This window comes from Temnothorax nylanderi, unplaced genomic scaffold (genome assembly GCF_030848795.1).
Source record: "Temnothorax nylanderi isolate EJ_2023f unplaced genomic scaffold, tnyl_v1.0 TNYL_tig0120_pilon, whole genome shotgun sequence".
NCBI lineage: Eukaryota > Metazoa > Arthropoda > Insecta > Hymenoptera > Formicidae > Temnothorax > Temnothorax nylanderi.
Genome location: NW_027249182.1, coordinates 33752 through 97325, shown reverse-complemented (window position 1 = coordinate 97325; position 63574 = coordinate 33752). Strand labels below are relative to the sequence as shown.

Genomic DNA, 63574 nt, shown 5'->3' with positions numbered 1-63574 from the left:
TAAATAAATTATTTAAAAATTGAAAAAAAATATAACAAACAAAATTTAAAAAAAAACCGTAATTGCAATTCTCGATGTCATAGAAGTGTACCATAAAAATTCCATTCATTTTTACTGTACAGGAGCAGAGATATATAATATGATATTTACATGGGGAATATATCTATATATGTATGTACAATTTCTGTAACTTTTAAAGCGAATATCTCAGAAACGGGTCAGACAATCGATCGCAAATTTAACACAGATTTTTGGGATATATAAATGCACAATCTCTGTAAATTTCAGCTTCATCCCTCTATTTTAACATAAGCGATATACATCCTTAATTGTAACTCTTTAGAGAAGGCTTAAACGTAATTTTGTCATTCTTTATTTTCGACTTATTTTGACTTCGTTAATTTATTCTCCAGAGATAAGGCGTGACTTATGATACACCCTGTATAAGTAAATTACGTAAGGTAATTGTTCATATTTTTGCGCGAGCCGATTGAGGCAGCATTTTCCTGTTGGTATCGCCGTCGAACATTTGTAAAAACGTTTCTTTTGTCTTCGCTCCAAACTTATTCTTGGGCGACTTGTAAGTTCTCGTTCTTATATAAAGCTTCTATTTTTCTTACTTATTTATTTAATGTTTAAGGACGTTCACCGGTCCTTATACTAGAGAAAATCGATTTTCTATAGATTTTCTTGAAACTGTGAATATACGTTAATTTAGGTGTGCTTTATGCGTTGTATAAATTTCAGTACCTCTTGCGGTATAAAAAATCAAGATACTGAGCCTCAAAGTTTCAACTTTTACTAAATTTTGGTAAAAATTGAAACTTTGAGGCTCAGTATCTTGATTTTTTATACCGCAAGAGGTACTGAAATTTATACAACGCATAAAGCACACCTAAATTAACGTATATTCACAGTTTCAAGAAAATCTATAGAATTTCGATTTTCTCTAGTACAAGGACCTCGAACGTCCTTAAGTAAATCTGCCGTCGATTAATAATTCAACGATTATACTTTCTTCGATCGACATCGAACCGAAGTATTGTAACATAAATATATATAGCTATTATCTAACTTATATACAACATATGTAACTTATATCTAACTTATATATAACTATATATCTGCACTTTAGAGGTATAAAGAATCGTATCTCCATTATTATAAATTTAGAGAAAACAGGGTTTAAAATTTATTATTTCTATGAAAATTTTCAATGCGACTTTCTCTGAATTGTACTAATACAATGTTTAGAAAAAGCCGTATGAAAATTCCGTAAGAATATTGTATAGGAATATTGTATCTTAGTAATAATGGATAAGACTCTTTATCATTATACAATTTAAGCGCCTGGTATATTAGAAAAAGTAAATTAACTTTGTTTCGATATAAACTGGAGATACGATGCTTTACCTATCTAAGGTATAGATATATAACTAAATTTTATTTATAATCGCATATCTTGATTTCTCAAAATGCAGAAAGTGCAATTATTGTTTATATACAACGTTGTAGGTACATACAACGGTTCGTGTAGAGCGTATGGTGGTGAGTTTCGTAAAAAAGATAAAATTTAAACGAGATAACCATTTACGTTCTGCGAGTTTTGGCTTTTTCTGGTCCGACCCATTTTAAGGGTGCAAATTCCGTCGTTTAGCGTTACAGAGCAGAATTTATTTGCTAAATGGAGGATCAAAAATCAGATAAGCTTGTTGCTTTGTTTTCATTTCACGTGCCAATGCCTCGTTTCTGATCCTCTTACGTTTCATAAGAATTGCATCTATCTATCTTCAAGTAAAAGAAATTCTATTAAAGAAGAAATGTTGCTATATAATCAAATAATTACTTAAATAATAGAGATGTGAGAACTATTCGAATTCGAATTTCTATGATTCGAATCCAAATAATTATTCGAATATAACTATTCGAAAAATTTGAATCTAGATGATTCGAATACAAATACATATATATTGTCAATTTTATAAAATGATACGTATTGTCAATTTTATAATATTTAAATATGCTTTTTGTTTTAAAAAGAATTTACATTGCATAATCAATATTATTTTTCCACATTAAAATATTCTCTTATTATCTACGCGTGTTAAAATTCAATCTAATAATAATTATATTCTTAATTAAAAATTATATTTCAACGATTCGATTCGAAATCATTCGATCCGTTTCAATTCGAGTGAAATCTTGTCGATTCGACTTGATTCGAATTCGACAGAGGAAATAAAATTCGAGTCGAAATAAAAAATCCTTGATTCGCACATCTCTATTAAATAATAATAAACAATAATAATTATAATGCCAGATTAAATAAAAACTTAATGAGTAATAATATTTTATTCAAACAATGTACTATTTGTGACGAATCAGAGAAAAACTGCTGAAGAAGATATTAGGCTTGTTCGTTTTCGCTGCACTTCTGAACTGGTGCAATAAGTTAGAATAAGAGAAAATATATTTATTTTATTCAAACTTATTGCACTATGTTGCACTAGTTCAGAAGTGCAGCGAAAACGAACAGACCTTTTATTATCATAGTAAAACACAATGTAGAAAATTGAGAATTTAATATAAACTTCACGAATAGAATTTTTGTCAGACAATAAAAACTAGATTATAATTACTTGTAGAAGTGCACACACATTACGTCTCAGGGAAATTAGAATAAAACGTAGTGAAAAGTGTCGCTTAACATTACGGTTGTTGTTATCGCGTACAATACCGCGTATACGAAGGGACGCGTATTTTTATAGGGTGTACGATCGATCACGAAATTACGCCGTAAGAAACATTATAGTTTACGGACAGTTTAAGTCTCTCTTCGGCTCTGTTGAGCTTCCCTCTCCCGATATTATGTAAAGTCGCGGAGACAGAAATAAGTATTATCCGTAAAAAAAAAAAGAACATTGGCAATGCAAACGGCCACGCGATAAAATAAGAACTGCCTCGGCGACCAATATCCGTTAGTATTTACCGTGGAAAAAACCTGGGCGAATAAACATTAATAATTAATATCGAATTTGATTGATCGATATGACGACCGGGAAAACTTTCAAGCGACTAATTAAAATGCGTGTACATTAATTGCAATTAGAGACAGTAAAGTTATAAAAAGTATGGAGAGTATCTCCGCCGGTCGTAAGGGGAGATATTTCTGCGGTGAAAATGAATTAATTAAAATCAACGCGAGTAATTACCGCGATGTCATTTTCAATGTGTCTCGATGTCTAACCCGAGTGTAAAAACATTGATATCAGCGTTCGTTACCGAACGGCGCGACGTTTTATTTTGATTAACCATTGATTCAAATTTATTAATGCAACAATGAGAATACGCTGGCATTCGATAATGAGTTTGTCAACATTTCAACATCGGGGGGCGGAGCAATTGTTTCTAGATCCGGAACGTAGAATTTGCGAATTATTCCCCCGATAACCGTTTCCTAGCGGCTACCGGCGCGGCGGTCCGCGGCAGCTGTGGGGTCTATACTTTCGGGGTCTTCCCTAAATATACGATCGGTCGACGGATAATGTCCCTGACTGCTAAACGCTACGCCGAGAGAGAAAGAGAGAGAGAGAACTCGCCGCGAGACCGACCCTTTTTGCGCGCGTCGCGTCGTCTATCTACATCTACAACGTCGGTACAACTCGCGCTGCATAATGGAATCATGTAGGTCACACCCGGCGAGATGTGTGCGTGTCAACACAACGGCATCCGTGCGACGTCGCCCGTATAACCGAGCGTCACGCAATAATAGGCGTACACGGCGGCGATTTAATATTATCCGACGAAGAGAAGCGAACGTCGCCGCCGCCGCCGCCGCCTCTCTCGCGCGTTGTCTCCTCTCTTCCGCGACGGCGAACAGGCGCGATTCTCATTTCGATCCCTCGAGCGCTGACGCCAAAGGAAGCGGTTGAAAAGCGTTTTTAATCGCGGTCCCGCCGCGGGATTGACACCGAATGGATCCTTTGCAGATCAATCGACTCTCGGGGCTACGTAAACGGGGAAAGGGAAATTAAATTTACCGCGTCGACCGCGAGAGCGAAATTGAAGCCGATCTTACTCGCGGGAAAGTCGAAGCCGTTTCTTCTTCTTCTTCTTCGTAAATAGAAGTTCGCATCTCGATATCGGTTCTCGGCCATTTCCTTCAAACCGCGCGCCGGGAAAACTCGAAGCAGATCAACCCGAGGCGATGGGAGATAAGCTCCCACTTGGAAAAACTTAAATGCGACACGAGAGCGTGCCGCCTTTCCTCTCGCGAGATTACTTATGCGCAACGAAATTAGATAATTATACGGAGTTGCAACAAACAGTCAGGCGTTTTACGCGTCAGCCGACACGCATTCCCGACGTTGCACACGCGATCGCGCATTTACAAGCGCGATATGCGCGTGTAACGCGTTCCCGTTTTGATCGGGGCCGGCGAGGGAAGTCCGGAAGTCGCGTTAAAATTCCGCTCCGCAGGCATCATCCGCGCCCGCAGAATATACGCGCGCGGAATGCATACACGGGTTTATTCCCTATCTGATGAGCAGTCAATTCCCGTGAACGAGCCCTGTCGTGGCTCTTCGCTGTTCGCGCGCGCTTCGCAATAATAGAGAGAAAAGTTAGTCGAACTGTATCGACTTTCCGGAAAGCCGCGCGAGAGCCGTGTATTTTAGTAGATGACGGTACATTGTTAGTATCCCCCGGGTAAACGTTATTTATCACTTCTGGCCCACTATAATAAAACGCGATAAAATGAGACGGACAGCGCGTGTAAGTGGCTTGAATCAAACTCATCGATGACTCGATTGATCGAGTCTAATTTTAAGCAAGATTGTCGAAACATCCCTAGAGAATATTAGAATATCTTGAAGTCGCATAAACGTTTAAAGACATTTGTACTTTTAAGACACATCTTAGAAACCGATTTATGACATCTTTAAAACTATTTTAAGATGTCTTTAAAACATCTCGTTTGGAATCGCTTGTAGACATGTATGATTTTAATCAATGATACAGTTTCACCTGGGAACGAATGCCTGATTTTTCTTTTTTTTTCCATAAATAGTCACCTGGGATGATTTTTACACCCCAATTAAAAATCATTGTTATTAATTACATATTGTATATTTTGGATTGTTCTTAAAATTTATTAATATTTGAGGACAATTTATATAAATATAAATTTACTCAACATTTTCTGAAAAAGTAAGGAGAAACAAAAAAAATATTTAATTAGAAAGAAGCACATCAAGAGACACGGTAGTGTCTCGCGCCAAGCGAGACCGCACCGTGACTCTTTTACGCGAACGCACGAGTTGCGAGTACCCGAGATTTTGAGATAAAAATTACTATGATGTGTGTGTGTGTGTGTGTGTGTGTGTGTGTGTGTGTGTGTGTGTGGAGCTTTATTTTTTCGATACTGGGGTGACTTATACCCCAGTATCGAAAAAATAAAGTTTACATCACAGTAATTTTTATGTGCTTCTTTCTAATTAAATGTTTTTTTTTGTTTCTCCTTACTTTTTCAGAAAATGTTGAATAAATCTATATACATAGAGGAAAGTGCCCTATTATGAGACAGGATCCTAATATGAGATATGTTAAGCTAAAAGGCCCTATATAGGCCCTATCTGTTGATCCCACCATGAAAAAACCCCGCCATCTTATATTAGGATCCTATCTCATAATAGGGCACTTTCCTCTATATATTTCCTGCTCCCAGGTTAAATAATAATATATGTATATATGTATATGTGTGTGTATGTATCTTCTTCTTCTTCTTACAAGGAAACTCACGGAAGTGTCTCTCTCCGATTTTTTTGATGAGTTTTTAGTATGTTCTCTAGATGAAAATAAGGGACACGTATTTTTTTTATGCGTGCCCATACGCGTGTTTAGCGGGTAAAACACTTCTTTGAAAAAAAATCGGTTTTTCTCTTTCGGGCCGAATATCTCCGAAACAATAAAAGATAAAAAAAATTTTTTAAACAAAAGTTGAATGGTTTGAAGAGCACTTTAGAATAATAACAAAATAAAATTATTTTATTTTATTTTATTTTTCATTTTTATTGAAAAATAAAAATTTATAATTTTTTGTCATTGTTTTAAGGTACTCTTCAAACCATTCAACTTGTTTAAAAAATGTTTTTTTATCTTTTATAGTTTCAGAGATATTCGGTCCGAAAGAGAAAAGCCGATTTCTTTTCAAAATGGTGCTTCATCCCTTAAACACGTGTATGATGGGCACGTATAAAAAAATACGTGTCCCTTATCCAGAGAACAACATACTAAAAACTCATCAAAATCGGAGGGCAACACTTCCGTAGGTTAGTCTATTCTTTTTTTATCCGAAGATGTAGAGTATTCTGTGCTTTTTATTTTTAATCACTTTAAGTTCAGATATGCAGGGGATTAGCCCATCTTAATTCAAATGGAGGGAGGGGTACAGATAGCAGTTGCCAGTTGCTAGGTGTTCCGACCGAGTCGATGGAGGTTGACAAAGAAGATAATTGGCCGGTCGGATTATTAGAACTACGAGATACGTGTAACACTATGCAAGAAATTCAAGAATTAAAAAAATACATGGCGCTAAATTAGCTCAGTTGAAGGATGAACACGATTGCATAAACACGAATGATTGGGCAACATCAACTAATACAAATTACAAGCAAGAAGTTAGTCGCCCAGTTTCTCCGCACGAGAGTCCCGTTGTTAATTTCTCGTGCGAGGGATGCAGTTTGGAATATTAAAATTCCTGTGATCAAATGGGACTTGAGAACCTGGTTCGTCATAGTTGTGAGTCTGACGCTTTACCAATATTGTATTAAAAAATATGTGTATCTTTTTAATTTCAAAAATCGGAACTTTGTTATTTCTTTCTTTTATTTATGTACATTTATGAGCAAAATTATGATCATATAACTCAATAAGATATTATTAAAGATCAATAGTCTTTTAGAAGTTCATATGATTGCTGACAACTATGATTACGAAAATAATTATTCTTAATTAATTGAGGCATAGACAAAAATTTGAGATAAATAGAAACAGAGAAGCAATAATGTACAATATCGAAATAAATAGTGTTTTATCTTTATGAAATAGTTTAAAATTTGTTTTCATTATATGGATTTCATTGTAAAGAGTATATGTTTCTGTAAAACTTTGCAATAAATAATAATCGGATCCAAATTCGATTAAAAATTTTCGCTTTTTAGGTAAAATACACTGAGAAAAAAATGTTTTGGATTTTAGTAAATATTAGTTTGCATACAACTGTGACTTTATTTATTAAAATAAAGAAAATTTTCCTTTTTATTAGTACATTTTTTTCCTAGTGAATACACATATACTAATAAAAAGGAAAATTTTCTTCATTTTAGTAAATAAAGTCACAGTTGTATGCAAACTAATATTTACTAAAATCCAGAACATTTTTTTCTCAGTGTACTATTAATTTCACTAACCATTGATAAAGTTACTACTTACTTTATCTGTAAGGCGCAAAATTTGAATAGACTTGAAGAAAGTCTAAAATCTGATTTGTACTAGGTTCAATCTTTCATTTAAATCTCTCATTTAATCTTGGAAAAAGAAGATCAATTACAGTGGAAAAGGCCGGCGCTTTTCAAATATTTTCTTTGAAAAAGAACAAAAAACCAAGATAGAGATTGAAAGAATTGAGAAAACCATAATTACGTTTATGCGATTCATTTATTATGGTTCCTTAATCCGTAGAAAATAATAATGACAATGTACATTTCTATATATCTGTCGCTCAACAAATAAGATAATATGTATAATTACAATGTACGCGCCGCGCGCGGTCGCGAGTCTTCTACGAGAAAAAAAAGAAATTCGTTTCTTCCCTTCCTTTTTTTTCTTCTTTCTACTTCGCCGGGCGGCTCTCGGAAGAGAGACTCGCAAAATATCGTCCTCCTCGATTCGCAATGATTCACACACGAAATTCATCTAATAACAATGATCGTTTGCAGCGCGGGGGATGCGACTTATGATTTTTCTTACACTCCTTACACTCTCGCGATTAATTCGAAACGTACGAATTAGCATCATTCTTCTAATGGCAGTGAGACAAAAATTCTGCCGATAACGAATGAGGGAGAAAGCGTCGACGCGTGCGACGGTCTAAAGGGGAAAAACGAAGAAAATGACATCGCTGATTTGGGAAATAATGTTGCGACGCAAAACTGTTGTTGCAAATAGAAGAAGCGCTTCGAGAAATTTCCCTCTCGTAAATTCGGGGAATAATGTCCCGTTCCCTTTCTCCTTCATTTTCTTCCCTTAAAAAAACGCTTCGAGTCGATCGCGTAACGACTGGCTGTACAATTGCTATGCAAATCGCGAGTAAAGGGACAAAGTCAAATGAAAATCTCTCGTTTTTGTATCTTGTAGGAAATATCTCGAAATGGGCCGCTACGATCACGCAGCGTTGACAAAGGATCATTATGATTACACGGCGAAGCTGCGCCGGCGAATACTCCTCGAATTATATCGCGCTTATTATGTAATAATAACATATATTCATTTATGAATTCGTATTACATATCTTCGACCTTTTTAGTTTCAAATGATCTTTAAACGATGAAAACCAGGTGTCTAATTCTCTTTAATTTTAATGCGATAGGAATCAATTACATATAATACAAATAATTATTTTAATCGAGAATCAAAAAGTTTAAGGTAAACACATTTCTTTTTATTCGCCGTTAAATTTTGTTGACCGATTTGGTTACGAATTATAGTCAATCAGCATACTAATTATTAATTAATCAAATCCATCAATATCTCCTATTAATATTCTTATCAATTGCTGTCGGTTAATGTTCCACGAGTTCATATTTTCCAGTCAAATTTTCTTTCTATGTGCCAGAGTTAGAATTCGGAATGAGCTAAGCAATCGCTAATTAATTAATGCTACAGTGCAATCGATCCTGTATGCTGTCCATTAAAAAAATTACGACTTGGAGTGAATTTAATTTTTTTTTTTTAGAATTTATTCTCTCGATATATCTATATAACGTGTAAGTGAAAAAGGAGTAAGATTAATATCTTTTTTGTAGGATTTATGAATATCACAACTGTACAGTTCCCCCTTTTCTTTGCATAAGAAAAAAGGGCTCGATTCGGGGAGGATTGCATTCAGAAATTTGGTGAAATAGTAAACATTAATTGAGAAAGCAACAATTAAAATGGCTAATATTAATTAAATTTAATTTAATTACCATGCATTTTTATCATTCTCGTATAACTAACCTGTTATCATTAAATGTGCAATAAATAATTAATATATAAATAATTTTTCTACAATTCTGCGTGGCAGCTTAGAGCACTCAAACAATTTTCTTTAGAAAAAAAAAATCAATAAACCTATTGTATTCTATGCAGTATGAGTTTTTCATTGCTATATACGACACAATGCAAAGTCGTTTCTCTATAGCTCGCTCGGAACGTAACGAGAATTTTTTTTTATTATTTGTTAATCGCGTATAATTTGCATATTAAAAACACCAAATGATCGGCGTTGGACATTAACGGCATTGGACAGTAACGGCCCATTTATCAAGTAAAATCGAAGGATTTTAACTAAATCTCGGCGTACAATGAACAAATATTGCGTGTGCGTCGCATAACTTTTACTTCATACAGAACTCCATTCAAATTTACGCGATATCACATTTCAAAAATTTTGAAAATTTCAATGATTTCTACCATAAGTGTTCTAACAATGTGAGAAACTGGATGCCAGGATTGGAGATAAAGTAATATTGCTTTGTAACAATTTTCTTAAATCTCGATTGAATTATCATCTGAAAACCCTGATCTCTTTACTAAAACTTTTGAAATAACAATATTACTCTCCTTCCAACTCGACAGAAGCGAAACTTGTATTCTGCATTTTTTTCGTTATTGGATTAGAAAAAAATATCTGGTTTATATCTGTTGCAGAATAAAATTGCGCTCTAATTTAATATCGAAAAAATTTCGAGTAACGCAAGTTTCGCTTCTCCAACCCTCACGTATATCACACTTTCGTCCGCGAACATAGAAGCGATGTGGAACAGATGATCTCTTATGCGCAAAGGCGCGTTTCGTCCCCTCATTTGCATTGTGGACATTCTGATTCTAAACGGCGCGTAATATAACGAAAACGTTGCCGCGAATGAAACCCTCTTTCTTATTAATATTTCGTTACTACAGTATCGCGTGATCGGTGCGTTCCGTATACAATGGTATATGCAATGCGGTGCCTGCCTGCACCTCGCATCGAAAGACATTGTAATACACCGAAATACAGAATATATATATATATATATGGTAATATATATATAAACCTCTTACAATATATGTATAAGCAATATTTACAAGGTTCTCCACATGATATTTTTGACCTTTCGTTTGAGAATAGTGATTATAAGTGCTAACTAATATTTAGCTAAATTTCCTTTTAGTCAGTTAGATAATTATTATTATACATAGTATAAGTATAGGGATCCTCCTCCTACGTCCTTCTCCGTTCCGGAGTACCATGGAAAGCAGCAATGATTTTTTTTTTACAAAACGATTCCACGAGAAGAGATACAATTTGTAAGATTCAACTTGACTATGCTTATCTCACGAAGTACGAGGTCGATACAATGTATTGCGTATACAATTTGTCGAGAAATGGATTAGCCGGAAGAAAAGAAATACAAGAAAAAGGAAAGAGACCTTTTGGAAATCATGCAATCTGATATCCTTTAAGGATAGCAAAAATTTCGAAAAACAATATGCTCGATTTGACTCCAATTGAATCGTTAAGTGGAATTATTTCTTTAGTACGCTAGAGCACTTTATTAATCTATGGAACTGTATGACGCTTGGATAAGTATTCACGTACTATGGCTCTGATTTTGTACGCGCTATTTAATTTAACTCTACATGGGAGAAATATGTACGTGCGCGTACCTAAAGCTTCTTCCTACACGTTTTCTCGCTTACGATATCTCGATAGGCCCTCAGAGATTCGTTGCTGTTATAAGAATAAGACATATACTGCTAAAAGATTTAAATAACGTGGACTACAAGAGAGAAAGAGACAGAGAGACAGAGAGAGATGAGAGAGAATGAGAAAGAGAATGAGAAAGATAGGGAGAAAATGTGGCGATGCTAGTTCTATCACTATAAATCAAGTTTGATCGTGAAAAGTATCTTCAAGTTCGATATGAACTTACTGTCACATGTCGTAGGACGAGGAGGCTTAACTTCCTGAATGATCTTTTGTTTTTTAATTATGTTTAAAAAGATAGTCTATATATATCGTAATGAAATCGATATTACACGCGCGTCATGAACGATGGAGAGAAAAGGGGAGGAGGGCAAGTCGAGGGAGCGGGGGCGGGGGACAGGTGGAATTATAGCTGTTAAGAATGCGTTAGATCGATGGTACGTGTCTCGTTACCGAGGATCAAGCGTAATCTTTTCATGGGCGGCGGCGGCGGATCGAGATTCAATTCACGCGACTTCTTATGCCGTCTCTCACGGTCCCTGCTCTTGTGCTTCTTCCGGCGTTTGCGCCTCTCCAATCCCTCGACGCGCAGCACCTCGTACTCCGGCTCGTAGCTGTCCTCGCTCATGCCGCTAGTGCCGGACTCGGCTATGTCGTCCAGCACGGGTGACCGCTTCATGCGCAGCGTCAGCTTCAGCCGACCGCCGGTCCTCTCCGGCGTGACAGGACAAACTCGACATTCGCTGGAATTGCTCGTTCGCCATCGGCACTCGGACGGGGTTGTGCTTGATTTTCGCGCGCTACCATTGCTCTCGTAGGCTGTCAACCTGAAAGAAGATCCCTCCGGTTTAGAAAAGAAAATTTTATAAAGTAACTTTATAAAACCTCTCGCGAAAAATATTTAGAGATTTGGTTCACGCTTGTGTTCTAAATGATAAAAATAACTTCATATATTTATTGCATATTTACCGTTCCAAGCTCACTGCAACATCACAGTTTCCTCTTGACTGAACACTATTGGATTCTGCGCCATGTTCGCTCTGTGCTACGGTCGGAGGCCACGGTTCCTCCCGGACCAGCACTGGCGGCTCGGCTTTATTGTACTCGTCATTGCACTGCATCTCCTGCACAGGCGACACCGCTATCGAAGCGGAGGACGCGTGACGAGATTCGTGCTTGCCGCGTCTTATTATGGACAGTATACCGATATCTTCCAGGTTGCTCTCCTTTTCGCTGAACTCGTAGATATCGCCCTGGATGCCCGAATCATCATCGGCCTCCCCTATCTCGGCCGTCGCCGATCTCTGCCGATCCCTCCTGTGACTCTTGGTAGATTTATTCTTGCTCTTGCCCTTACCGTGACTCTTCAAATCGTCCTGCATACTCTCCATCAAAATCCCGAACTTGGACTTGGCGTTCGAAAGTCTCTTCTGCAACTTGCGAGATGACTTCGAGGACGCGTCGAAGGCGTAATCTTTCCGCCTGGATGTCGATCTCTTTAACGCAGAATCGCGATTGTCCTCTAAATTCATATGGCCGGTTAAATCGCTATTATAGTTCGTGATCTGTACGTTACCGAAGACCGTCGTGTTATTTCCTTCCGTAATATTTATTCTGGAGTCCATCTCCGTCGCGCATAACGTCGCCATTCCGGATCTAATGCCAGGCTCGACATACGCATTACTTTTTGTTACGACGCCCTCTTCTTCTTCTTCTTCTTCTTCTTCTTCTTCTTCTTCTTCTTCTTCTTCCTGATTCGAAACTGTACTACTATAACATTTTAAATCGTTCTCAACTTCTGCCTCTACAACTCCCTCCGAGTTCAATCCACAAAATTCGACACTGTCCGAGTGATTCGCCGCCGACGCGTCGACGATGATCGGACTCTCGCAACCTTCACTTTCCACTTCTTTCTCCACATCGTATTTCTGCACCACGATTACTTTCGCGGAGTTTATATCGCAACATTCGTCATCCGATCGAGAGCTCGTCTCGTGTAAGATGTCATTCTCTCGAAAATCAGCCCGCAACATTTTCTTTTCTTCGATTGACGACGGCGACGAATCATCGTCCTCAAACTCGTAAGACGACTCCTCGTTCGGCGTATTGCGATCGTCTTGCTCGTCCGTCGAAGAAAGCCGATTGCTACGAGACTTGGAACGTTTGTTAACGCAATTAACCTGATCAGCCGCGCCACAAGGATCGTTCTCGGCTTCCTTGTGCCGCATAGGCGACGAGTGATGGTAGTCCCTCGAGCGACAGTTCGTATCCTCGGGAATCAATTCCGCGGTATGTAAACGTTGTACATAAGTTTGAGACGTGGAACTTAATCGGATTGAATCACAGGCATTTGTACTATAATGTCCCTTTTTGTAACTGGAAGAATTAACGTTATCTACTGTCTCGGGATCGACTTCCGCGATGAGATCCGGTATTCCCCGTTCATCCTCCGCAGAGTCGCCATCACCGTTCGATTCACCAGTGTCCTCTACCTCCATCAGTCGCAGCGGACAGGCATTTTCGTTCGATTCCTCCGCCACGGTGCGCTGTCGCGGCTGCTCCACGCAAAAACCGTGGTCCATTTCCGATGCGTTTGGCAGATGATGCTTTTGTAATTGCGAATACAAATTCTCTTTGTTCACCGGTCTGTCGGAATCCTCCTTTCGATGACCGATATCCGCCACTTCCGTGTCTTTCACAGCGGGATTACTGAGACAGGACGACGCGGACCTCACCCCGACTTTCCCTTTTTTCGACTCCGTTCTCTTGTGAAGTCTACAAAATAAAAAATAAAAATTAATTTGAAATTAGAATTTATTACTTCAGTGTTTACAGGCAAGAAGGAACAATTAATTTAAAATTAAATTAATAGAAGAAAAATATTTCATCGCGCGCAAGAGCCTAATAAGCTACCTGGACGCTCTGAGCGATTGAGTGTTCTTGATGATACTTCCGTCACCGGTATTGCCGTCAAACTTGCACATCTGTTTGTTACGGAGACTCCTCGTGACGGAAGTCGCGATTGCAGAGGGACGAGTTTGCAGCATATTCTCGCCGTTGTTGATCGCCGGCTGCTGCTGATTAATGTCGGAGAAACGGCAGCCTTGCGCGATCAGCTCGGCGTCGTACTTTGTAATCCCTTTGCGTCGCAGCTCCTTCATGCTGAGAGACTGCGGCGCAACCGCCGCATTTACGACCAGAACGGTGTTTCGCTCGGTGAGAGCGGTATCGGCTTGCTGTTTGTTCCTGTTCAATGGCTGCTGCCGATGTTTAGTTCGATTGATTCGATTATCTGTTTCCCTCAAACGATAACCTACGAAAATAGAAAAAAAAAGAGAAGATAAGTGAACGAAGCTGACAAACGGCCTTTGTGCCTTAAATGTCGCGTGTAGCATACCAGACGACAGCTCCTCGCCCGGCTTCTGGCTCGCGAAAGCGCCGGTCCCTCGCCTCTCGCAGGTCTCGCACTCGCAGTAACAGTTGCCATCGCCGAAGAAATCCTCCCCGTAGAAGCAGGTGATTTCCTCGCCCACCTCAATATCGCGCAACACCTTGACGCACGCCGTGTCTCTTCCCGTCGGCACAAACTGTGGAAATAATAACTCTCGCGTTTACATAATAATTCTTACGCAATCACGTTCGAATTTCGTCGAGTGTCCATTATTTACCTTGCAGTTCGCTCTACAGTCATGGTTTATGTATGCAGCTGGTCCCAACCACAATTGGGCGCAATTCTTTCGACAACTAAACATCACAGAGAAGTCATTTTTCCCAGGATGCAGCAACGCAGCTTCCTCCTAAAACCATACAACAATAAATAAAGATAATATGTATTAAATGGAAAAAAAAATAAGAAAATAGAAAATGTTTAGAAATGAGAAAAATTCCATCAAATTTTTCTTTTTTATACATTTTGCAAAGCTCAAACCTTCTCACTAAGCTCCGCTATGCAACCGACAAGGCAGGAAATTTTGTCATGCTTCATCCATTTACGGGTGGCGCATATCTTAGCACCCTTTTGTCCCTCTAGGCTGTATCTGTAGCACGGCGCTATGGCAAAGCCGGAATCCTTATCGAAAACTCGCAGGTATCGTTTGATCTGTAAAAATAAATAACTATTACACACACACACACACACACACGATTTATTGCTTGTATCAAAAAGTGATGCAAGTTTCTCGCTAAAAAAAAACAATGCTTTTTGAAAGCGGCATCAGTGTACATCTGTAACTTACGTGATTCTCCAGATTGATTTGCTGCTGTTTAGACTTTGTGTGGGGTAGCCGCGCGCCCCAATCACCACCCATCAACTTCTTGTACGCCTTCTCGTAATTTTGAGTTTCCTTAAATTCACGGATGATCTTTCGCAGCTCTTCCTTGTTCGCCTTTAACGGCCTGTACCTGTCAGACGGAATGGAATTTTAGCAAATAATTTGGATAACTTGTACGTTTGTACATTCGAATTGGTTGAACGACAGTACCTGATGTTCATCTTATGGGTGGTAAATCCTAGGTAGGGATCCAGCACGAGGGACGTAGCCAGGTCGTCATTGTCGGAGAGCTCTTTGGGTGTCATTCCACATCCTCCACCGCTGTTGGGCTGCATCTTTGCAGCACCCAACGTGCCACCTAACCTTCGCTCCTGCTTTCTTACTGCAGTTGCTGAGGCCTGAATCGACTCGCAGTAGTCCACCACCATTCTGCGACGCTGACTTTCACTGGAAAAGAAAGACAATACAATGAAACATGATGACGAAAAAAAAGAGGGCGCTTCTGCGCGAGAAGAGACTTTTTCCCTTCCCCTAATTAACCGCATTAATAGGTTAAGCAGGTTTTCCCCAAGCGGATTTAAGGTTAATGCACATTCGATGCATCCTTAATGCATTTTTAACGTATTGAAGGTTAATGTACCCCAGATCAAGCTCTACTGGGACGTCAGGCTCGGTGGTGCACCTTGCATCGCTATTGTTCCGCGCGACTTTCCGGAGCGAGCGAACCGACTCAATTGGCAAAACGCCATTAGAATCTCGAGCCTATGAATGACTCCCTATAGGTCCACACGAGCGAGAAACGGAACGTATAGGATCCAAGACGCTACGCCATACGGACGCGCGGCATTGTCCGGTTCCCGACCGACGACTCGGTCCCCCCCTCCGTCCCCCCTTCCCGGAGAGATCTAGCAACGTTTCTCGAAGGGAACGAACATCTCGCCTCGCCTAGCCGTAACCTACTCAGCTGTTACTCAGGTGTCAAAAACACCGCACGGCTCACCGAGAGCGACCCTGTATCCCTTTCCCCTCCCCGCCGCCCCCTCCGCCCTTTAAACGCACACGCCCGAGTCCCCTCGCGACGCTGCGCCGCGTCCACGTTGCTCCCCTCGGCGAACGGGAGGGCGAGGGGGCACCCTCGCGTCACCCGGACCCGAACCTGACCTGACCCTGAACCTGAACCTGAACCTCCGCGGGGGCGAACCAAACCCACCGAAACTCCACCGCGCCACCACGTCGAGGAAGATAGGGGGAGGGGAGGGGAATGTTCACCGATGCTGAAGTGTCCCCGTCGCGGGTGGGTTCTTTAAACACGCCGTCCTGCCGAACGATTCCCCGCGGCGGCGACGGCGGCGTCGCCTCGCGCTCGGAGCATTGGGGTTGGAAGATCCCCCCCTCAGAAGTCAGCGCCACGGACGAGACGAGGCCTTCGTCGGGTCCCTTCGTATCGACCAGGACGGGACACGGCAACGGCGGCGGCGGCGGCGGCGGCGGCGGCGGCGGCGGTGGCGGCCTATGGGCGGACTGCCTTGCGGGCGCGCGTCGACATAACGGTCCTCTTCCTCTCGGAGGAGGACGCCGCCGTCGTCCGAGAAGCCCGAGAACGTCGACGGCGACGGAACGCCGTACGCGAGAACACTGGACTAATGGCGGGGGCGGAAGAGGAGGCCAGGCGTACTAGCCGTGCGATGGTCTTTCTTTCTTTTTTTTTCCTCAGGACGACGCGGGGTGGCCCGTCGTCGTCGACGACGACGACGACGACGACGACGACGACGAGGACGACGCGTTACTTACCACGAGGATGCTCTCCCGAGAACGGACCTCTCGCATCTTGCGGTCGATCGGGTCCCTAAAGCTAGAGCGGCGCGGCGACGTGCCTCTCGCGTCGCGGCGGAGACGCGCTCGCGGTAGCTATCATGGCTGGGCAGTATCCGAACGAGGAGGCTCGGGAGGATCGCCACGGCACACGGCACGGCGGCACACAGTGCGACGCGACGCGAGACGCCGAGACCGCGACCGACGGACAGCGTGCACTTTCCCTCCGCCCGTGCCCGGTCCGTGGCGTGTGCGTACACTGCGTACGCAACGTGAACGTGCGATGCGTTCTCCGCGTTCGCACGGTGCCCACTCTCGGTATGTGCGCTCTCGCGACTCGACGACGAGCGACGGAGCCGTCGGCCGCGCGGCTCCGGCTCCGGCGACGGCGACGGCGACGACGCGCTCTCGACTCCGCTTTCGTTTCCTCGTGCGAGAGACGAGGGGGAAAGAGAGAGAGAGATTAGACAGAAATAGAGAAAAGTAGGAGAAAGAGAGAGGTCGGATGTCAATCGCGGCCGCGGAGCGAATTCATGTTTTGGGATGCCGTCGCGACGTCGAGTCCGTCAGGGGGGGGGGGGGGCGCGTCTCTCCGCTACCCGGAACTGCCCGCGAACCAGGCCGCGACGCCCTGGTGATTTCTTTTCTGTTTTTCTTTTTCTCCTCTCCTCGCGTCGCGACGCTCCGCTCGTCGTTGTACGAATACGATCTCGCGGAAATCCGATCTACCGCGATCGGCGCGATCTACCGTCCCGCATGAAACGATCGCGGATCGTCGGGGGATTCCGGATTCCGCTGACGGCCGCGAAATCATCGGCGTCGCTCCACAGTCTAGGGATTCGAGCCGTTATGTTTCTCTAGGGACTTTTTATGATTGTGGGACGCGACCTGCGTCTCCATGGCGACCCGCCGCGTATCCTGGGCCAGATTTTTAGCGCATGAGCGGCGATAGGAGTAGCAAAACAGTAACGTATAAATGATGGGATTAATGAGCGCGAAAATCTTGACGTTGTCACGATCGTCGAAGGAAAATAGATTAAATATTAGGTAAGTGTAACATTTATTTAAATTTGTGCGTGATGGATTCTGTTGGTAAAGGAGCTATTAAGAAAAGTAGAATTAGAAAATTTTAGAATGTTTGGCTGGATGAAAATATTTTTAGAGGATGGTTAGCTCCTCATCCTGTAGGAAAGAGATATGCTGGTATTCTTGAATATTTTTGCTAAATAAAATCTTATTTTGAGTCATCATGTGTTTTATTTGACATTATTTCAGTATTCTTTCCTCTTTCAGTGTATCTTTAATTTTATTATTGACATAGATTATTAAACTTTTTATAATTATGTATGTATGTCTGTGAATAAACATATCTTTTACTATTTTCTTAGATTCACAAATTTTTATATGTACAGGCTATTAATTATGTACGATATGTAGGGGAGACCGTGGCTAAACCGTCATTTTTTTTTCGGTGCCGATTTTTAACAACAAAATAAATAATTTTAGTTAAATATGGTATACCACTGTAAAGTGTGAACCTTTAGCTACAAAATTTATATAGGAAATTTTTGTCTACGTCGCTTTATTTAACCGGTATAGAGCAAAAACGACAACGGTGGAAAAATTGAAATCTCAAAAATGCCGGGGTTAAACCGTCACCCCCCGGGGCAAATCCGTCACACTGCATTTTCAATACATATACGTACATCTAATCTTGAAAAATGATAGGATACATTTTAATAATTGTTTTTTAAGAGAAAAATATAAAAATTTATTTAAAATTTTTATGCGAAACATTATTAAAAAATAATTGTTTTACCTATTCCATAAAACAATTTAGACACGTGAATACAGATCCTGACAAGCGCACGCATGTGTTGTGTGCCCTACGCTCGCACGCAATGCAGTTTCCCATATGCTCTGTTTATTGTCAACTTCTCTGAGCACACGCAGCACGTATTATCCAAGTCTTCGTCAGAATCCGACCGCTGCTGCTTCCTTGATTTCGATTTACGCCCACTGCTCGTCGAAGGCTGCGGTTCTGTTTGTGTGGCATTTTTTTTGGGCCGGCCTTTCTTTCTCGGCGCAGTGGCAGGTGTAGATTTTGACGTCTTTCTCGTAGCAGGTTTTTCTTTTTTTTTCCGCATGGACTCCGCCTGCTCAGCCGCCAATTCCATTTCAGGCGAGTCAGTAAGAACGGCGCTCTTTCTTCGTTTTCGTCCTTTACGAGTCTGTTGCCTCGGAGCGGCTTTAGGAAATGCTCGAATACTTTGAAGCGTCGCGCTCAAGTTCTGTGTATCACCAGGACGAGACATGGAAGAAGCCGAGGGGATCGAATTCGTTCTGGTCGGCTGCGTCGGGTTCGGTTGTCTCTGAATTGGCTGTGTCCGGGTCGGCTGCATTGAGGTTGACTTCTTCGAAATGAGCGGAAGTAGAAGGCATCTCCCTATCCGTAACACTGCTCGGCAAAAATTCGTATTCCTGGAAAATGTCCGGGTTGAATGGAGAAATTCCAGTGCATTCAAACCCGGACACAATATTTTGATGCGTTACGGCAAGTGGCAGTGATTTAGCCACGATTCCGGGGATATCGTATATCGTCATTGTTCTACCAGGATGCGACGTCATCCAGTTATCACACTGTGCGTGTACACTTTTCTTTAACGGGCCAAAGATGGTGCGATCCAGCGGTTGCATTTTGTGCGAGCAATGCGGCGGTAATGATAGGAGAATGATTCCATTCGCTTTACAAAATTCGAGACCAGCGATGGACAAATGTGATTCGTGATTGTCGAGTATCAGTAAAACTGGGGCGTCGACGGAAGCACGCACATGGGACTGGAAGAACTGTAAAAACTGGACATAATGCTCCGCATTCATCCAGCCACTTGAATTCGCTACACCTGTGCAGCCTGGTGGTCCGCCGTTAAGGAAATGTTGCTTGAAATTTTTACGAGGAAAAATAAAAAATGGAGGTAGAAAATGCCCGGTCGCTGACACCGCCATCGCCAAAGTTACGAGGGTACCTCTTTCCGCAGAAGTCACTAGCCCGACTTGTTTCACTCCTCGACGTCCGATGACTCTATTCGGTGTCTGAACAGTTGTAATTCCCGTCTCATCCATATTCCATATGCAGTGAGCCTGGAAATGATGAGAAACGTTATTTTCGACCAAAACTGGCAACATTTATTCATCAGTTAACACACCTGGAAATGATGTTTATCCATCAGAGATCTTAGCAGCGCAAAGAACCTTTCTACATTTGTTCGATCGAAACTGGTGGCACGTGCTAAACTTGTCGCTTCTGGTTTGCGTATGGATAATATTGGATGTCGTTTGAGAAAGCTGCTCAGCCAATCTTCACCGGCCATGCGAGCGGCTTCCCACGATGCTGGTACCTTCAGATTCAATTTTTTGGCGAAATCAAAGGCTAAACCACGGATTTCCTTCGCAGATAGCCCAAAGTACATATCGTTGCAATGTACTAAGTATTCCATCAAAGTCTTTTCAGTTTCAGAGTCCATAACCTACATTTGAAATTAAGACGTTGCATGAATATAAACTTTGCTGAGCAGAATGCATGCTTTTAAAAATTAATAATCGTTAAGTACTCACCGAGAAGTGTCCTTTATGTAGTACGACCACGTCATCCAAGTTTTCTATCTCATCGTTGTTCTTCTTCAACCAGCCGTTCAACGTGGTTCTCCGGACACCGAATTGTTTTGCGGCTGCGTAAGCGCTCATTTTATCTTTTCTCACCGCAAGAACTGCCTTCTTGAGTTGCTCCTTGTCGACGGGAGTCGTTTTGCGACGATACGTGCGTACCATTTCCCTTTTATACAAACTGACGCACGTGCAAGGGAAGACAGAATCACGCTCGAGGGAAACCTAACCTGAAATCGCTGTGAGCTGAAGTCGTGCGCCCGGCGCGCCACAGTGACGAGACTGCCGGACTAGCCCCGGGTGCTTACTGACGGATTAGCCCCAAACACAAGTTTCAGGTTTGATCGCCCACGAAATATTAGACATCAACGATAATGAAAAAACTACACTGGATTCGTGTTCATGTACCTCGAGATTTGGAGAGCAATGATTGCGTTCCGGCAAGACACCGCTACTGTAGCGCTACACGGATGCGTACCAGCCATTGGCTGTTCATGGTAGCGCTACCGATAATTCGTGTAGCGCTACAGTAACGGTGTCTTACCTAAACGCACTCAATAGTTGCTTTCCATTTACATCAAAACTCAGATAAATCTCACTTCTGTCTTTCTTCAACATGAATGTTGAAGAAAGACAGAAGTGAGATTTATCTGAGTTTTGATGTAAATGGAAAGCAACTATTATTGCAGATATTACAAAATTTCCACGCGCAGAAAATGTAACTTTCACCTTCCGAAAACACGTTTGCCCTCGTAAAAATCATAACACGGCAGGTAACCTCCGTTGGTCACATGGGTACCATAAGCAGCGTTTACAATGTTAATAGCGAGTTCGCACAATATACAGGTTCCGAGATATTTGATTTGACGGTTTTACCCCGTAGACGTTTTAGCCCCGGTCTCCCTACATCTTTTTTCTTGTATTAGCTACTTTACTTTACTGTATTCACCGCGAGAAACTGGGCCCAACTTTACACGCTGATCTTAGCAGTTTTCGATCTCTCTCGCGCCTTCTCGTATTAACAACTGGAGGCAAGACGCCAGCCAGAATATTTCCCATTCGTTCTTCGAGGACACAAATTCATTCTTCTTCTCTCTCTCTCTCTCTCACTCTCTCTCTTTTCAAGAATTTTAAATTTTATTTCAATCTGTATTATGTATTTATTTGTTATTAAAAATATTTTATTTTAAACTGTATAATAGCGGTAGTTTTATTGCAACTCTGTATTTTTTTCTATACTAAAATGTAAAGGCGCAAATTCTCTCTTTCTCCTCTTTCTCTCGTCGAAACAAGAATAAAATGTGAGATTTGACGGAATCACGGAAATTCTTTCAGGGATTTCTGAGGGTCCAACGATTTCTCGAGCCGAGCCTGCTCGTTGAGGACAAAACGTGAACGACAGGGCGACGATATCAATAGCTTCTTTTCCATAGAGATACATACATATATATCGCTTTGCGAGACGCTCGATTCGTCAGTATCGCTCGTTGCGCGCGGCTGGCTGGCAATCGCGCCTGTTTTATCGTGCTCAAGACGAGAGCACGTGGCCGCGCCGAAGAAATTTCCCTCCCGGACGATGACGACAAGCAGCGTCGCCGGGCCGATCGGCGCGGAAGTGGTCCACGTGTCGACGGAACGCGGCCGCGGAAGCATCAAGGACGGCGCGATCGATTTCCTGGCCGGTTCGCTCGGTAAACGTTTCCGGCTGTCTGCCACGCGCGGTTCCCGATATCTCTCCGTTTACAATCCCCGATCCTACTGCCGAGATAACATTCGAGACTTCGACCAAAACCCGACTAACTTAAACGGCAATTAATTCGACCGGCAGAACTGTCTGCTGCAAAATTTCTAAATGCATTTCTAATGTTTATTTATATTAATTGTTTTTTATGCTAGATAATATTTAATGTTTTATTTTGTGCGATTGTTTTCTTTTTTAAAGTTTTATATTAATTTTTTTAAATTAAAAGTATTTGGAAGAGGGAGGCGGCAAAATGTCGAGCTCGCACCGGGCGCAACGCAGGCTAGTTACGGCATTACTGTATATGACCAATAATTAAGGGTCCGTAACATATCTTATTTTTCAATTGTTGTTCAATTACTTACCAATGTAAATTAATTTTAATTTCGGTTCAACTCACTTTTTATATAGTTCCTAAATTCTAAGAATTAGAAAAGGATAAGTAAATTAAACCGAAATTGAAGTTAATAATATGCATTGATAGAGAAATATACATATAATTCGTTAATTTCCTAATTCGGAGCGACTCCGACCAAGCTCTGATTAGCTTAATCAGAGCGATTAACTTGAGCAAAGCCCCAGCAAATACCAAGTAACATGCAATACATGCAAGTTATAATTTCCTACTAAAAAAAATTATAAATTCTTTGTTTATTTAATTCTTTTGCATTGATAAAGACGCAAAGAAAAAGATTTAGGATGACGAATTAAATAGTTAGAAATTTTGCTGCAACTAATATTCTGGTCGAATTAATTGGGTCGATCGGAAGTTTGGTCTAAGTCACCCCTAATCTTCCTCTCTATGTGTTAAACAACAAAAGATCGATTGTTCCAGTGATGCTAACAAAATAGTACAGACTGACAAGTCGATCATCGATTAAATTAATCGGAATTTACTCGAGCGTACGCGGAAATTGCGTCATGCTCTCGCGGCAAAGCATTTCTAAAGTCGAGAGGAACAAAGTCGTGGAAGTTTTAAAAAAAAGATGCTTATAGAATTGATTGACGTAAAGATGGAAGATTATAAAGTATAAGAATAAAAAAGTTTCGAAACTTAATAATGAGAACTTTTGGAAACTTTGTTTCTCAGAGGAGGAAGTTATCTAAAATTTATATTAACATTTTCAACGTTAATAAATATATGTATAAAACCTGGATTATCTCTCTCTCTCTCTCTCTCATTGACGCATCTGAAATTAATCATTTGGCTGCAACTTGCATTTATCATAGTAATTGATTACCAAATGTTGTTTATCTGCTTATCGTGAAATTCTATAATCTACTTAATATTTAGATAAACAATACATATATACATTTGTCTGTAGTAGATTCGATGGGAAAAGATAACGGTAGTATCAGTCCTGCAATGTTATCTTTCACGTAAATACCGACTGATAAACCCAGTTAAATCGTATAATTTCTAATCACTAACGACGCGTTCTTACATTTCCTAACACTGAAAAACGAAAAACTTTGCATTATTATAGAAATTATATATCTGATATTTTTGCATGATTCGCAAACTGTCGCAATCTTTCCAAGAAAATTGTAATGTTTTATACTCGTATTCAATTCGCCAACGTTATCAAGAAATGTTCGCTTATTGATAGACCGATAAAATCTTACAAAAAATTAATATCACTATGTTAATTATCAATTATGTAAACAAGTCTAGAATTCACATTAAGATAACGGTTTACTGATCTTTACAGTAAATATATTTTAATGCACTTCAACCGTATCAAATGTGAAAAAATATTTCAGATAAAGATTACTTGTTAATTGTCAGTAGAGTAATAATTTTTGCGAGACCGTTTTTTGAGACACTATATAAAAAGATCTCTATATGTGTTCGTACACAAGCAAATTATTCTACTGCTATGTAATAGGCGGTGTAGCACTTGTCTACGTGGGCCAGCCGTTGGACACGGTGAAGGTAAAGATGCAAACCTTCCCGTCCATGTACAAAGGCATGGTAAATTGTTTTCTGCGTACGTTAAGGACAGATGGTATCGCAAGGGGCTTGTACGCCGGAACGATCCCGGCGGTAGTCGCCAATGTAGCCGAGAACTCGGTGTTGTTCGCGGCATACGGCGGATGTCAAAAAGCAATCGCTAATTTATCAGGTAAATCGTGAACTATGATGGTATAACTCACTATAATTAATCCAATTATATCAAACATTTATTTAAAAAAAAACTTACCGATCCCTAATAAAATTTGTTATATGTGAATATGAATTTTTAAGCCAATTTAATCTTCTTTCTTTTTATAGGTGTACAGAGCGTAAAGGAGCTCAGCTCCTTCAGCAACGCCTGGGCCGGCTTCTTCGCCGCGTTCTTTTCCTCGCTGACGCTGTGCCCAACGGAATTGATAAAGTGCAAGCTGCAGGCTATGAGGGAAGTTGAACAGATGCAAGCGACAACTGGCAAGGAAAAGTCCACGGTAAATAATCCGGTGAACGTTGTTTTAAATATTTCGATGGTAATTTTTTAGTAACACCGTCGTTATTTCTTAGCAACCTCGCATAGGACCGTGGAGTTTGACGAGGCAGATTCTGAGAGAGCAAGGTGTAAAAGGCCTGTTTACAGGTCTCTCGTCGACGATAGCTCGCGAAATGCCAGGCTATTTCTTCTTCTTCGGCGGCTACGAGGCCACGAGGGAGCTGCTAGCTGCGAAGGGTCAGAATAGAGATGATATTGGCTGGCAAAAGACAATGGTAGCTGGTGCGGTCGGTGGCGCGATGCTCTGGCTAGCGATATTTCCAGCCGACGTCGTTAAGAGTAGAATACAGGTACGTCTTCGACGCTGAAAAGCCGAGGTGTCGTAATAAAGCTGTAGATCTAGAGAGACGTTTCTCAATATTTCTCGTTTCTTACAACGAAATGTGTTTTGTTTGAAATAGGTGCAGAACTTGAGAACGCCCGCCTTGATAATTTTCAAGGATATCGCGCGGCAAGAAGGCATCGGCGCGCTGTATAACGGATTGACACCGACTTTAATCAGAACGGTACCAGCGACCGCGACACTGTTCGTCACTGTCGAATACACGAAGAAAGTTATGTACAATTATTTCTAAAAATCTGTTTCAACATTTCCGTGTTCTTACGTGACCTGATATCCCACGAATATCCTACGTGCGAAAGCATTTGTTCTGACCGATATGTAGAATCGTGCATCGCGCGATTTCAATGTCGCCTATATTTGTAAATATAAGGAAAATTGATGTATATACGCGCCGACAATAATGTAATATGAGAAATATTTTATATTACAAGAAATATTTTTCCTAATAAAAGATGTACAAGATATTCATTTGCGACGTGTTTTGCGCGCTATTATATAATATTGGACAGTTTTAACGCATTATCTCGAAACACAAGCTTTTTGATGTAATTACGTTTCTCCTGCGGTGATTTGTGTGCGTCCCAAGAAACATGTGATATCTGCAAAAAGAATTAAAACTTTCTTGCGTTACTATTATAATTACACTATTTAAATTATTCTAATTAAAAACATTATCAGACCAATTTTACAAATATCAGCGCCAATTGTGGTTAGCTAAATTACACAATACCACTACATTTGTATTATATAATTAACATTGTAATTAAAAAAAGGCTAGATTGCTTATAATATGTAGAATTTAATCAATGTAGAATCAATTTTTAACTTGAGACTTGTATTTTTGTTCAGAAAATTACAAAGATAGCGCTTTGTATTTTTGCGTTATCGTTCTTAGCACAGATTGATTTATTTCTCACTAAAACTTACCATGATCGGCGTGTAGCCAATTTTGGATAATTGCCTCATTTTTGCGGCTAAGGATCCAGTAGGTGTAAGACAATTCCTTATCAATAATCCATGATGACCCATGACGAGGGCGATCCACCTGATATTCGAATTCTGCTTGTTCACATATTTAATATCACTCGATTCAAACTGCGACCAATACGTCTCTGATGGTACAAGCTGGTTTTGCTCGTCTATACAGAAGACAATGTCTTGCGTCACAAAATGCGGTAACGCACGAACAACCGATATGTCCGACGTGGTGTTGAACAACTCCTGTTAGAAGGTAGAAAACTTTATGAGAAAATATACACGTAAAGAAAAAGATGATCTTTTATGCGACAATACATGTACATACCTGGCATGTTGTCAGCACGTCCGTGAAAAGTAAATTTGCCCGAGTCGAGTCCGCCGAGCCAGTCTTCAGATACAATTCGTAATATTTCTGGGATTATAAAATTTATTAATACGTATTATTTTTCATCGAACTTATACGATACGTGACAAACCATTCGATGGTAAGCGATCGATTTCTTTGTGTATGTACCTTCTCTAGAAAACTGCTTGTACTGGGTTTGAGCAATGGACCATCGTACTCGGGTACCTCCACCCGAAGGCCATAATCCAGCATGCAGTATTCACGCGAGAGATGATGGTAATTGCCAGAGCATGTCTTGTTCACGTGTTCGGGCGCCATGACAAGTTTGATCAGGTCTATAGGATATACATTTTGTGTCGTCAAAAATCCTAGAATGCGTGAAGCTACATGTGGAAACCTATCGTGGGAAAATCTCGTAAATATCTTTGAAATAGAACTCTCACTTTTTAAGAAGCAGAAAACGAAAAATATGGATTTGTAGTTTAAATAAAGCAACTTTAAAAAAATCGTGTTTGGATAATAATTACTTTGCTATCTCGGCCGCTCGAGTGGTGTCCCAAGTGGCCCTTAATTCTTCGATCACGTTCTCGTAGACGTCATTGGTTTTCGAATCGATATTAAAAATAGAGAAAGTATAAAAGAATCTTTCAAATTCCTTCAACCTCGCGGTTTTTAATTCCCTATTTAATCTGAAATTGTACCAATCGTCAGCATCATTTACCACGAATATCGATGGCAGTAGCGAATGCAGGAATAAAATTTACCTCCCGATTATTCGGTCCATGAGCTCTTTGTCGTACACGGCGACCCTTCCGCATGCTTGCGCAATGTGCGCCAGAGACATCAACGTGTAACGCGGCTCGTATGGCGTCAGAGCTTTCAGTAACTCTACAAATGTTCTGACCTCTTTAAGCATCATGCTGTATCTGGAAGTGAAATATTAAAAATAGATGTTTGCAAGTTAGCGAGTACTCGGCACGACGCATTTATCTTACCGTACTAATTTGATAATGCCCGCGATGCTCACGGTCTCCACCATATCAATTTCGTCTATGGTCCTCTGGATGATACGCTTCAAGAGGTCTTTGCTTCTGATTTTCGTGCTGGTCTTGAAGAAACCCAACGCCGCTACAGCCAGCTCGTTGATCGACAAGTCTTCCATGCAGCGTTCCAATTGGAATTCGAGCTCGTACATGTTTATAGGCGGCTTCCGGTATATATTTAGAAAGAACAGAATTTGGACCAGTTGTTGGGGACTAAGCTTATGAGGTTTATTGCCTAGATGCCTAATGGAATTCCATATATATTGGGAATAGAATTGCTGAAAGACCTTGGGCACCATCTGATATATCACGTCACAGAGATACAACATCTTTTCTCTGGGCAGCCGCGAGAAACGCACTATGCACTCTCTGTCTATCCGTCCGCAGAGATTGTTGTAGAAATCACACTTCTCCATGTGACTTCTCAACGGTACCAGGTGCTTCATTATTGCCATCAGATCGTCGTCCGTCAAGTTTTGCGTGTTCAACGTGCTGAAGGGCTTCGCGTACTTGAGCGGATCGATCTTCTCTTCGTCGTTGCGGCAAACGTTGTAGGACAGCTTCTTGACGGCGGACGCCGTCTCGGCGCTCGTCATCGAGCTCCAATCCTGCTCCAGGATCTCCATGGCCTCTTTGTTCGTCACGTAAGCGTACGTGGTGCTCGGCCGCATCACGATACCCGCGTACTTCGCCGAGCTCAGGAAGAGATTGTGGGCGTACGTGTTCTCCGGGATCCTGTCCGGACTGTTCTCGACGCCGTCCTCGTTGACAGCTCTATTGGCGACGGTGGCGGGGACCACGAACCCCTGGGCCCTAACGACCCGAGGGTCGATCCACGCCGCGCTCGAGGTGCTGCTGCGCTTACGCTTCAGCAGGGCGTTGAACACCCGATCCAGGCGGTTGCAATTGTCGCAGCCTAACCTCAACCTCAACAGCGCCGGGTACGCACCCCGCAGGCGACCTAGTCTCTGCACGAGCACGCTCATCGCGAGAGACGAGAACGGGAGGACGTTATTCGCCGCGGATGCTTTGACTGACGCGTTTGTTGAAAGGGACTCACCCTTCCATTCGATCACGAATTTTTAGGAGCAGATTCTCCCTTCCTTTCTTTTTTACTCGTTTCCCACCGGTTGGTGGAGGTTAAGTTAAGGTGCTTTCAATCCGTTTGGTTTTATAGCAAACCTCTTGCATCGTTAAAAATTTGAGGTTAGGGTACGTCACTCGTGAAAACTCTCGACCTGACATCTTGTACGTGAAATATGAATTAAACTCGTGATGATCGCACATCCATCTTGGATTTCAAACGCAATTTCTGATTTTTTAATTTTAAAATAGCTTTCCTTAATTTATTATATAAAGAAGATAATAAAAATAATGTAATAATGTAATAATCTGTGAAAATAATAGCTAATAGCAATCGCTAATATCGCTGACTTTATTTCTTTACAATTTCCATAGCACATAAAAATGGCTTCCTCTTTCGCAGAAAATAATTTCAATTGTCATAAAAACGATACCATCTTATAAAAATATTTTCTTTTTCTTATAAGAATATATTTCAATTTTAGGAAAAAGAATAATTATGTTTTGTGAAAAGTAAATAATGGATGAGAATCGCATCACAAACTCAAATCTTCAAGCTCGAAGAGCTCAAATTCAAAAAACTTTACAAAATAACTTTAATATATCCGATTAACCCTTAATTTACTTAATCTACTTAATTCAATATTTCATTATTTTATTTACTTATATTAAATAATATAAGATAATAAAAATAATAATGCAACATTGTAGAAATCATAAAATATTGCAAAACGACTTTCTGTCTGATATTAATCCTCAATTTAATGAGGATCGTCATATTAATAAAATAATAAAAGTAATACGTGCAGAAATGTAGACAGCAATTAACGCAATAATATCGCAGGCTCCGTTTCTCCAAAAAGACTCACAATTTCCACAGCAATAAATATATCGATGCCGTGATCGAAGTTTATTGGGTGTTGTGCGATGCAATGAATACACGTTCAGCTGCCGAAAGTATACGCATAATGTAACAAGCCTCCTTTTTTTTTTATCAAGTATGTACATATACTTTATTTGAAATATAATCGAAACACAATTTGGAACAACATATATAATTTATATCGATCCTTTTACATATAATCTCTTTATGTACAATAACTCGATTGTATGGCCGATCTCACCTGCGGTATATTTTAATATTATGCACGCGCCTTACGCACACAAGTACACGGATGAGCACATACAAGTCAATTAGCCTTACGATCTTCGATCCTTCCCAGCGCGTGAATTAAATATCCGCTGAAATAACAGTCGGGAGGACAGTTTGAAATTTAATAACGCTCGGTAATTTAATCTCGCTCAGTCTCCAAAATTATTGATAGAATGCACGGCGAGCTGAAATATATGTCATTAAAAGGGCAAGGGATTAAGTGACAAGTTGTGTGTACACCCCGCCTAATTAATTCCCGTGAAATCGATCGAATCGAAATCGTTCGACACTATTTTAAAGCGTTCACCTTTCTACGCCACATTTAAGAATATTAACGGGATGCTTAAAGGGTTAAGACGCGAAAGACATCGTAAATTGTTTCACATGCGGACGTTATAATTATTTTTCTACAAGATCGAGACAGTAAATTGGCCGTTTCCGTTGTGCGAGTTCAAGTGTTTATTATCGAAACAGTCAGAATGTCAAGAATGTGCTAACAACATGCGTGTACGCATGTAACTTTATCGCTGCCAGATTTGCGAGGAAACAAGGAAAAAGGAGAAGAGATGATATATCAGGGAAAACACGGTGTGTGTGTGTGTGTGTGTGTGTGTGTGTGTGTATGTGTGGAGAGAGAATCAAGCTGGATAATACAATAAAAAGTAATCGAACGGACGAGTAATATGTCTGAAAAGTTGCGATCGGTCAGTCATCTCTGTGCGAATCACGCCGACATAATATTCAGTGATCGTCGAATCAATAGTCGTCCAGATACGCATCCTTCGAGTCCTCCACCCGCAACCTGTTCTTGCGCGAATGGATAGAGTTGGCTTCGGAGTTGGAAGGATGAACTTCATTGTTCCTATAGGGAGTCTAGAATAAACGAGAAAGCCCCATAAATTAATTCTATCTGAGTTAATAAGCATTAGTCTTATTAAAATTTATTGAAATTTATGAAATAAATGGAAAATCCAAATCCTAATTAAACGATCTTCAATAGAGGAACGAAGACGGAAGAGAGAAAGAGAGACAGATTTTATAACATCCTTTTTGGATTTGATTTTAATCATCTATTTAATTATTAATGGGTAAAACTTTTTAAATATTCAACAAATTTTAATTTTCTCGCCGAGTTTTTTAAAGTTTTAAAATATTGGCTTAGTTATATTTTTATATTTTAGCAGAAATATTGCAAAATGAGAAGAAACAGATTGATTGAATTGGAAAGAAATGGTTAAAATAAGATTCTTCTTTTCTCTCTCTCTCTCTCTCTCTCTCTCTCTCTCTCATTTACGAATGTTCCAACTTTGCCAGCTCCGAATGACGAAAGCTTTTACTTACGTCGTCGAGAATCGCGATCAAAAATTTCATCCTGGGGAACCTGCAGTCTCCTTCCTCGCAGTTTATAGCGCGCATAACAGGTAAGGGTACCAAGCGCTTCCTCGCCTGTGAACCTCGGCATGACGGGTGATAGGGTTCGTCCCTACAACAGTGACCCCGCGATTTATATCCTACGGTTCCGTTTATCTTCCAGCGACACGGGGAGAAGAGAAAGAAGCTTATGAATACGACACTTACTCGCAGTTCACCGCGCCGACCCAGGACTGGTAATAGCAGAGGAGAACGGCGAAGATAATTAAGGATCGCTGCACAAACGTCTGAAAAAGAATTAAGATATTATCTAGCGTGAATTAGGAATTTGTCACAGGAACACTTTTGCGATTCCTTGCGTTTTTGCGCTGTTTTCGAATCGCATACAGCCCTTCCATTTATTAATAACTCCCAAGTTATTAATTATCCGTCTAAAAGGTCAGGTTGTACGTAAGGATAATCGGGAGTGCCAAGGGAAGAATGATTCGCGTTAAGTTATCGACAAAATTTTAATGAACTCATAATGAGCTTGCAGCGCAAAGTGCGCGGCAATCAACGCTAAGCCTTTTAACTGGTTTGACGTGGCCAAATTGACATCGACGACACGAATAAGGAGTTAGGAGAGGGCTTTCTCTCCTTTCGCGCAAGCAGCGGATCGTTCGCCGATGAAATACAGCTGATTTTTACGCGACACTATATGGAAAAGCATCTTTACGAGGAAACAAAAAAAAACAGGACTCGTCCTAATGAGTGACAGAACCACGACGAAAGGTCATTTCGTTTGGTCACCATGGTCAAATAGCTGCCGTTCTTCCGCGAAATCGATATTCGCGCAGCTATTTATTTGCCGATGCGGCGAAAACGACGCGAGAAACACCACCATTTGCGCCGCGGCCAATTTGCAGCGTCGTATTATTATTTTCACCGGAGACATTCTCGGTTATTGCGAGGGCCGCAAAGGTTTTGCCCACGCTTCCTGGACTTTACTCGATTTTCCGCACGCGGCGGCAAAGGGGAAAGGTCGGCGCCGGAGCGATAAAATTGTGTCGGATGAATTTTGAAGGCGTGCCGCGGTACAAAGCCCGGGTCTAATTTTGAATTTCATTTATCCAATGCCAAGCGTAAATCGGTCTAATATTTGCGCGATATCGTATAATCAAACGATATCGCGTTCGGCCGCGCCGCGTTTAGCGCTAAACGGCGACGCCGACGGCGACGAAACGTGAGGCGTTTTGCCCGCGTGCGTTACGTAATAGAGCAGCCGATGGACCTTGATCGTTGCGTAAAGTTCGCCATCAGATCGGAAAATTGTTCGATTCCAATTTAGCCGACGATGTAATCTATATTTATCACGGCTGTGACTTCGGGGCCTCTTTTATAACGGGGAACTCTCGGGGTCTCTCTTGCAACAGAATTCTTATCGTGCAAGCACGTATTTATAGCTGTCATTTAATAGTATTTAAACAAGCGTTTAAAGCTATATAATAGACTTCAAGCAATATCTGAATTTTCCTCCGCATTAAGAAGATTCGGTAATTGTAAATAATTTCGTAAAACAACATTGTAGCTCTGTAAATTCAAGCCTGAATCTCGATCTCGCAACATATGCGGAGAAGACCAGCTTTCGAAATTTTCCTTAAAAAACACCAAACAGAGAGAATTTTTATTTCGAGAGTTTCTAAGAAAAGACACTTAATTTTATTTACAATCTTTCCAGATTTTCTAAACAAACTTCCCCAGCTAATGATATTAAGGGGATAAACAACCTTGACAAGCGAAAAAATAGATCTTATTTTAAATTAAATATATAAGAAATAAAAAATTCTGAGTATTTGATTTAATATAAATATTAATTATAAAATATTGAATTCGAAAAAAATATATACATTTTTTATTTTGTCAATGTTATCTATCCCCTTAATAGAAAGAAATTGATAAATGAAAAAAAACTAATAAAAATTAAAAAATGCCACACGGCGGGATAAAAAGTGTTTTTCCACGGCAGGAATAGCCGCTTATTATATGTTTTACCGCTTATTTATTTTAATATATCTTTTTCTCCATCGGCAGCCGAGTCGCCGTGTCAATCCTCGACGTTATTGAACGAAGTTGAACCGATCACGTAGCACACATGTCGTAAATAGGTGTTTCATAAGAATTTCGTTTTTAGAATACGTCATACGAGAATGAATTTCCCTCGTTTCCCGGAGACCCGCTGGAAACTCCGGCATAAACATCGCCGAGATTATTTCTCGATATTCGTTTATAATGTGGATCAATAAATAAATAGGTTGCATCTGCGAACGGCACGTATATTAATTTCTCTTTCTCTCCGCCTTTTTCTCTCTCTCTTTCTCTCTCTCTCTCTCCCTCTTTCTCAAGGAACTTTTATCCGTATCTTACAATGGAATATCTCGAGCGCGAACGTTTTTCTTAGCTACGAATCAAGTGTGTTTATAGAGTACGCGAAGATATTTCCTTTTATGTTTCTTCCGCTAATAAGTAATTCGAAATGAGAATCTTTCGACGCATGGTAAAAAGATTTTGATGATTGAAGTTTGTGTGAATTTTATTCTCTTAAAATTATTTCGTGGTAAGAGAGAGCATGAAGAGAAACGCACGTAATTCAATAATTAAATGTTTAACAAATGCAAAGCGAAGACGGAATGTTTCCTTGCCGAAGAAACCCGTTTAAGAAACTCATTCGAAACCGTACGCGAATATGCAGTCATCAGGTACACTGGCAAACGGCAATTAAATCATTTCCAATTGCGTGCGTCAGTAGAAATCCAGGCCTTCAGAGATTTCTGCCTTCTCTTAAAGTCCTTTGCTGTAAAGTATTGTAATTCGTTATCGATACTCGCGTTCTTTTTCTTCTGTTTATCTTTCAGACCAGCCGTTTTCCACTATACAGTTTTTAATTTTTAATTCAATATATGGTACCTATCCTACTTTAATTTTTCTATATACATTCTTAAGCATTGTACACTGTTAAATATTAAATATTAAATATTAAAAATTTAAAGCAATACCTTGAGTTAAATAATATTTTGTTATTTTTAACTATCATGTGTGTCGAAATTTATTGTTTTAACACAAAATAGTATTATTTTAATTCTATTAGTTTAATTAAATTAACATTGTTTTAGTTAAATTACCGACATATTGAGTAGAAGCAGTGGCGATCTACAAGAATGGTTAAAAATGACTCAAATTGAGTATGATTTGAGATTACAAATTTAAATTCCAAATTGTATCCCATAAATTTCATAGAGAAAATGTAAAAGAATTTTTTCTACCGCATTTTCGATAAACACATCCGAAGTTTCTACCTCCTAAGCTTACAACTATAATATCTAATTAAAAGGAACTTTGATTAAACGCGAGTTATATCTAATTTTGTTCGCTTGCCATTTAACCTGATTGTAATCTATGTGTATCTCCACATAGGCCTCGTACAGGGGAGTGATAGGAAGGCATATTCGAAAGCTCCCGATTGTTATCGCGCGAGAAGTTTCACTGTATAATAACAGTTTAGCGCAAATGACAGTTTATGCTATCCTGATAAGCGATACAGTTAATAACATCGCTTCCAGGTATGTTTCCTCTTAGGGTATGTTGCCCCTATCGTTCTACATAAAATATGGGACAGAGAAGCGCGTGCGTACGTTTTCGAGGTATTTAAAATATTAAATCTTCGTGAAAACGTCCTTGATAAGTTGAAGAGAGTTGCGATAAAGTAGCCGATGCAGAAAACTCCGTTTCCTACGTTTTTTCTTTTTTTTCTGCGAGGATTTATTTTTTTTGACTTCTCGTTCATCAACTTGAAATATTTCTAGAAATGTTCAGATAATTAAATCAATATAACGCTTGATAAATTGTGCAAATTTTGCGGTAATCTACTCATATTCCCGCATCTCGTTATCATTAAATAAGCTGGGAACATTGTAAATATCTGAAAACGACGCACGCGTTCATTCATGTTTTGTCATTTGATCCGCGTATGAATGTGTGGAAATATAAACTTGATATGCGCGCGTATTAACACAAAATTTATCAAAGAGCCCATTCGGCGGGAGTAGGCAGCGCGCCGACGACACGCGGCCGGCACGATAATATAATGTCGTGCACACAGCCGATTTTAGTTAATTGGCGGCTATCGTAATTGCGGAAATTATGCAAATGGATTGCTACGCGTTTAATAAGGATCCGATTCTCGTAACTCGAAAATCGATTCGATTACACGTGACAAACTCAAACATCGGGAACCATATCTTTTCACCTAAGAAAATCGTAACTCCCAACAAAATTATAATAAAGAAATGAAATACATTAACTTCTTTATTGATGATATCGTGTTATACAGACCGTTGACTTCACAAAATAAATTTGAAGACGTCTTAGGAGTCTTTAACGTTAATTAATTTGAAACATAAGGCAAATACGAGCAAAACGCCGATTTTATAGCGAATAATAAATCATACAAAATTTATAATATAAGTATAAAACAAAAACGAAGTTAATTAAAAGTTAGTTAATTTCAATGAGAAATTACTGCGTTATCTTAAATATATAAATAATTGGAATAGCAAAATATGGAATGCGGATCGTCTGGTTGTGCCAAGAACATCATGTATTGTTAACTTAATTAGAAAGCAACGTTTGTCAAGGGATTACACGACTAAAGAATGCTGCGCGTTATTAGAGCTCGTGAGTCGCGTATAAATGAAGACAAATACGAACTAACGCGATGACACGATCACGATATTCGCGATACTTCAGCCTTGAGGATGATATTAATTATTAAGCAACATGTCGTGCGTTGGCAACCTTAACTCGCATCCGTCTTCGTTTACGGATAGCACGGTGTCGAGTTTCGACCACTCATCCTTGTTAATCCGGCTGCACGGGACATGATCTCATTTTTGAAAACAGCGCAACCTTATAATTCCCCGGCAAGTCTTGTTTAGCTCGTTTGGCGAAACATTTTGCAGCGACGCAGGCAGAAATCGCGTGGGACGATCCCAGATTTGGTACAACATTTGTTCTTTGTCAAAAGGTCACAATGAACACACGGTATGTGGGTATCTTTCAATCACCGGCGAATAATTTATGTTATTCGCCCAAGAGACAATTATAATTATCGAATGGACGAAATACGATCGTAAACTAGTAATGATTTCAGCGGTATAATCACCGTACGAAAACAGGTGTTCGAGTTTCAACGCGATACTGTTATCAATTCGTAAAAAGTACGCCACTGATAACAGCGCACGTTCACCAATTACAACTTTTTTCTACGCTTCTTATCAATTTGTCTTTTTCTTTTTGTGTATTTCCCCAGTTATTTCATCAAGTACCCTTATAGAAATTTAATACTGTAAGTGATTATTTGGCTAGTAATTAATTACTTATTTTAAGTATTAAAATCATTAAAAACAGTACTTTTAATACTCGAAATAAGTAATTAATCACCAGCCAAATAATCACTTACAGTATTAAATTTCTGTAAGGGTAATAGATTGTTACAAAATTAAGCATGTTGAGCCGCAAAAAGAAGTGTTTTGAATATAATGGAATATTTACTGACTAATAATTAACATTATCACGTTTTCCATCTCACCGCACTTATTAATAATACAGCACAATAATTTCGAAATAAGCGACATTTGAGAAAGCTTGGTACGAATTCGGTCCTACGCAAGTCATTAATCTATCATTAATTATGCAAGTACTGTCGAAAGTCAGTCTGATTAGGTATTATACTGTATATGTAAAATGTAAACAGTAATATATATAGAACAATTTGCTGCACACAGGTCTCGAATGAATTGTAAATAGATGAATAATAATGCATATATTTGGCAATAATAAGCAGCTTCCCAATAAACCGCGAATTAAATCAACGATTAATCAAATGTGACATTGAGACAGACCAAAAATACAATACTATAACATCAAAATACTAATATCAACTTACCAATATGTGAAAATACTAATATGTGTATCCTATTACAGAAGGACGAAAATTCCTCTCTGAGGCTTCTTGATATAATTTTAATTTAGAGTTTCTCTACATTTTATCGCGATATAGTTTTAAAAAATTAAACCGATCTTGCTTTCCTTCTTTTAATAATATCCCAGAATATGCTGATAACCAATTTTTGCGATTTTTCACGAGTGAAAAATTAATTTTATCGACGGGCTGTATCTTTTACTCTTTCTCCAAAGTCCGCAGACTTTAATATCGGAGTTATCGGACAGATGTGTGTACAGGGGGTTCGTTTTTTTACATACTGCTTTTTTTATTCGCCCGCTTGTTGCTTCTTTGCGGCGATATCAATTACCAAGGACGGTAGATCGGCGCGCGTACGAATTAACACTCGTTATTTTCGGGGGAACCCTATCCACTGTTTGTGCATGCTAATGGCAGTGAAGCCGCACGCGCCCCGCGAAAGCTGATTTGTAAAGCGAAGTACGGAAATTGATACAATTTCATTGGCGGCTTTCGGGCTTACCCGCGGCATTAAATGCCGACGTTTTACGCGGCCGCGGGGGATTACCGCCAACGCGTTGTTTTCGCGCCGCATAAGTTCAATTGCACTTTTCTCCTCCGCGATGCATATCTCAGCCGATATATTGTTTCGCTTTGCAGTTTGTAATTTATGAGGCCATTACGCTCGTCTTCCGTCGTCGCGGTGGGTTATTTCTTCGCAGTGCCGGGGAAATAAATTTTTCTCTCGTATTCCGTTTTCGAAAACAACATTTCCTCCCTTAAGTGAATTTCATTATTTCGCAGACGTGTTTTGCGTTCGCGAAACAATAACAAATTGATATTCTTTTTTTTTTCCCTGGCACGATAACGCACTATTGCGCTTTTACTTATGCGATGTAAGTATGCGAATCAAGTATTTTGCAACGATTGTTATCATCGAAACAAGAAAAACGCGGAGAAAAATATCATCGAAATTTATTTGCCTCCGACGAGGAAGATTTTAGAGAGAGGATCCTTTGAAGTTTAGAGACAATTTTATGTTGGAAATAATGGAATGCGAGAAATAAAAAACTTTGGCAGAGATTGTGCGGTTAGCTCTCTTCCTAAGAACTTGAATACAAAACATTGAAAGATCGCTACAGACGATGAGACCTTCATTTTATTTAAAAAATCGGTCAAAGGATCGACTTCTAACTTAGAAGTTCTAAGACACCATTCGGGTACATCCTGCATATTCACTATAAAATATCGAAAACCCAATCAGCTCAGCTATCTCAAATCCAGTAGCAAAACTACATTTGCGCAAGTGAAAAGAGTAGAAAGAAAACAAAAGAAACTCCGTTCAAAGTCTCAGTCACATAAAAGTGCATGGTTCATCTGGCTAGCACTTTGCGTCACCTAACGTGCATAAAGAGACGGGGGGTAAAGCGGCAGCACGATAAAATAGTCTGAAATATACTGTTAAATATTAAAGGATGAAATTCAAACCAATCCCTTGAGTTAAGTAACATTTTGTTACTTTTAACTACCACGTGTGTGTTAAAATTTATTATTTTAACACAAAACAGTATTATTTCAACTCTAATGTTTTAGTTAAATTAACGATATATTGAGTAGGCAGTGACGACCTATATAGGAATGATTTAGCAATACGAATGATAGCAATGATTAAAATTACTCAAATTGAGTATAATTTCACATTACAAATTTAACAATGTATCCGAGCTTCTGCGTCTGTAATTCATAAATACTTTACGATTATTCGGGCTTTAAAGCTCCCCCTCCGGAAGAAGCGGGACGTCACCGCGATTTCTTTCCGACGGCTTGATGCTGACAAACGATCCCGACTCGATTCCGCCGCGTAATCGCGCGGCAGATTCGCTCGATCGCGGCTTTATTGGCGAGTTAATGACACGCGTTTTCGAGTGCGTAGGAGTTATCGGGTGGCGCAGGAAAGGCAGGGGAAAACGGCGGATAACGAGAAAAGAATACGGAGAATTGAGCGAGATCGAGGAGAGAGAAACGAGCTGAGATCGGAAGCGGGACAGGATGGAGTGACGGGGTGCGAAACACCCCCTTTCACGCGGAGAAGGGGTGCTTCGCCACGCGAGGGGGAGAACGAGAGGGAACCCGGCGGTATCGCCTCGCGGTAACGTCTCGGATGTGGGACGTCGTGGCGTCTCTCCGTCTGGCACACAAAAAGCGTCGCGGACGTCTCTCCTTTTTTTCCTCCCCTCTTTTTTCCCCCTTGCCGCTTCCCCGCCGCTATATCGCCGATCATCGCTGGTCGTCACCGAGCCATACGTCGATTCGGTTTTTCCCCCGTCTTATCATCGCGACGCGAGCGAAATCGCGTGGTGACGGGTTCCCGTTCCTTCCGGTTCTTTTATTCATTAATTACCGCGCGATTTATATCTCCCTTTTTCTGTCCTCCGGCCTCGTTTCGCTCCGCCGCGATAAAGGGTTTGCCCGTGGGTCCATATCGTCCGTCGGCGATTTTCGTAGATCATCGTCCAACTTCATGCAGGCGGGAATATCACGAGAGGGGATGATTTTTGCTGATTTTTACTTTTGCTCGCTTCGATTCGAAATTGTTTTCTCTTGAAAGTCGGTCAGCCAAAACGCCCGCGCCGCGGGGATGTTTTTCTAAATAATCTCTCGAGTTCTTTGTTTCCGTCCCGGCCGGGGATGGAACGTCAAGTATTATTACTTGATGCTCAATCGTAAAAGTCTCTATCCATTTTCGTTTATCTCGTCTACATCGTTATACGCTTTATTGTTTTAATTTAGCTCAGTGTTCAACTGCTCTTAGCTCTATCGATAATAACACGCGCGGTAGGGATGGTACTCCCTCACGTCAGTTAAGTGTTTTCTTTTAGGATAATAATTTCTTAAGGGTCTAATCCGGAATCGTAGAATATTAATATTAATAATAAGATTCCAGATTAACGTGGATTTTTCATTAACGTTAAATTTCCGACGATACTCTCTCCCGCCGATTAAGTGTTTTCTTCTAGGATAATATTAATATTAATATTCCACTAATATTCCAATCCGGATTAACGTGGAGACGCTTAAGAAATTATTATCCCAGAAGAAACGCTTAACTGGCGAGATGGAGTATCGTCGGAAGTTTAACGTTAACGGAAACACTCGTCATAAAATCACGAAGCCGCGCCGTTTCGTTCACGGTCGCCGTATACATATGCGTCTAACTGGCAGCGAATAAGGAAACTTTATACATTCTCTGGCGACTACTCGGACCAGACGTAATGTCTCCAGCATCCGCAACGCTTACATTTGCCCTTTGATACGCGTATGCGGTTCGTTAGTTCCGCTCGACAATACACGCATGGTGAATCCAAAGTGACTCGCGGCTCTGATATGTGAACCAAGAAACACAAAACTCTGAGATTTTTATGACGAAAATAAATATCTACTTGCAAAATGCTCGGAAAGTGTGAATAATTATTTCTCGACAATATCGTAATTAATATAACTAAAAATTATTCATAACCTCGTAAAATTTTGTTATTACGATTAAATTTATATAATTTTATCAATTTAATTATCAATATATAATATAAATTTGTAAAATAATATTCCTCAAATATTTCTCAAATATTAAATAACGCATTTATTATATTATTTTATGTGGTACGAAGTATCGTTCAAAGTGTCGTTCAAAGTGTTATTTTTTTTTCTAAAATGTGCCATATTTTCTGATTGGGCAATGATTCGTCATTTTTTATCTGGTTTAACAAGTTTGCGACACAATATGGCCCGTGAAATTTCGTGTACATGACATTTCGTGTACTAGGACACATTGCTACAGCGACGATAATATGTCAAGCTCGTAGACTATTCGACAAACTGTTGCTGCGAACGCGATGCATATTGTCAGAAGTCTCCCCCAATCAACATCCGTTTTACATCAGAGTTTCCCTTTGACGTGACTCAATTCCCAAAAATGTCTCCGTGACAGAACCGTTTTAATATAAGCCCTTTTGATCGCGAATGCAACGCGAAGAATTATCCGAGCGAGTAAAGGGCGGATCTACTACAATCTGAGAAACGCCGTGCGTATCTCTGTCAAATACATTTATTATTTGTAAATCTCAAGTGTCGAAAGTTGCGCGAAATATTTCAACGTACTCCGTGGATGCGAACGTGAATTAGATGAAACAGGAACCTTGCGCGTCATCGCGGGAAATTTATCTCAGCCTGAAAAAAGCTCGCATACGATACTTTTACTTGTTAGGAAATATATACTCTTGTTAGGAAACACCCTATCTCTTTCTCTTTCTCTCTCGCCGTGAAAATAATTCGAAATGCCATCGATCTACTCACCATCAGGCGACAGTAATTCGGAAATTTCGCGGGGTCATCTCCGCGGAATGTACGTTACGACTCATCGCGATGCATCAGCGAAACGAGATACACTTTTCCGCCCTTTCGGTTTCGATTGCTTCCTCGCTGCGAATGCGAAACTAAAACTCGTGTACGCGCGTCCCGAGCATCGTATATCCCGCGTCCGGTCCGCAACGCGATCGACGACGACGACTAATCGTCTTCCATAAACGAACTGCTCTCCGAACTTTCCACCGAGCTTTTTAGTACCGATACTGACTTTTACAACTCGACGTTATTGAAGACGCGGATGTTTAAAAGTTGCCTCGTATTCTTGTTGGTTAAATTTAAAACAGAACGTTATCCGGATTCTCGAAAAAGAAAAAATGATGAGCGCAAGAAGCGTCGCGCCTCTTCGCGTCGTCGAAAATCTTTTCTCCTTTTGTCTTCGAGACATTTACTCGTTAATTACCGATTCCGGTAATTAAAAACTACTCTCGTTGCCACGATCGCGAGTACAAATTCTGTCTCGCCTTGTTATGCCGCTTCATTAAAAGAAAAGAAAAAGAAATCGATATCGTTTGCGATTAAACACCTGGGCACGTATTACAAAACCTTTCGGAATGGATTTTGATTCAAAATTGTTCAGTTATTTCCTAGATTTACGGCAGAACGGAAAAGGCGATTTAAAAAAAACAAGAAGAAGAAGAAATGAACGACAAGGAGAGAGAAAGCGTGCTCTATTCACGGAGCAAATATAAATTGATGATTTAATTAATTTGATCAATTGGTAGTAGGCCCTCAAAAATTTAACACATAATATGACAGATAATTTGAATTGATTATTCATTGGATACTCACGATCGTCATCTTGCTGACGAGGGGAACTTGCGCTCTGCTGTCTCTCTCGCTGTATAACCACGGTAGCACTGGTCCCGTTTGTCTTCGGGGGCCCGCCTTAATCTTCCTCTTCCTCTTCTTCGCGAGTCGCGGATCTCGTCACGGGTGACGGCTGATTGCCGGGCGATCGGGTGGACCGTGGGAGCGGGGATGATCCTTGCGGCGTGGTAGTAGTTGGTACGCAGGGGGTACGTTTCGGTACCGCGAGACAGCCAGAGAGGAGAGACACCAGAAAGAGCTCTGTGAGTTTCGAGGTCAGAGGGCGAATGATTGGTGGTACTCGCGCGGGCTACATTTATACCGCGGACTCGTTCTCTCTCTCTCTCTCTCTCGCTCTCTCATCCCCCTCGCCGCTCTTTCCCACCCCCTACTCTCTCCTATCCCCCCGTTCTTCGTGGAGCTCGCAATGAGAGAGCAAGAGCGGATCGGCTCTCTCGTGGTGGGCGCCACGCATCCACCACCACCGTCGCCGATGGACGTACGCGTTCCTCCTCTGCTCGTCCTCCTGCTCGTCCGAGGGTGTGTATCGTGGCACCGTATCCTTTTACGTCACTCTCATCACCCGCGGTCTCCACCCAAAAGGTATGACAGGATAGTGAAAGAGAGAGAGGGAGGGGGGGAGGTTAAATTTCATTCGTGCAAAACTGAAATGAAAAGTCGCGACTGAGAGATAGAGACGTGATTGTTGCAGCTACGAGGGCGGACGTGCATGCTTCAGGTACAAACAGCTCGTAAATAACGTCCTTACAAGAGTACAAGGGGGATTTCCATTGTCGTAGAGTGAAAGGTGACCGTGGTTAAGCGACAGAAATATACAGTCGCGACGGGTTTCCTTCGAATGCGCTTCCATCGATAGCCCGAGGCTCGCCCCTTTTTATTTATATCTCTCGCAAAAAAAATTAGATACTTCAGCGTCATGGAATATTTCCCTATTGTTGTGCAACCCAGGTTGAATTTTACGGTTTCGACTTTGACATTTCTGCGGTGGTTTTTGCGGGTAAAATGCATCAAATGGTGCGTGCAGTAAAAAATTACAGTGGTTTCATTATTCGGTTCTTTTACGAAATAAAGGGAGATCTTTCATCTCGTCGCAAAAAGTCTTGTGTCCTTTTCTCCGTATTCTAAAGTTTCAGTATTTGGGAAAGTGTTTCCTTGATATGCTCAAATCTTCACGCACGCATAGATGTATAATTATTGTTAAACCGCTATATGAGATAAGAAGATAATTTTTTATAATATTTTATAATATAAAAATATAAATATTTTACAAAGTAAGAAAGATAAAATGATATCTTACAAAGTACCAGAAAAAAAATGAAGATTTATTTTAACCTTCTCTAATATATCTTCGTAACTTTGTATACAATTTTTCCTTTCTCAAAGGAAATATCGAAAAATACGATTATTTTCGAATCTGTTATCACAAAATTGCGATACCCTTCACTTATCGGGGTCGAACTGACGCCGGGATCGCATCGCCGGGATTTAATCGTAGTAATCGAAGGCAAAGATTATGATAGATCATGGATTTGTTTGTGACAAACTGTATACTTTATTGTCGAGACATGCGTGACGACCGTGAATGCGCATTCGGTGCAATTACGATGCCGCGAGTGATGCGCAGCACACCCACGCACACGCAACACAAAATACTGTACGAGATATCGATGCGATCCGCGAAGCGCAAAAGGTTATTCTTAAGAATCGTAATCTCTCTGACGAGAATCACCGTTGCTTACGCGGGATTTCTACCGCACAAACGAACGTTGATTTCACAATCTGCGTACGTATAAACCGCGATCCCACTCACGGCGATGCAAGAAAATCCTGCGCGAGCTCGCTTCCAAAGGGAGAAAAGCGGTCCGCGTTCTCTTTTTCCTTCCTTTTAATTTTTACCACCATCCTGCAAACGGCGTATAAAAATTTTCCAAGAATTTTATAAGCGTATATGCAACGGGACGCGAGACTCGTCGCGATCTTTTATGATATGGACCGCGATATCTATCAACATTGTAGTTATATCTTTATTGCGGACTCGGATTTCTCTCTTCACTGTCCTCGAAAAGGATCTCCGCGTAACAACCGCGCGATCCGCGTAACAATTGCGTAACAATCGCGGGAATCCGATCGATCGATTAAAGATAATTAACGCTCGCTCGTGTGCTTCGATCTCGTCGAAAAGCACAAACGAGACCTGTCGGATGTCAATATAACGAGAGAAATAAATCTATTTTCGGACGATTATACGCCTGCATCCGTTCCATCTCGGAATATTAAGTAGTATGAACAAATGTATAGGCCGACAGGGGGGTATAATAGCACATACGATGAACGACGCATCAAAGCTGCACTGTAATCGTGAAGAAATTGCGCTCATGCACAAATGTACAGTTATTTTAGAATTTTATAATAGGATTACATTTTATAGCAGCGTTATGTTATATAAAGAAAGGAGATAAAGATAAAAATAAAGAATGCCAAACGACATCAATATAGAAACGCGGATCGTCGAAACGTTTTCACACGAATCCTATTTGTCGTTATTGTATATTACATGTTATTTCTCTTTTTTCTTCATTAACAAGAACAATTCAGGTATTGGAAGTTTATAGCACGCAATAGCACTCAGGCGACATTATATTTGAAATAATCGGTTTGATTATATTGCAATAAAATTACGCTCGCATAATATATACCTCGTTTCTTCACGGCCGTCACGTTGATTTGACAAGTTATGTGGCCGTATTTCGTGCATCTCTCCCAATAGCCAGCCAGATTAATTAAGATAAGCGGCCATCTCTGCGCGCTATATGGGCTACGATAGGATTTTTAACGTATTAACGTTTCAAGGCCCCGATGCATAAAATACGCATGAGTCACAATTGCAGTCGTAAATAAAGGCGCGATCATAAATAGCAAAATTGCCGTACATGTCGATTAATTTGATAAACACATCAATCATATCAACAAAGCGATAAAACGCACGTGTGATTAATTGAGAACGCCGTGCCGCGGGCAATTTATATGAACATATAAAAATTATGTCACGATTTCGGCTTGCGTTCGAAAACTTTACTCTCGGGTGCGCACCGCGTCATTCTATCTTTGTTATTTACTAAAAGTCGAACAAGGACAGAACGACGCTGGTGTGCACCCGAGTGAAGTTTTCGAGCACAGCCTTCGGTGCAACGCACCGCCCCGATAAAGCGTCGCGATAAAACGCATCATTGAAAACCCAAAGCGATTCACGTTCACCTGTAGGTATATGTATAAGAGTCACGTAACGATCCATTGGATGAAAGGCATAACTTGCCAGTCGCTCGGATACTTACATCAAACGAGACTGTTTATCGCCCTTGTGTTGCGAAATTCGTTTTTCTCTTCTCATTTCTTTCCGATTTGTTATTCTTGGAAATGGAATTACTCTGTTACTACGTTTACCATTAGATGACGAATGAAAATGCCACAAGAACTGCGTCTTTTCGCAGACATAATATTCATAATTTTCATTTCGATCTTAATAATTACAGAATTTATTTAGTAAAACTATCAATAAAAGAGGAAAACAGCTCGAAACTTTTTTTTTCTCGAGGTTTATAGTATCATTAATAAAATAAATATAATCAATCACAAATATATATCAATAATAAAATAAAAATCAATTTTACTTACTTTTTATTATGACTTCGGTCTCAGTTCCATCGTCTAACTCCACTTGTTTTTTTTATGGAATAAGTTTTTCTCTTTTAATGTCATAAGAAAATTAACAACGAACAAAGATGATCACTAATGGCGAACTGTGCGCGCGTCAACGGGAGACGAGAAACCGGAGAAACACAGACTTCGCGGCGCCTTCGTCTCTAATTTCTCCGAAGGATCTGTGTAATTCGGTATTCATAAACGGAATCGTTACGTAGAAGTGGTTATGATGTCCCCGTGACGATGAGCACGGTGTCTTCTCAAAGTACTCGGTATCCTTTGGCCGTTTTCCCGATTCGCCACAATCGCCGGCGGGCAGCTTCTGCAGCAGCTTGGCGATCCGATTAACACCGCTTTATGGAATTTTTATCGTAATTATCGTATTATTGAGAGAAGACGCGCGAAAGCGAAGCTTCGCTGCTGAGGTAATGTTGCTCCGCTTGTTTTTATCAAATGCCGAGCTGCATAATTGCGCTCTAAGATAAATTGAGTCATAAATTTATGTGCAATTAGTGAGCGTATTAAAAAAAGGAAGATTTAATCCTTATCTAAATTACTATACGTATCGTGCAGTTTATTCATAGATGTATCACTTTAACTCTCTTATCAATTTTCAAGTGTCGCGATAGTGATAATTTTATGATAAATCGTTGACAAACAATTCTATCTCAATTTGTGAATATTACTGATGAAAAATCTGTTTGGCTCTTAAAATACTTATTTCACGAAATAAATAAGGATGTTTTTCTTTCGCGAATTATTATTAATACCATCAATATCAATTTTATTCTGCCATAACGAAGATGATAAATTATTCAGAAATATCGATAGACAACATATGAATGCATTCTGAGAATATCGTATGGTGTCTTGTTTTCAAACTTTCGCAAATATCTTTGCAAATATCGCGTAATACGCGAAGAGTTCCAGGTATAGCAGACAGCCGTCATGACGTGATCCTTATTTCGAATTTTACGTCATTTATTCTTAAAGTTAACGTAAACATGACGTAATTTTGACACTCCTACACTGACAAAAAAAATGTTCTGCATTTTAGTAAATATTAGTTTGCATATACAACTGTGACTCCATTTACTAAAATGAAGAAAATTGTTTTCTCAGTGTAAGTCACAGACTATGGACGTCATTAGTAAAGTCAATAAGAAGTTATTTTAACTCTCACAGTGACATGAGTAAAATATCACAGGTAGCAGAGTGGCGTCAAATAACGTCTTAATGACGGCTAAAATCATCAATAATACGTCATTAAGATGTCCTGCTATCTACCTCTAGGTATACCTTACTGATGTACTGAGGCCCGGTTGTACCAACGTTATTCTGGCTTTAACGAGACTTAAAACATTAAATTTGTTTGTCACGTTTGGTTTGGTACAACAAATTTAAAGTTAGAACAAAATACAAAATAAAATTTAAATATTTTAACAAAATAGAGATTGAAATCTAATAAATCTACATTATAGACTATATTAAAAAAACGTATTTTCAGGATAGGTTGCAATTGTGTGCAATACAAACGATCAAAGGTATCATGTGAATATATTTATTTTTAATTGTTACAAATAAAACGGCACATTTTAACAATGTTAAAATTTATGTAACTTTACAATTTTTCAGAACGTAATATCAATGAAAAATGTCTGAATGTAATTAATTCGTTTTAAAACATATATCTTTATACTTCAATTAACAAATGAAATTAAATTGTAGTTCTATCGACGAATAATAAAATATATGTATTTGAGAAAAAGAAAACAGAAACATTAAAATTAAGTTTATTCCATAAAAATAAAGTAAGAATATTAATAATCAAATATTTCTATTATAAACATTGCTTCTTAATGTTTTAGAATCAAATGCATATAAGTAGAGTGATTGAAATAAAATGTATTGTTTTCCAATTAATTTTGTTAAACCATTTGTAGTTAAAATTGTGTTATCTATAATTAATAGCTATATTAGCATTGCTGTTAAAATTATTGCTTTAATTGATTATTACATAAAAATATCGCTGAGAGTAGCAAACATTATTTCATCCGAAAAAGAAGTTTCCCTGCAGTACATAGTTAATTAAACTCAGGGCCGGTTTTAACCTGAGCGAGGGCGGGGCCGAGTGCGAATTAAAAAGTGGATAACTTTTTATATTATACCCGTGGAATCTCATTGAAATCCTTTTCAAACATTTCATACATATTTATTTCTCATTAAAAACAAAAAACAAAAAACATACATACATTATCTTATAAATACATCGCTAAGAATAGCAAACGTTATTTCACCCGAAAAAGAAATTCGCCTGCATTATACGTCAATTAAATGGTTTAATTAATCGATATATTTATAAGATAGTATATGTATGTTTTTTGTCTTTTGTTTTCAATGAGAAATAAATATGTATGAAATGGATTTCAATGAGATTCCACGAGATATAAAAGTTACCCAATGACATCATATAGACGTTTAATTTAAACGTCTATATGATGTCATTTTACAAAGTTTTTGTGACGTATTAAAACATGACGTTAAACATACGTCACTTAATCCATGTATATGACATCACCGACCAAATATTGACGTCAAAATAACGGTAGCTTGCTACCCGGGGCATTTCTCTGTAGAAGAAAATAACTTTGTCTGTCTCCTCCCATCCGTCAAACGCAGAAGTTACAAAACAAACTTTATAATTTCTGTATTAAATTCATGCGACGACAGAGATTTTTCTTTTCGGTATGTTGCAGCAAAAGACGCCGTTGTCGCGATTCACTTTGCGAAAGAAATTGAGACGTCGTTCAAAAAGCTGCACTACTTCCTCTTACTAGAGATAAAGGAGAAAGAGAGAAAGAGAGGAAAAGGCATTTCGATGGCTTGAGAATAATCTTTAACGTTTAATTAACTGCAACGGATCGCGTTGACATTATTAATCTCAAAGGCAAATTACTCAAGTGTCGTATTAGCTTCAATTTTCAACTTCTTAAATTGCAACAAAGATTACAAAATTTTCTAATGAAAACCAAACTATTTCCGTCAAAATATTTAAATTCTGTTATCCCAAAATTTACAAACGAGCAAGAACAGCTGAAATAAAAAATTAATCGAAAGCAGTAATAGGGTTGCCGAATCGAAACGGCTAAAGTTCGATCACGACGACGAACTTTAGCCGGCATGCTTCCGCGACTGTGCGATAAGCGGTACAATTTCGCGTTCCCGGACTTTCGCAGCTTCTTCAATATAGCGAGCGCATTGTAACGCGCAACTTTACCGAGGATTGGATTTATCAACCGATCTAAACGCTTACGCACGCTTACGCAATGCCTCCACTATGCAGCTAAGCGGCTGGTTGACAATCGGCAGCACGCGCGCGACGGAAACGCATCGATCGCGAACCTTTGCCTTTTCTTTGCCCCCGGTAACTCGCCGCTTAACTTAATTGACATTGTATTATATAACGCAATACAGATCCTGTGAACCAGTCAAAGTTCGCCTTCCTAAACAATTTCTTTCCTCGATCTCTTGATCGGGTTTTCTTTTCTCCTTCGTTTCTTTAGCTCCGAATCCAGAAATCTCAAAATTCTTAAATATAGAAAATTTATAGAATCGAAGGATATTTAACGTTAAAGGGATTAAAGATGTCAAGCGAAATCGTAGGAAAAGTTTTAGGAAAAGTCGATTCAAACACAATAACTGCCAGCATGAGTTGTCGGGTAATTGTTTGAACAACTGATTTATGACGGTAAGACTGTTAATTAAGTCTTTAGAATTTTTCGAGAATTAGAATAACGAAGCTTCAAGCTAGAAAATTCCAGTATGTAACTATTTTGGCGATTATAATGGCCAGTAGAGTCGATTAATATTCCCATTATTGTAACTATTTTGTTCGCATCTGTTCCGCCCACCACACTTCTCACAATTAAAAGTTCTTCAGTTCTCACTTTTATTCCATATATTACGTCTCTCGCAACCTTGAAACGTCATCGTGATCACACAAAGGATTTCCTTTCTCGTCCTTCCCATTTCTGGTTAAAGAATGAAAGGTCCGAACAAATAAAGATTGAAAAACGAAGAGGTGGATTTTTTCTAATAGGGCGAGACCGACGGAGGGTCAATCCGCAAGTTTTCTGACGGACGAAGCTTATATATACGTGTATCGCGCGTTTATGGCTCTGTGTGAGCTTTGCGTGGGCGCTGGCGCCGTCCGTTCATTCCGCGTGCATCGTGAGCTTTATAGATTCCCGGAGCCGAAGCGGTTTCTGCGTAATCCTCCTGTGGCCTCCAAAAAATTGCGACGTCGCATTCGATCGATCCTTCTTCACCATTGCTATCTATACCGAGAGGGACCGAGAAAAAGATGATTACGACGGCGCGATCGCGCGGGTGACAGAGGTCGGTGACTTCGATATACTCATAATCGCGGTAACGACGGGTTCCTCTCGACCGCGAAATTTACGACGTTATTTCGCGCGTCGCAATCTTTTATTGAGGGACTTTCCAGGAGCACCGAAACGTGAGAATTAAGGGATTAAAGCTGATAATACGGTGTCTTTGCGGCTTTGAAAGGATTCTCGATACAGCCTGGCTGTTCTCCATTGTTCTCGAAACGTTCTACGCTTTCTCGAACTTATTAGCCTGAGAAATTATTCTATCTGGAGAAAATCGAGAGAGAGATTTTCTTCAATGTGATCATCTCTGCTTTATCTTTTTATTCAGTTTTATATATTTCATATGTAACATTCTTTTCCACGCGCAACGAATACTTATTTCGGCCGGATCAATCGAGCAATAAGATATGCCCGGTGGAAGATCGTAAGCACGCGTGAATGCGTGCGGCTCGAATTACTCGGTTCTCCAATGTGCCGAGAACGAGAACATCTAACGACGACATTCGTTTTGACAATAAAGCGTTATTTGTCTTCTCGGCTGGATATACGATCTAGTCCGTTTTCGGGGCCTTCGGAAAGTGAGAGACTTGTCAACTGGATGAACGCGCTTTTAGGAATACGAGATTAAAATACATCAGCCTACATGACACTAATATAAAATATATAATATATAACTGTAATATGTAAATATATAATATTACTATTTATAAAATTGTGTGTGTGTGTGACAGATTGATAAATATATGTGAGTATTCGCAAATCCGTAAATTCCGTTAAAATAAAATTTTCTTTTTAATTAAAATGAAAAGAAATGAGCTTCGGCTTTTACCATTCTAGTCCATCTGTATCAAACACGCATATGAATAACTCTTATCCTTATTCTTTTTATTATCAAGTTAGATTAGATATAGAGAAAAAATGTTAGTAAGCTGAATTTTGACACAGATCTTCGTTTCTTGCATAAGATTAAAGGGGAAAAAAGTTACCATTGTACAATGGCTAAGAAAAATAATTAAACAAATAAGACCCAAATTTTGCCAGTTATCTGTATATGTAATGGGCGGCAGTGTTTATTGCTTCTTCTTACCTGCGTGATTATTATAAGTCAGACGCCAAGATTGAAATTTGTTTTCTCATACATTCACATTATTTCTTGTATATGTCATGACTAAAACGCAAAAAAATTGTTTATTCCTTCCGTTAATTTAATACAACATATCGAAATTTGCATTCATGCAGGTTGACAATCTTCCGTGCAAAGTGAGATTTACCACGTCCATAAAAATATTGCGTAACTTTACATTGCTGTCAAAAATAACATTAATAAAAATAACATTCCATATTTTTATTGGCGCCGGACTTATAGATAGATATTTATTTACTTCAGCTTTACATAATAGCCAGGAAGGGACTTGGTTTACAAAAATAAATCTTAACCACACTCATCCATCCATACCTTGCGTATACTATCCGTTATAGCCTAAAATAACCTACAACTACCTTAAACTAAACTATTTCTCACAGTCATATCACAGTCATATCTTTAGTCTTATTTAATTCCTTGCGCTTCTTTAGTTCCTTCTCCCTCTCTTTCCATAATTTCCTCAGCATCTTACCCTTATCTAAATCTAGTTCATCGCTCCACAGCCTTTTCCACTTCTCCGCCTCATTCCTACCTAAATCCTTAAACCACACACTTGCCCTCTTACCTTCCTTTACATAATGTTCCATACAGTCACTGCCCTCACCGCACAAAATACATTTTTTACACTTTTCTTCTAACCAATATTTATTTACTTCTTCTAAATTTCCGCATCTCAGTTTTATTAAAGCTCTCACATCATCTCCTATCCTTACTTTCTTTAAATTACCCTTCTTTAAATATTCCGGACCCCCATTCACCTTGTCTAACACTCTATATCTTTTGTTATATCTTGCCTGGCGCCGGACTTATATTAATCGTGCCTTCTTACGTGCCATGGATAGAGCTAAAAGTATTTTTACTTCCTTTTTATTTTATTTTATACGTCATTTACTTCCTTTATGTGTATTCAAGCTTCCTTCTTTAATTTCGAATATAATTATAGAGCAGAGATAAGACTGTATTAATGTCTTATAAATATTTGAAACAGTTAATGTATCATAAGGGTACTAGAAAATGCCTACTTTAGCTAGTATAGATAACAGATTTTCAATAAGTAATAGTTGAAATTGTCAATAAGATGTTAAAATGAAAATTTATTCCTATATTTGTCAAGATGTGAAACGAATGTAGCTTTTATATATTACCAATTTTAAAATCTATGAAATATTTATGCGGCGGAACAATCTTCGGGCATACTGATACATCTTTTTGATCAGTTATATGTGAAAGCGCAATTAGAGAAAATCTATTATTGGCATTTTATCAGGAATATAAATGTATATTACAGCGAAAATGTATGAATTATATTATTTTATATATATTATTTTAATATTATATATTATTGTCATATTCTTCATAGAAGAATCTATATAGTTGTTTCATAGAATCGTGAACAAGTTTTAGATATTTGTTACTTTGTCAACATATGTAAGGTATATTATTTCGTTTATTGTGTTTTCTACTTACGATATATAAACATTATAATTACCATTCTAAAATTTATATCGTTATACGTAATTACGTGAGTTATATTTCTTTCGAGATATAGCTTAGAACAATTGGGAGAATATTGAATTTTATCATTTTTAAATTACTATCTTCAACGCGTGAACGGAAAACTGCGAAATTTAGTTTTTTGCGATTTCAAGATATAACGATAGATAATGTATAAGCGTACAAGCAATATACCTATTTTAACATGAAGAAAAATGATTAGAAGAATATCGTAGTTTTAAAATTGATTAAATTTCAGCAATTTAGAAAAATATGATGAGATCTCGCAGCTACACGAATAAAAAATGTTATAGCAAAAAACTTAATTTTTAGCAATTATACCGTATCAGGTCTTGAAAAAATGATGATCTTCGAATCCCAATGATTTTCTTCCAAATCAACGTTTTCTCTATTACGTGTAAAATAACACGGATATGTGTGTATGCATGCAAGATTGTTGATTGTATAGGAAGGAATCATGATTTAAAAATAACTTTTAAAAATTAGAGATTTATTAAGGAATTAACGATGTAATGTAAATTAATCAAAATCAATGTAGAAATATCAAAATGTATTGTATTTATTTAATAAAACCAGTCCAGAAAAAATAAACTATATCATCTCTATTAACAATACAATTTGAACACAAAAATAAGATAAAAAAATAAGGTATATGTTGAATATATAGTTTTCTGAAACATTTTGTCTTCAAATTATAAGAAATCAAACATGAGAAAATCTTACATGCTAAATATTTGTTGAACAACATTTCTCGCAATCGATATGTTTCGAACAAACTTTTACATATCTCGCGATTCGTAACTGAACTCATCTGTGAAAACTTACAGATTTAAACAGAACTTATATATATTTATGATCAGATTTATATATAAGAGGTAGAATATTTTAAAAATTTTTTGAATGTGTACCCGTGTTTTATAGTGTGTGCGTGCGTGCGTGCGTGTGTGTGTGTGTGTGTGTGTGTGTGCGTGCGTGCGTGCGTGCGTGCGCGCGCGTTTCAAACGATTATACCTATAAACTTGGTTTATATATAGATCAACGCTCCGGCGTGCTGTGCACCTGCTTGCTCGACGGTTGAGAATTCGCCTTCGCCGCTTCGTCTGGTGGTGAAATAACGTTTCGTTTATCAATATCAAAATATTTTGCGCGCTCGGTCTCGCCTTTAGCAAGATCCTGCAAATCTGAACGATCGTCCGCATTTTGCAGCAAGTAAAACGTTATCGAAAGTGATACCAAAATTCTCACTGGCATTGACATTCGCGTCGTTAGCGTGCGCAGTACCGGTTTCCAGCGTTTCGTAATCCTGTCGCCCTTCGATCTTGCAACCGGCGGTACGCGTCGCGTAATTTACGTTACAATCATCGAGTAATATCTTGTCCTTATTGGCGTTGACCTTGGTTGACCTCGTCCAATTGGTTGAATATGTTAGGCTGCTCAAAATCTATCATGGTTTCCTGAAGAAAGCCTTTGAAACGGACTACCTACGCTCTCGAGAGAGGTAGTACCTTGCTGTTCCTGGAAGTTCTTATTTGAAGCTGATGGTCCAGCGATTTTTTTAACCCGAGATTTATGGAAAGTCCTCAAAGTCATCGAATTGTCTTCTTAGAGAAAAGCTGAGAACTACAGACGTGTTACGATGATTACACAAAATGTTTTTCATTAACTGCAATGTATGTACTGTGACCCTCCTTACTACCATATCAAAATACTTTTTAAAGATTTTTTACATAAACGTTTAAAAAAGCAGTATGACAAAACATATATATATATAAACATACATATATAAACATATATGTAAACATATATGTAAACATACATATATAATACTTCTAAAAATAATTAATTATATAAAAAAATAGTACTTTTTACATCTTAAATTTCAAATATCAATAACTTCAGTCTTCAATTAATTAATTATATAGACGGATATACAAAAATACATACGTATCTCTGTATTCTCTAAATAATATGTAACTTTAACGTTAAAAATTAATATGGCGTAAACGATAAAATTTTTGTTCAATAAAAGATTTTTATTCTAAATAAATCTGTAACTTTCCTGAGCATATTACGGCTCACTTAGCCGTAAAATTGACACAATGTTTTATTATTATTGTTAAAAGTGTATGTAGTAATGTAACAAATATTAATTTCGGCGTATATTAACATGATTAATTTATTTTTGTCAATAACCTTCATAAAGATGCTCCCGTCGGCAAATTTCCATATCAAGTTTCATTGAGATATGACGATGAACACTATTACGGTGGATCTAATCCTCAAAAATCGTAACATATTAACCGCAGCAAGTTGTGTCGCAAGGTATGTTACACATTCTAAATCTATGTCAATACCGTATTAGTGAAATATAATTATAAAACTAGTCTTTTTTAATAAGTCAAATGGACATAATATGTGAAACTAAGTATACATACATATACATACTTATATATGCTCTTCTTATCTCATTAGATTTAAAAATGAGCTGGATAAGCTAAAAGCTCATGTCGGAACAAACTTCTTGAACGAATCAGGAGATGTTTATGACATAGAAAGTGTTAGCATCCACGAAGACACAAATTACGACACAAATCGACTGTATGATATCGCCTTGGTTCATCTTAAAACTCCTATCAATTACAACGAGCTAGTGCAACCGATAAATCTTATGACAAGCGATGAGAATCTCGAAGGCAAGTCGTGCACGTTATCCGGATGGGAAACAAAGGTAATATCGAACTCATGATATCGGAATTTTCTAGTTCAATGTCTAAAATAAGGCACTCTTTTCAAAGAAAAACTCATTATTTTCTTTTTATATATAATATAACAAATTGAAAGTAACAAGTGAGAAGATATGTAATAATTATTTATTGTTATTTTTATCCTTTTTAGAATAATGATGGAGAGGTTTCGAATAACTTGCAAGAAATTTAGTTGAGAGTTTATCCGCAGGAAAAGTGCGAGAGGCTATGGGGTGTAAAAAATACTCAATTGTGTACTTTGATAAGAGAAGGAGAAGGAGCGTGCAACGTAAACTGTCAATTATTAATATTATAAAACGAATTGATATAATACATACATGTTTATTATGTTTTATAACACCGAAAGAATATTAATAATATAAAAAATTATATTAATAGCATCTAATAATATGCCGATTTTTATTATAGCTTAATACTGAAATTATTATAGCAACAATTTGCAATAGTAAACAATATATTGTTATTTATAATATTAACATTTTGTTATTAATAATCGCATCTTTATTTCAGGGTAATCATTATGATACTGGAAGCCCTTTAGTAGCCAATGGAGCTCAAATTGGAATATCGTCTCTTACTTTTTTCCCTGCGCAATGGGACATCCAAACGTTCACACAAGAGTATCAAGTTCCATAATATGGATCATTGCAAATTTAAAAAATTAAAAAAAAGCTTGTTGAAGTAAAACTCTTTAATAATAAATGCCATTTGTATTTGGCGCTAGATGCGTTCTCGCATCTCCACGTATTGAGTTCTTATGTTTATATAGTTTCCGTTTTCGTTACTGCTCACGCGCGCCAACTGTCGTCCCGCGCTTCTGCCTGTACGTCACGCCGCTCACGCATATATTGTATCGGCTGTATAATTAAAACTACTAATATAATCATATATTGACTGTTTTTATTATATCTCTGTTAAAAACATCAACAAAGATATTATTTAATTTATTAACATACCACTTTGTTTTATATAATTTATAATTTAATTATTAATATATGTATTTTGAGCAAATTATTTCTGCAAAATTATATTACTTCCTGTTATAAGTATTTCCTGTTGCTTTTTCCATCAGTTAAATAAATTACCAATGCAAGTAACAAAATGATAACAAATCAATCAGTTTGATTTTTTTCTATGTAAAAGCTAATATTCTTGTTTGTTATCTTACGATAAACAATATCATATTAATTAGTTAGCGCAAAATTCATAAGTGTACGTGATATTGCTATAATTTATAATAATTGAATACAAAAATAAATTCTGCACTTTTCTCAAACTTTAACATTAAAAAATGTAGTATTGTATACTATATATTTATCAATAAAGTAACAATTTTCTTAACATGATAGACTATTATAATGTTGTAATTTATATCACTAAAGGCTAAGAAACTAAAATTCGTGTCACAAATCTGATTTGCAGCTTCTGTTCTTTTTTTTTATTTTCTTATATGCTACCCAAACACTCATATTATTGGTAGAAAGGATGCCCTGATCATCAAGTTCCAATATTAAGAATCTCCAAAGAAATCTGGAAGTCACTTCTGCAGCGGAATCACCATCAATCAGTATACCATTCTTACTGCCGCTCAATGTATAATAAAGTACGTACTTCGATCTTGTTTTATGTTATTTATACACTCGCATATAAATAAAATAAAATTCTTTTTGTAATACCGAAAGAAAGATGTTTAATCCTGGCTAACACTTAGTTTCGAGTCCTTAATTCGCTACACTCCGGTACGTGAGATTGCTCGACTTCGTCGCACTGTCATTTTCATTCTAATTAATAATTTTAAGCTTGTACTGTAGAAATTGGAAATACAGACTCTGAATAAGATGTTTATGATAATATCAGGTCAAGAAAATGATTTGAATTTAAACTAAACTTATTATAAAAAAACTAAAAAATTATGTAAAAATTGGAAAACCGAAAAACGTTCAGCGGTCCACACTGAACCGGAGTGTAGCGAGCTAGGATTAAAACTATCTGAAAAGCGAAAAGTAATCGACCAATACTTTATATGTCTCTTTAACAGCTACGAAAGGAAACCTGGCGCTCTGAGAGGTTTAACTATTCACGCTGATGCAAATCTGAGACTGACACCGTTTACAGAGTAAAACTAGCCACTTTCACCGTAATTTCGATTTTTTTCAATTAAACATCGGCTTACTTATTCTGTCAATTTTTATCGAATTCACTAAATATGTATAATACACATACGCCCCCCCTCCCATACCACTTGCAACTACCGACGGTGTGCCCGCTGGTTCTGCCTGCACCTTATATCCGGATGGAGAAAAACCTCGGTAAGCACCAAACAATAATTATTTATTAATAAGCAAAAGATTTACGTGTACCTATACGTTTGTGTGTATATAAATAATATAGAAAAACACAATATTAAATATAAATGCGGTATGCAATACTCATATAGGCAGAATTTTATACGATATCTTGTATTTGTATTTAAGCAGAAAATTTATAATATACGAAATAATACTTTTCGGGATAATATATTCAAATAAAATTGAAAGGGCGATATATGAAATCATTATTCAGTGTAAAAAATATATACTTCATTTTAATAGACTTATATACAAGTTGTATTCACAATATCTAACAATTCGATAGTTGCCGAAAGAACAAGATGTACCAAATCGTTGGCAGAATAAATATCGCATATCTTTCTTCTAATTCTCACATACGTATTAATTTAAAAATATACCATATAAATAGTCCAAATAAAATTACAGACCATATGTCAGTCGATATTCTAAAAAAACTATGACTTATTTGTTTATTAATGTCATTTAGATTTCCTAATATTTAATGATAACTTCATACGAAGGCAACCAAGGTTTATTTTGCAATGCGAATCCCACTCGGTCGTTCCCCATGTCAAATACGGTGTAGTACCGACCAATAAATACATCGCCCAAAATCCATTCTATACCATCAAACGGAGTAACATATTGAAAACCGGGAATGCATTTACCTCCAAATTCAGCGCCGAGCTATGAGACATTAAATATGGCATGATATTTCTATTCTAAAAACAATTTAAACCTTTATATAATAATATTCCTTACCTTCAAGATATAATCTTGACCAGTGAGTCGAAACGTCTTACCACCTATGACGAAATTGATATCGGGAAATTGAGAAATCTTATCGCGCAGTTCACCTTTAAACGAAGGTCAATGTTAGTAATCCATATTAATAATCCGTAACTTATCAAACATTTATTTATTTATTTCAATAATTCATTTAAGGTAGTTGGAAGCTCCCATTGCAGAAAGGGATAATCAATTACCCGATCAACAACACCGATCTCTCTCTTAATAGCTGCGATAGCCCGCGGTGGTCCACCTATGACCTATCTTAGAGAAGCCCGTGTCGACGATAGCTTGACAGCCTTCCAAGCAAGAGATGTAATTATTTACTTGAATCCTACAGTGGGATAACGTTACCAATTAACTGACATATAATCCGCGGTTAACATACGTCTAATTTAGAAAAAAAACTACATACTTATCCATTTTAAATTGCCAGTATTTTTTGCGGGTAACATCCACATACGTAAACTCGCCCACGTAATGGGAAGGATTGGTCTCACCCAATAGCAGTTCACCGCCGAAATGTGAGTCCTCGTAATTTCTGTATAGGTTGTATATTTTTTACATTGCATGGAAAGACAAAGTATGTAATTTAAAAAATAGTATTAAACATACGTGAGGCATACGGAAAGATACATACCGATTTAGATAGATGCTCAAAATTCGTTGTGACACCACGTGTTGATCAATCATGTTTTGGAAGATAGTAGGCATCTTAAATTTAGATAAGGCGGGATAACCCATCCCCAGAACGCCGTCGCATTGTGACCGGTCCCAAAACTCTGTCGAGAATTTTAATACCTCTCCGAACGTCTGTGTTGTAACCCTAAGCCCACCAATCTACGAAACGTTGATATTATTAATAAAGTATAATTGCGCGCGTTTTTTTCGGAGAATAATAGCAACATGTGCTTTTTGGAAAATTTTCATAGATTATGACTGTGATTAGAATTAAATATATCATTTACTTGACGATGACTTACCCTTACGTTATCAATGGATAAGTTTCCGTAGACTTTGCCATCGTGGTAAGGATTATCAAATGTAGATCCGTCTGCGACGTATGTGTTGGACTTTGTATTATCATATTTATTATGTTTCACTGCAAAAAGTAGTAAATAAAATTAAATCAGTTAATATTGAAGAATTTAGAAATATAAATTTCTCTATATTAATCTAAATATATAACTAACAGTAGTTAAATCATCAAATATATTTTTTGCTTTAACATGTGAGCTGTTTTGTATAAGAAATTATTTGTATCTTTAAAGTAAGTATGCTAAATAATGTAAATAAGAGAGTATGTAAGTATGGAACTTAGCTACATAATATTTACCTTACCACTGATTCGAATCTTTGAAACGGTTGCTTTAAAGATTTTATAACTTTACTTGAAATGTAAATGGAATAGATACAATTCTACAGCATTATTCTTATCTTATATTTAACTTGATATCAATCATTAAACGAGAAAAAAATTATTAAAATTATTTTAATACTTGAAACATTAATTTTTTAAATACAGCTAAATAATTTTTAAATACAAATGTACATATAGGAATAATAGAATGTCGGGGAGGTAGCGATGTTATGATATACTTACAGCAAGCATGTTGGCTAACGTCGCAGTCTTTGGATGGTACCCAGAGATCTGAGGAACCAGTGTCGAAAAGTATTTTAAACTCCTGCGGTGGAGTTCCAATTTTGATAGTACCGTAGTATTGAAGATTTTTGTAATTAATCAGAATTATCGGATCCGCACCCGAACGTCGGTATCGTCTCATAGTCTCCGTCGAAGATTTTTCAACTGATGATGTCTTGTATAACGGAATTCTTGAAGCAACATAAAAAAAATTCCGTTATATTATATGTGTATATGTGTATCGTATATAAACGCAAATGTATGTACATATATCGTAGAACATAAATACGAATTTCAAATAATTTATTTGATCATTTTAAGCACTTTTTATTTAAACTAGACACTACAGACGCGCGCTTCGCGCGCGCTATTTAGCTTTAACATTATGCTATTACTATTACACTGTTAACTCCTTGATACACACAACTGTCAAAATATACAATGACAGCTGCAAATGAAGTAAGCGCAGCAAGAGAACTAATCGGCATCGCGGAAAAGCGATAACAATAAACTTCACATCTCCTTTTTAGAAGAGGACTAGACACTACAGACGCGCGCTTCGCGCGCGCTATTTAGCTTTAACATTATGCTATTACACTATTACACTATTAACTCCTTGATACACACAACTATCAAAATATACAATGACAGCTGCAAATGAAGTAAGCGCAGCAAGAGAATCAATCGGCATCGCGGAAAAGCGACAACAATAAACTTCACATCTCCTTTTTAGAAAAGGAAACTATTAAAGCCTCAACATTTTGGCATTAAGAAATAAATGCTACCTGCATATATTTACGCATTAGAATGTAGTTAGGTATTTTAAGTGAGATTGGTGTCATCATGAAAAGAGGATATCACACGACGCTAATCTCACTTAAAATAAGATTTTCGAAGGAATCCTCAAAGCATCTCTTGTAATTAGTTTGCTCACTTTATTCCGACTTTCAAAATGCGTTTTTCTTACAGATTTGATACAATTATGGTTTTGAAATTGATTTGATAATTATTTATCGCGAATTCTGCGGCGATTCCAAGTAGTTGGAAGCGCGATCTCTATACGGTATTATAATTCATCGTGTCGATATAAAGGTGGATCGTTTGTATATAACATGTACTCACCTATACACCTCCGCATTGATTGACGCAAAGTTGATTACCGTGATTACCGTCATCGTCACAAAGAGCCGATACATGTTTCCTGAATTTCTCGGCGACTGAAGCTACAAAAGTCAAAATTGTTTTAGGACCGTTATAACTGCGAGTCAATCCACAACCGGTACGTACAGAAAGAACAGGCAGTCAAATTGCTAAGCGTTCCCTTATATACAAATGTGCGTACATGTCCTTGTGCTTACCCACATAGCATGCATATCAAAAAGACGTCCAGAAGATATCCCGAAAATATCCTATCTCCTAAATATATCTTCGGGATATCTTCTGGACGTCTTTTTGATATGCATGCTTTGTGGGTTTAAGGAGGTGAGCGCAGGAGGGCAGAAAAACAAGCGAAGCGTTCCAAAGCTTTGTGTTCAAACGATATTATAAGAAATCGCTTCGAGATCTCGGATGGAGAAAAAAAATTGACCAATCATATTTAAGCAATTCGGCAATTGACCAATGCGATTGTCCGCTAGCGCGTGTCATATATATTTCTGTCGACAATGTAATTTTGACGCGCGTGATTTCGATCGATTCGAACAATTCAGTATTCGTTAATTGCGTTAATTAACGTGTCGTAATTGTGCTCGTAAAGTAATCAACGAGGAATCGAAATCAAACGAAACAACCAACGAAGTATGCTGTCGTCGAAGATTGAAGATTCCATGAAAAATGCTGATGGGACAATGTTGAGAGCCGAAAAACACCGGGTACGGTGAGTATTGTACACACATTCTTAAGATGATTTCCAGCATGACTCAGCTGGCAATTCGTCGAAATCATTGCGATATTTCGTATAAGCGTATAAGACAGATCAGATGTGTTTGAACAAGACATACGTGAGTCAGCTTTAAACTGTTACCAATTATACGTGTAAGGATGTAGATACGTTTTCCATACGTACATATGTTTCTTTGCTTTATTTTTATTTTACCTGCTGATCAAATTGAATTTTACTTCTCACCAGATTGCTTCATTTTTGGGAAACCAAATAATCGTAACAATTTTTAAATTTTACCACTATTTTTAATATTCAAAATGTGTTAAAAAACTATTATGTTCAAAAACTATTCTCGTATTACGGCAGTAAAATTGTCAGAATTTCCATGAAAAATTTCCCATTTTTATTTCTTGCGTAATCATACTTAGAAACACAAATTTAGAGTTGAGAGTCATTTTTCATTAGTTAATCCTATGATTGAACATCTTACGGTACTCTTAGATATATCTCCGGTATTTTAATCCTCTTGCTTCAAAGAATCACTGAAATTATTTTATTTTTGAAGACATGCTATAATTATTTTTGAAGACTTGCTATAATGTTACTCTGTGCCGCAAACTGTCTTTCGTTGAATAATAGTGATAGTTGACGTAGCCCTACGTCTACTTTCCTTCGCTGAATACTTTAACATGAAATAGTGACAGTTGACGTAGTTCTACGTTGTTGTTTGCGGCACAGTTGTTACTGTGCCCGTTTTTGTTTCTCTTATCTTTATAAATACTTAGTAAAATAATGCCTATTTAGGTAAATAAAACCGTTACCCACAAATTGGTCCAGGAAAGTTACAGATTTA

The 63574-nt window shown here is 38.5% G+C and overlaps 7 protein-coding genes across 11 annotated transcripts in view; 3 read left to right on the top strand and 4 right to left on the bottom strand.

The window, feature by feature from the left end:
* Positions 1-7697: 7697 nt before the first annotated feature.
* On the bottom strand, positions 7698-17205 carry Hmt4-20 (Histone methyltransferase 4-20). Of its 4 annotated transcripts, none has more exons than XM_071713101.1 (9): positions 17071-17205; positions 15490-15726; positions 15244-15409; positions 14937-15107; positions 14677-14805; positions 14406-14595; positions 13922-14321; positions 11978-13783; positions 7698-11835 (listed from the first exon to the last, which is right to left on the bottom strand). In XM_071713101.1, the coding sequence occupies exons 2-9, from the start codon at positions 15705-15707 to the stop codon at positions 11424-11426; spliced, it is 3492 nt and encodes a 1163-aa protein (XP_071569202.1). In that variant the 5' UTR covers positions 15708-15726; positions 17071-17205; the 3' UTR covers positions 7698-11423. The 4 variants fall into 4 exon arrangements, with proteins under 4 accessions (XP_071569202.1, XP_071569204.1, XP_071569205.1 ...); XM_071713103.1 differs by lacking the exon at positions 17071-17205 and adding an exon at positions 16549-16649; XM_071713104.1 differs by lacking the exon at positions 17071-17205 and adding an exon at positions 16490-16507.
* Positions 17206-17288: 83 nt separating this feature from the next.
* Positions 17289-25981, top strand: LOC139776461 (mitochondrial ornithine transporter 1). The gene is made up of 7 exons (XM_071713106.1): positions 17289-17409; positions 17953-18138; positions 22090-22445; positions 24385-24621; positions 24771-24940; positions 25014-25289; positions 25401-25981. The coding sequence occupies exons 3-7, from the start codon at positions 22331-22333 to the stop codon at positions 25572-25574; spliced, it is 972 nt and encodes a 323-aa protein (XP_071569207.1). The 5' UTR covers positions 17289-17409; positions 17953-18138; positions 22090-22330; the 3' UTR covers positions 25575-25981.
* On the bottom strand, positions 25746-28939 carry LOC139776460 (uncharacterized). Its single transcript, XM_071713105.1, has 7 exons — positions 27662-28939; positions 27431-27592; positions 27194-27355; positions 26835-27063; positions 26646-26732; positions 26270-26563; positions 25746-25941 (listed from the first exon to the last, which is right to left on the bottom strand). The coding sequence occupies exons 1-7, from the start codon at positions 28693-28695 to the stop codon at positions 25834-25836; spliced, it is 2076 nt and encodes a 691-aa protein (XP_071569206.1). The 5' UTR covers positions 28696-28939; the 3' UTR covers positions 25746-25833.
* Positions 28940-29663: 724 nt separating this feature from the next.
* On the bottom strand, positions 29664-42835 carry LOC139776449 (uncharacterized). The gene is made up of 4 exons (XM_071713089.1): positions 42523-42835; positions 31524-31603; positions 31287-31428; positions 29664-30818 (listed from the first exon to the last, which is right to left on the bottom strand). The coding sequence occupies exons 1-4, from the start codon at positions 42529-42531 to the stop codon at positions 30702-30704; spliced, it is 348 nt and encodes a 115-aa protein (XP_071569190.1). The 5' UTR covers positions 42532-42835; the 3' UTR covers positions 29664-30701.
* A 12613-nt stretch (positions 42836-55448) lies between these two features.
* LOC139776479 (chymotrypsin-1-like) lies at positions 55449-57089 on the top strand. 2 transcript variants are annotated; one of them, XR_011719084.1, is made up of 4 exons: positions 55461-55635; positions 55786-56041; positions 56209-56346; positions 56589-57089. XR_011719084.1 is itself a non-coding variant. In XM_071713125.1 (3 exons), the coding sequence occupies exons 1-3, from the start codon at positions 55559-55561 to the stop codon at positions 56712-56714; spliced, it is 459 nt and encodes a 152-aa protein (XP_071569226.1). In that variant the 5' UTR covers positions 55449-55558; the 3' UTR covers positions 56715-57089. The 2 variants fall into 2 exon arrangements, 1 of the variants encoding a protein (XP_071569226.1); XM_071713125.1 differs by lacking the exon at positions 56209-56346 and having other exon boundaries at positions 55449-55635.
* A 1553-nt stretch (positions 57090-58642) lies between these two features.
* Positions 58643-62113, bottom strand: LOC139776471 (lysosomal aspartic protease-like). The gene is made up of 8 exons (XM_071713117.1): positions 61962-62113; positions 60801-61030; positions 60181-60299; positions 59838-60037; positions 59613-59738; positions 59458-59531; positions 59171-59265; positions 58643-59095 (listed from the first exon to the last, which is right to left on the bottom strand). Exons 1-8 carry the CDS (start codon positions 62033-62035, stop codon positions 58901-58903), a joined length of 1113 nt encoding a protein of 370 aa, XP_071569218.1. The 5' UTR covers positions 62036-62113; the 3' UTR covers positions 58643-58900.
* Positions 62114-62638: 525 nt separating this feature from the next.
* LOC139776470 (chymotrypsin-1-like) overlaps positions 62639-63574 on the top strand; it is a 3286-nt gene continuing 2350 nt past the window's right edge. Inside the window, exon 1 of the mRNA XM_071713116.1 lies at positions 62639-62715. Coding sequence (XP_071569217.1) covers positions 62639-62715 — 77 coding nt within the window. The remainder of the gene's footprint in view (positions 62716-63574) is intronic.

Bases quoted from the DNA above. Each gene is read 5' to 3' on its own strand.
- Hmt4-20 (XM_071713101.1), bottom strand. From the start codon at position 15,707: ATGGTGGTGGACTACTGCGAGTCGATTCAGGCCTCAGCAACTGCAGTA. The intron at 15,410-15,489 runs GTACTGTCGTTC...TCCGTCTGACAG, and splicing joins ACCCATAAGATGAACATCAG to GTACAGGCCGTTAAAGGCGA. The intron at 14,322-14,405 runs GTATGCTACACG...CTATTTTCGTAG, and splicing joins GGGCGAGGAGCTGTCGTCTG to GTTATCGTTTGAGGGAAACA.
- LOC139776461 (XM_071713106.1), top strand. From the start codon at position 22,331: ATGACGACAAGCAGCGTCGCCGGGCCGATCGGCGCGGAAGTGGTCCAC. The intron at 22,446-24,384 runs GTAAACGTTTCC...GCTATGTAATAG, and splicing joins TTTCCTGGCCGGTTCGCTCG to GCGGTGTAGCACTTGTCTAC. The intron at 24,622-24,770 runs GTAAATCGTGAA...TTCTTTTTATAG, and splicing joins AGCAATCGCTAATTTATCAG to GTGTACAGAGCGTAAAGGAG.
- LOC139776460 (XM_071713105.1), bottom strand. From the start codon at position 28,695: ATGAGCGTGCTCGTGCAGAGACTAGGTCGCCTGCGGGGTGCGTACCCG. The intron at 27,064-27,193 runs GTAATTATTATC...TTCCCACGATAG, and splicing joins CGAGCGGCCGAGATAGCAAA to GTTTCCACATGTAGCTTCAC. The intron at 25,942-26,269 runs GTAAGTTTTAGT...TTCTTTTTGCAG, and splicing joins TTGGCTACACGCCGATCATG to ATATCACATGTTTCTTGGGA.
- LOC139776449 (XM_071713089.1), bottom strand. The intron at 31,429-31,523 runs GTAAGTGTCGTA...TCACTGTTGTAG, and splicing joins GTCGGCGCGGTGAACTGCGA to GGACGAACCCTATCACCCGT. The intron at 30,819-31,286 runs GTAAGTAAAAGC...CGTTTATTCTAG, and splicing joins TGATCGCGATTCTCGACGAC to ACTCCCTATAGGAACAATGA.
- LOC139776479 (XM_071713125.1), top strand. From the start codon at position 55,559: ATGACGATGAACACTATTACGGTGGATCTAATCCTCAAAAATCGTAAC. The intron at 55,636-55,785 runs GTATGTTACACA...TTATCTCATTAG, and splicing joins GCAGCAAGTTGTGTCGCAAG to ATTTAAAAATGAGCTGGATA. The intron at 56,042-56,588 runs GTAATATCGAAC...TCTTTATTTCAG, and splicing joins TATCCGGATGGGAAACAAAG to GGTAATCATTATGATACTGG.
- LOC139776471 (XM_071713117.1), bottom strand. From the start codon at position 62,035: ATGTATCGGCTCTTTGTGACGATGACGGTAATCACGGTAATCAACTTT. The intron at 59,739-59,837 runs GTATGTATCTTT...CAACCTATACAG, and splicing joins TTGAGCATCTATCTAAATCG to AAATTACGAGGACTCACATT. The intron at 59,532-59,612 runs GTATGTAGTTTT...ATCCCACTGTAG, and splicing joins TGGCAATTTAAAATGGATAA to GATTCAAGTAAATAATTACA.